At 42.5% G+C, this 65,885-nt stretch overlaps 2 protein-coding genes across 3 annotated transcripts; both read right to left on the bottom strand.

Annotated features, from left to right (window-relative positions):
* Positions 1-40,621: 40,621 nt before the first annotated feature.
* Positions 40,622-48,887, bottom strand: LOC117852695 (sucrose synthase 1). Of its 2 annotated transcripts, none has more exons than XM_034734902.2 (16): positions 48,853-48,887; positions 45,086-45,200; positions 44,480-44,600; positions 44,236-44,387; positions 43,938-44,130; positions 43,666-43,784; positions 43,356-43,572; positions 43,173-43,268; positions 42,908-43,081; positions 42,707-42,823; positions 42,458-42,624; positions 42,146-42,370; positions 41,706-42,024; positions 41,336-41,580; positions 40,999-41,137; positions 40,622-40,892 (listed from the first exon to the last, which is right to left on the bottom strand). In XM_034734902.2, the coding sequence occupies exons 2-16, from the start codon at positions 45,178-45,180 to the stop codon at positions 40,863-40,865; spliced, it is 2,409 nt and encodes an 802-aa protein (XP_034590793.1). In that variant the 5' UTR covers positions 45,181-45,200; positions 48,853-48,887; the 3' UTR covers positions 40,622-40,862. The 2 variants fall into 2 exon arrangements, with proteins under 2 accessions (XP_034590793.1, XP_034590792.1); XM_034734901.2 differs by lacking the exon at positions 48,853-48,887 and adding an exon at positions 46,338-46,478.
* A 4,390-nt stretch (positions 48,888-53,277) lies between these two features.
* Positions 53,278-64,690, bottom strand: LOC117852316 (phosphoinositide phosphatase SAC2). Its single transcript, XM_034734348.2, has 16 exons — positions 64,188-64,690; positions 62,486-62,690; positions 62,227-62,392; positions 61,776-61,998; positions 61,131-61,207; positions 60,838-61,019; positions 60,668-60,765; positions 60,423-60,556; positions 60,207-60,335; positions 59,682-60,090; positions 58,788-58,909; positions 58,574-58,663; positions 57,854-58,048; positions 57,589-57,705; positions 54,483-54,558; positions 53,278-53,944 (listed from the first exon to the last, which is right to left on the bottom strand). The coding sequence occupies exons 1-16, from the start codon at positions 64,260-64,262 to the stop codon at positions 53,858-53,860; spliced, it is 2,385 nt and encodes a 794-aa protein (XP_034590239.1). The 5' UTR covers positions 64,263-64,690; the 3' UTR covers positions 53,278-53,857.
* Positions 64,691-65,885: the final 1,195 nt, after the last annotated feature.

Below are 65,885 nucleotides of genomic sequence, written 5' to 3'. Positions count from 1 at the left end.
ATGGATATCTCATTCTTCTCTGGAAGCATGTCCCTTAGTAGATCTAACAATGCCTTGAAACCGCGATCGGTCATATGATGGGTGGCCTTTAGCTGGAGGAGTTTAAGTGACGTGAATAGTTTTGTCCATTTTTGCTTGCAGCCTGGATAGAGTCGGGTCTTCATATCTGCCACCAACCTTTTCAATTTCTCCAATTCCGTACTATTATACCCAGCATACCCTAGGGCATCACACACCATCTCCTCCAATTTGTTTTCTATATTGACATAATTGTCACGAATACCAACTAGGTCATCTTCACTAAGATCATGGCCTGTAGTCTGATTGCCACAGTTTGCTTCACCAGTCTAAGAGGTATGAATGTCAAGGAGTCCTTCCTCACCATCCTCACCAGTGTTCTTCTGATTTTCAGAGATGTCGTCTTGACCCATACGACTAGCCTGGAGGTCTCAGTCATTAACTCCGCCCTCGCCATGCATGTTCCAGCATTTGTAGTCATCCATGAACCCCCGGATGATGAGATGAGCATGCACATGCATTGAACTTGAGAACTTTGTGACATTCTCACAATCAACACATGGACAACACATGGCAGACTTGCTCTTATTCGACTTGTCCGCCTCTACCGTGATTATGAATGACTTTAGACCATTTAAGTACTCTCCACAAGTTCGGTTTTGAAGATACATCTAGCTGCGGTCCGCCATCTACACAATCATGCAAGAACATAATAAATATCCAAGCTTGTACTGGATACAAAATGAACTCAGATTTCACAATTCAGTTATCCTTTTACAAGTCAGGATGAATAGAATTTATTATCTTCAAGTTTCTCATTGAGCTGTCTCTATGAGTTGTACCCAATTACATTTGCAATCCAAATTCACATATGCTCATCAGAAGTAATTGCGTCCAATTTATTCGCAATCTAAATTCACATATGCTTGTTCACATAAAGGGGAAAAAATCACCTTGGCACATGCAGGAGGCCAACCTTCTGGTTGTCTAGGAGGTGGAGTGTGAGGCTACTGTGAACGGCCAGCGGTGGCGCGTGAGGCTGGTGAGGGAGGCTGAGGATGAAAGTGCAGCAACACGCGTACGTGCGCACATGGCGCGAGCTAGGAGGTGCAGGTGGCTCTTGGTCGAGCAGTGCGGGCGGCGATCGAGCTAGGTAGGATGTGTGGGCAGCAGCTCGGAGGAGTGCACGGCGAGGAGGCTCTCGGAGCAGCGGCAAGGAGGCGGAGGCGCGGCGCGCGGCCAGCCTGCTACAGCGTTGTGAGGAGAGCGCAGCAAGTAGCAGGCCGGCCGAAGGAGAGGGGTTGGCGGCGGTCGGTGGTATAGGGCGGCACGCGGCCAGCCTGCAGTGCTAGCTATGCGGCGCGGACAGGCTAGCTGCTTGCCCTGCAGCCAAGTAGAGATGGCTATCGAAGCCGCCAAGTCGGAGATGCGTTTGATTCCAACACGCGTCTTTGATGTGCAAAATCATATGAGACGCGGGTTTCCAAAGCGCATCTCCTATGATCTCGCCATCATCAGAGACGTGCTTTGTAAACACGCGTCTCCTTTGATGCTCCACAAAGATGACTGGCGAGCTCATAGGAGATGCGGGTTTATAATACGCGTCTCCTATGTGTGTACATAGGAGACGTGGGTTAACCATGGGAGTTTTCGGCAGACTCATAGGAGACGCGGGTTGTTAACACGCGTCTCCTATGAGTTATTGGAGACGCGTGTTGTTTCCACGTCTCCTATGATGGTGTCTTTTTTGACGACTTCTTACGTAGAGTGTGTCTCTCTTTAATGGAGGAGTTGCCATACTTCTGGTCTCTTGGCAAGAGTTGCTGCATTCCCTATTACCTCCTAGTCCTAATTATGCAATGTGCATCTCCAGATGGTTAGCATTTGAGTCTCGTCACCGGCATGACAAAAAAAAAAATTCAGATGGACTGGCATGGATGATGTTTTTATCTACAGCTCCGAGCAAAGGGTGCAAGACAGCAACCATGTGACTACAATTGATAGTTGCTAATAATGCTGAAATATGAATACCTTTCATCTGTATATACAAGTTCAATGAGCTACTAAATGCCCTCAAATATACATGAAGTAAAAAATTTGCCTTAGTTGATAGGAAAATTTCATTTGATGCCATTGGTTGAGTTTCCTGTTTTGCATACGCCCTCATTATATTAACTCTGCTGGCTTGCAAAACTTCACCCCTTCATGCTACTCTATCACAAACCAAACGTTTGACCAGTCGTAACACGGAAGGAAATTTCTAATCCATAGGGAGTACTTATATATAAATATGCGTTTCATCTTGTTTCGTTTTGTTGCAACAGATATGCTACAGTCATATCATCTTGGAGTGACGGATCCGGGACAAAAGGTAGACATAGCGAGTGGACCATGTTTATGTATGTAGAAACCAATTCGATCAATGGTCATGAAAGAGTCCTCAGTCACGCTAAAACTCATACAACAAATCAGCTAATGCAGTAAACGTGTCAATGCATCTAAGTGAGCTATAGAGAACAGTATGGAAAAAAGTAAAGGAATCCACTGGTCCCATCCTTGCCATACCGCCTCCTTGCTTTATCTCCGATATATTTTTGCGGAACCTTTATCTCGGATTTTTTAATTTAGTCCTCGGCTGTTTCATAAGTTTTAGAAGTATGCAATTTTAAAAGTTAGTAAGAATCACAATACACGTCATAGAAACTGGACATTTCCCAAGTATTATTACTGGCCGATAATGCTTTTTTGTTGGGAATTGTTTGTCGGTGATTTTTTATTATTTTTTGTTTCTACTCACGGAAATATATACATATTGAACTAAACAAAATCATGAGCCACTCGAGAGAAAACCTGTGAAGAATAACAAGACTTTCGGCCATTAAGAAAGACCGAGGAAAATCTTGTAGATCAAGAGCAAATATGTTACAACTGCGTGACTACGCCTCGTGGTCCTACCATGTGCACCCTCTGGATAATAGCAGGTATACCAAACGTGTCCCATTGACGTTGCTGAAGAAAACTTCCGATATACTTACTTGCACTGGTGGCATTTTATTGACATGAATTCTTGATGTCTATCTCTGTTTTAAAAATAAGTGTATCGCTTACAAAAGGCTGGGACATTTCTCTTTTTTTGTTTTCGAGAGCCACACTCATTCAACCCGTGCAAAGGCACCATGTGGTTCAGTGGTTGCAATAGAGCCTTGTCCGAATACTTACATGGTATCTTCGTATCAACTAGGTTGGGTTGGTTTTTATTGACTTATTTACTCAAAAAAATATGCATTTTTTCTGTTATAACTTACATTCTTTTTACGCCAATATTTTTTTTATGAATACCTAATATTTGTTTGAGTTATCCATACCACGTCTCTCTAGCTTCATTAATTCCTTCTACTAATATACTTATTTATTACAAAAAGGAGCTAATGATTTAAATCAATGCTGTGTAATAAGATATCACCTAAATTTAGGTGTTCATTTGGCTGCCTGTCTTCCTTGTTTTACGCACTTTGACCTTAATCCCAAAAGTAAAATCTGCATGCAACTTCACTTCTACAGTGCTCGGGTTCAAATTTAAATTGATAAACTGTAGCTCTATCTAACTCCACAAGCAAGTTGTGTATTGTGCATTTTCAGTCGATGCATTTTATCTATGCTAAAGTTTTTTTCCCGAAAGATCCGGACATTGCCAGCGTTAATTGATAAGAATAAGAGCAATACAGGCACCAGGAGCGTCGAGTTTACTGATCAGGTACAATCCTGATCAAGTGGAGCATCGGAATAGCCCCCAACAAGAAAGGAAAAAAAAACAAGAAAAACGGATTACTCGCTATACTGCGAAAGGATCTATCTGTGCTAAAGTTAGAGTGATATTGATATATTTTTATCTCTTTCTCTGATAGCTAGAAATTCCAAACTCCAACTTTCAAACTGGAGTAATCTATCTAAGAAGCTTCAGCTCACCTGCATTTTCAGTGGATGCCGCATGCGCAATCAGACCACAGTGCAATTATAAAGAGATGCGCTGGTGCATTCTCTGATACTTCCCGTTCCTAGCTAGCATCCTACTATCTGTACTACTAGATAATATTATAGCTTCAATACTCTGGTGGCTTTAACATATCAGAAATCAACTTCATGGATGACTCACTGTATAATATGGCACACTAGCAATGGGGGTCTGATGAAAGGATGAGGCCTCCCTTGTGTGCTATCCAATAACAAGACTTGAAGAGGACTGGAAATTGTGGTCCGACATACATTCATGTATTAACAGCTCTATGACGAACATATATATGGACATGTGTAATTAACTCTGCAGGCCCCGGCCCTGCTGCAAGTTGGCTTTGCCAAGGTTGTGACTTGGGAGACACACATGTTGTTCCTGGCTTCCTGCAACTTCTAAAGAAAAGCCACGTAGCTGCAACCATGTGGCACCATCGGAGCCTTCTGACCAATTGTTTTGTGAACTTTGAATAATTTCTAGTGTAGCAACTCAGGTTCTTAATTATATAGTATCAATTGAAGCACCACCATAGCTTGGTTGGGGACTGCATCCAACCTGAAAAAGGACCTACCCTATCAATGTACTCCATCCATTTTACTATGTTCATCTATAATACACCATGTGCACTTTTCAAAGTATTTAATTAAGGGTACGAAATAGAAACAAGGATAGTAGAACACAATTTCCAGAGTTAGGCTCCATTCATCTGACAACTGCCTACTCTCTCGGATGCATTTCGACTTCTTTTGTTCTTTGTTGTGGAACTAGCTTGCTGAAAAAGCTGGAACAGCAAGTCATCCTTTGCTTTAGCGAGCCTATAGCCCATTCTATGAAAGATTACCAGCGTTATTTTGGATCTATGTCACTGCATTCTCTGATGCCCCTCAGGCATAGTTGAGCAACGAGCACCGTCAGTTAATAGAAACACATTGTGTTGGCCTCACAAAAAAATCAGAAGACTTTATGCTGGCGTTGCCCAAAACCTTTGCATGACTTTGCTATACAAAATTAAGGTGGGTGGTAAAGTGACTGCTCATTTTTTAGTGGTTTCAAGGTTAAACCAATAGCATTAGAAAAGACACTTCAAGCTTATGGATGACTGGACAATAAGAATTATCTCTCTGTCTCAGACCCCCCCAGTCATATTTCTATGAAATCTTTTTGCAGGTATTTAATTTATAAGAATAGAAATGGAGATACATCCTATTTTACCTGGTCCGATTACCATTCAGATAATTTTAATTCTGTTGTATCAAGGCTAGGTCCATGACAGAGGAAACTGCTGCTTCCCCTAGGCCACTTGTGAATTGCAAATTTCCACTGAATCTGAGATACAGGAAGTGAACATTCTTTACCGAAGCCAAACAATTATTTACATTAAATACTAGATCTCCCATAGAAATCACTCACGTACGTGCACTACGGGAAACAGTAATTTTGCTGAGTGTCTCAGGAACTCGGCGAAGACCAAAAACACTCGGCAAAGGGTTTGCCGAGTGTAACACTCGGCATTCAGCACTCGGCAAATTTTGCGTCGGTAAACAGGTGTTTGCCCAGTGTCAAACATCGAGCACTCGGCAAAAGGTTTGCCGAAGGTCAAAAAAACACTCGGCAAAGATAAACACTCGGCGACAAGGGCGGTAACGCCGTCTAGGTTAACGGCAAGTTTGCCGAGTGTCAGACGGCTGACACTCGGCAAAAAATTAAAGTTTGCCGAGTGTCGGCCGCGTGGCACTCGGCAAATACGTAATAGTTCGCCGAGTGTCTGGGTCGTGGCACTCGGCAAATATGTAATAGTTTGCCAAGTGTCGGGGTTGTGGGACTCGGCAAACATGGGTCACCGAGAGCATTTTATGCCTTCTTTGCCGAGTGTTTAAGCCAATACACTCGGCAAACAAGCACCAGAAAGTGGTGCAACTGCCCCCTTTGCCGAGTGTTAAAGCCAAAACACTCGGCAAAGCCCCTCTTTGCCGAGTGTTACACTCGGCAAAGTTGATAGTGCCCCCCTTTTTTACCTATTTTGTCACGTATAACGGACCCCTCTCAATTCACAATACACATCATCACAGGCATTTATAATAAACAATCATAGGCATAATTCACAACCACCATTACAAGCATTATTCATAAACATCACAGACATAATCCAAAGTAAGCATGAAACAAGCCATAAATCCAAGTTCAAGTCACAACTAAGTTTCATCCAAGTTCAAGTCACAAATGCAAAGTCTAAAACCGTGGAGGCCAAGGAGACCACTACGACAAATCTTGGTCTTGATTATTCGAAGCCGCCGATTGATTCTGCACATAGGATAGGACATTCTGAGCTAACATCTAAAGTTGTCAAAATTAAAGTATTCAATCTTAAGCACAATATTTCAAGTGACTCTCAGGAGTAGTTGTGGGTGGCTGAGGTGGAGGGAACAGCATCGGTGGTGGTGGCAAAGATTGACACATGCTCGAAGCAAAATTCTGCATGTACTGAAACATCTGGTCCATCCTCATCCGATTTTCTTCCTCCATCCCCTGCCGCTCGACCTCTATCCTCTGCTGAACCATCTGCTCCATCCTCGCCGCCATCTCCTCTTGTTGCTTCCTTGCTGCTTCCACCTGGGCCTACAATATATCATTGCAATGTTACAAAGCAAAGCTAAAGTACATAACAACCAACGAACGATGAATGGAAGAGAAAGAACCTGGAGAGCCTCCATCTGGAACTGTGCAGTGGTTGGTCATGGCCGTATCGCCAGGCTTGAGTCCGTGCTCCTTGCTCGGATCTGGGAGAGTGGGAGTAGAGGCCGTGTCGATTACGCCATCGCCAATCCAATACCGGCCATGCTTCTTGCCTCCTTCCACCCTCATCATGATTTCTCCATCAATATCCTCGGAGCTCGGATCGAACTCTGGCCCGTGAACCTCCCTTGCCATCGCTGTATACTGGGTGACGCGGCTGTGGATGCTGGGATGGCTGTACGCCTCGGACGGGTCCTCCAGGTCGAAATCGATGTCGGCCGTCGCCTTGCCCTTTTGGAACATAACCCATGCCTTGAGCTGGGAGCAAGGTCGGCTATCATGTGACGACGACTGCGGCAAAAAATACAAAATGATTAGGAATTATGCAGAATTGAACGTTAAAATAAAGAATTGAAGTCGCGTACCCATTTTTGCCTATATTCATCAAGGCTCAGGCTGCCTTGATGGTGTGGTGCACTTGGCATCTGCAAACGCCGCTGCCGGCAAGCAAGGTGGTTCTCCAACCACCCGGGCTCCAACCACACGTCCACCATCATTCCCTAGCACCGGATATGCGCACGGCACCACCACGGAGGCACCTACATCATGCAGCGTGTGACATATGAAAAAAGAAAATTGAGCCTAATTAATCTTAAATAAAGTAAGTATCAACTTTCTTTACTTACCCTCATGAATTGGTCCTTGGTCAGGTTCATTGTCCTTGCCTCCTCTTTTCTAACCTTTATCCTTCTGTATTGAGCGTAGAATTCGATGATGGCCTGGATGTGCGCCTCGTAGTGCATGTCCTTCACGAGCTTCTTGGTGGCTAGTTCAGAGACAGACTTCACCTTGGCCTCGAATCCCTCGATCTAGCTCCTTTGACACTTGCAAACGCCCGTTCCAAGAAAGCATCCGTCTTGTCAATCCATTCATTGGTCAACGAATTCTGACTAGAGCGGCCCGTGTACATCCACTGACGATCCTCCATCCTCTAGCATATCAGCAAGTAATATAAAAAATCACGTTGCATCTACACGTTCCTATACTGTCTATTAGGTGAAGATAGGTCCTAATCCCACTCGAGGATGTGTAGGTGGGTTTAGTATCCATGGTCTACTCCAACCTGAGATAGAATTTTGGCAGCACCTCCCCGCTGTTCTCCAAATACACGTTCTGGAAGGGAGATTGTGTATCCAGAAAACAATAGGGAGGTGCTGCCGAAACTCTATCTCAGATCGGAGTAGACCATGGATACTAAACCCACCTACACATCCTCGAGCTGTCCAACAAACGTGGACAATTCGAAACAAATACAGTTATAGATATGCAAAGATCTGCATATTTCCAACCGTATCTCTTTCGAACGGGAGACGCCTAACTAGGTTATGTGATATACGAACATCATAGGGAAAGAGAGGTGTAGGATGCCTCACCTTGCTATCTTGCAAAGTGATGAGTCGTGGACGGTAACGTAGCCTCTCCTGCAAGAAAAGAAACATAGAACTGTCAAGTCGTAATTTTGGCAGCACCTCTCCTGCACGGGGAGGTTTGTAAAACCTGCATCAAATCAAACGGCACGATGGCCGACAACCACATCCACTCCAATTTAACAGCATGATGGCCGACAACCACACACAGCTCAAAAGGAAGCAAATAATTCATACATCATTCATCCTCTTCTAATTTTAAAAAAAACTCCTATCACCTCCCTAGTCATCCTACCCTTTTATAATTTCTAATTTTTTTTTCAAATTTCTAATCTATAAGTCCTTTTCTAATTCATCCTATCATTTCTAATTTCTAATTTAATTTCTAATTAATTTGAACAGCAGATATTGAAAAATTACCGGCCGAGAGCGACGAGGGGGTGGGTGGGGCACGCCAGGGGCCGGGGGCGGCGCGGGGCGGGGGGCCGGTGGCCGGGGGTGCCAGCCAAGGGTGGCGCGGGACGGGGGGCTGGGGGCTAGGGGCGCGCGGGGCCGACGGTGCGCGGGGGCCGGGGGCGCGCGGGGCCAGCGACGTGTGTGTAGCGTGTGCGTGTGTGCGTGAGTTAGGGCGGGCGGCCGGCCGGGGCTTAACTTACAGACTTTGCCGAGTGCTAGATCGCCGGCACTCGGCAAAGGCCCCTTTTTTTTTATTTTTTTTCTGATTTTCAAACGGTAGCTTCGCCTAGGGGGTGGGCCCGCAGAATCGTTTGCCGAGTGTCCAATTGTGGACACTCGGCAAATCGTTGCTTTGAGTGTTTTGATCTGACACTCGGCAAACAGCTGCTTTGCTGAGTGTTTCGATATGACACTCGGCAAAGTACATTTATATTTCATGTGTAAAATTTCAATAATGTGTTTTACTAATTTTTTTCCCCGTAAACTTTGAAAAAACCTAGTAAAAATCAGTAAACACTGCCTATTTCATTTTCTACTAATATTATTCCATTATTTCATGGAGTTATAGCTCAAATTGAATTTATATCTATTAAATTTATATAATTGCAGTTGATAAATAAAAATTATCAAACGGGTCCGAAAATTTCCCAAAATTTGACATGAACCGATCTATGTTGTCTATGGCCTATACAAAAAATTTTGAACTCAAACCCAAATTCAAGTGTCAATTGGACTCAAAATCTTACCGGATCCTTCTAACTTCTATGAATCCTCTCCGGAGATGCTTCGATTTGTAAGCATCATACGTCAAAATTTGTGCGAAACCTTCTCAATTTTTTACCACAGCCTCCATATATGAAATCATGGCATCTTGAAAAATCTCATGATTTTCATACTTCGTTTGTTTTTTTTGAGAATTTAAAAATCATTCGGCCACACGTTCGTGGTCGTGTTTTCTGAACAAAATGTTTGAAATTTCTTTTCATTTCCTAGATGAGACCTCAATTCGGACTCATTAATATGAATATGATTTTTCCACTTATATTATTCCATTATTCCAATCATTCCAATCACTTGCAGTTCAAATTTGACTTAAATCAACAAATTACTCTAAATGAAATTAATTCATTAAATATAGCAAACAGACCAAGAAATAGATCACCTTCTAACATGCAGTGCCAAATGTCATACTTGGGAAGTAGAAAAAATGTGGAGGGTGGAGGAGGGAAAAATAGTTTTGGTTTTGCCGAGTGTCGGAAAAAACACTCGGCAACCATTCTCGTTTGCCGAGTGCCGGATAAAAACACTCGGCAAACACTGGCTTTGCCGAGTGTCGAGGGAAGCACTCGGCAAAATTGGAACATTGCCGAGTGTCGGTGACGGACACTCGGCAAAGGACTAATGTCCGGCACGCCCTCCCCTGACGGACATCGCACGTGCCGGTCACGTGGTGATGATTTGCCGAGTGTCAGCTGTTTGCCGAGTGTCGGTTATGACTTTGCCGAGTGTTTTCCATTTGACACTCAGTAAAGGGAATTTATACCGAGTGTATAATGTTTGCCGAGTGCTTTCACAAATACACTCGGCAAACAACTCCTTTGCCGAGTGCTCGAAATAAAGCACTCGGCAAATAGAAAACACTCGGCATTTTTACTGTTTCCGTAGTGGTGTGAACTCAAAGTTTCCACTTAACTGATACTACAAAAGTGCAAGTACTGTAGAAACAATGTAAACTTCAAAACATATATAATTATGATTAGTCATTATTTGCAATCTAAGGACATGTTTGTTGTATAGGTTTGTATTCGTCCAGTTTTAATCCTAGGCTAGCATTCCTAATCTAGGCAAGTTATTCAACAACTAACATGATATATACATTGACAATGGAACAAAATGATGAAATTACCAGTAACAAAAATCTTGGCAGGCACTATTAATTGTATGGTGTCATGCTATAAACTCTCTTCTTAATGAAATACGTGCCTAAAAAAACAAAATCTTGTCAGCAAGAAAGCAAGCATAAGGCTGTATCAGGGTAAAGTCAAGTTGCCATACTTAAGCATAATTAGTATGGGCATTCCGTGATACCTTCTAGTCCTAACTCCTAATTGCACCTCAGAAGTAGCAGATGGATCTCGCAGCACGACCAAGAAACATTCATACTGACTTGCATGGATAATGTTTTCTGTCAATAACTCAATGCCCACTAGGTACTCTGTATTTATCTCCTCTGTGCCCAAGTGGTTCATCTTAGAGATTGGGACGACGCCTCTTGCAGCCACTTTTAAAGATGATCTACATGCATACACAAATGCAACACCACTAGCCAAGGCTGCAAACCATGTGTGACGTTTTTATAGAGCCTTGCAATTTCTGAAGATTGAATACCTTTTCAGCTTTTGGTATCCCATGTCAGTGCATTAATTTAAAGCATTCACATATAACAAAGTATCGCATAGTGATCCCTTAGGTCAGGTAAATTAAAAAAGACGTCTCGACCAACAGGATTAGTATTATTTGAACTAGCCCCTCCAGTCGAAACGACTTCTTTATCTGACTGGAGAGAATAATACAAAAAGATGGGATAATGTGTGATCATGTCATGTTGATCCTTATTCTAGCCCCGGTTGAGAGGCTGCCCACTCATACTCTCGGACCCGGGTGCTTGCATTGCATGTTTTCTTCCCATGGCCGAGTTATTTTTTTGTCCATCTTAGTCAAGATATCTCAGTGGCCCATCACTAGTTAAAGCAGACTAGCTTAAAACTAAATAGATGGTCTGAAGGAATTGCAAATCGTCCTACAACTGCATAAAAATCAAGCACCAAGGCATTCGCAAACGCAGCACAAAGTTCATCTTAGAGAATACGGGCAAGGAAACCAGATGTCTCCTCTCTGGCAGGTGAAAGAGTATATAAAAATGACAGTTCCATATTATACCTTGTTGATTTAAGATTTTATTTATTGAAACTTCACTATTCCCCTTCTAGTACTCCATCGTACGTCCCCTCACGTACGATTATTGCACTGCAAGCTGTGCCCAGCATGCCATGGCCTCAGCCCTATGCCCCTATCGTTGCCGAGTGCTGATTCGGCTTCGGCGCCCAACGCTGCCTACGTTGACGACTTGCAGGGAGATAGGATGAGCTTCCAAGACCTGACACAGGTGCACGTCAGGTTTCCTACCGTGAGGCCGTCATCCATCTGCGTCTATATGGCTTCTGCAGTTCTTCTCCCATCGCTGCCTACTGCAGTCTGCAGGTCGTCTGCACGTGTTGGGATTGGGTCTATGGCTTCTTCTCGCATCGCTTGTTGCTAGATTTGATGTGGATATGGAAGTTTCGCACAGACGAGTTGACTCGCACAGACTGTGTATAGTGAACACTGTACCGGCCGTCACCCTGAATAGAACTGTGTTGTGTTCCCTGATACCTCTCAGTCCTAGTTCTAAAATGTGCACCGTTTGGTGTTGACGACCGGATCTTGTTGGCGACTTGTTTCCCAAAAAATGTCAGATTGACTAAGCACACGGGTGAGGTCTGAATATCTCTCAGCACTAGAGTTAAAGGCGACACTGTTGGAGGGGAAGAATGTTTGTATAAACCTGCTGGCAAACAAGTACTTCGAGGGTACCTCAACATATGAAGATCAACCGTAGGGAGGAACAAGAAGAGCAGCAGCAGTGCCCGAGTGTCTAGCCAAATAGATTAGGAACCCCCTATATCATGAGACCGTGAGCATATATTTATAGTGTAGAGCAGAAAGCAGAAGCAGTGCCTTTTGGAGGGCCAAAAATATTTGCAGTGGGCCTGATTAGCCTCCTTGGCACACAAAGAGCAGAACAGTCTTTCTACCCCTAAGGTCCAAAATGACAGCTAATTATGTACCCTTGTCTTGCGAATGTCAATCCCAATGATTATGCTATCACTTGATCAACAAAATCACAAACAATGGCCTCATGGGACCACATATCCTACACAATGATATTTTCAACTTCGGTCAAGTAATACTACGAAACAAATTTGCAATAACATTATTGTTCTTTCAGCTTCCTTATTTTTAACTTTAAGGTTGAGTGGTTCTCAGAAGAGAACAACAGATGACTTCTTGACGAGATCATGAAACAATAGCACAAGATATTACATTAGAAGGGAGAGACGTCTCCAGCAAGAGATTTTGGAGCAAATGGCACATCCTAAACCAAAACATTCATTGCTGCATGCCCTACGCCTCACGTAATAACCTACAATGTGCACTAGCACATCCTTGTACGTATGACAGACTTTGGATGGCATTGCCTGATGACCTAACAATTAATGTTCTAAATATCATTTGAATGAGAAAGTGGACATGATCAGGACTATTTGAAGGGAGAGAAATACTAGAAGGACCTTCAATGCTCAGGAGAAGAACGTGGCAAGACTTGTCCAAGAGATCAAGGATGAAGCAAAATTATGGGGTGCGGCCCGCGCCAAACATTTGGCAACTCTAGTTGCCCCTCAAGTTTTTGAGTAATCGTTTTACGTTTTTCTTCCTCTTTTGTAGCTGGAGTAGGAGACTAAGCAGGACTCCATTCGGCGCCTCTAGCGCCTGTAAAATTTTCTACCTCCTTATCAGTATATGTCGGAATCTTTCTGGGTCTTTCGAAGAAAAAAAGAAAGTGGACATGAGGGTCTCAGACCATGACTACGAGGCAGTATGCCTTCGTTTTCTGATGCCATCCAATCCTACTCTCACAGTTTGCTTCACCATACAGTGGCCATATAGTATACTAGGCTTCATTTGCACTAACAAAAAGACGTGATTACCAATCTACTTGATATTTATGTTTAACTTTTGTGCTCCCTTGACCTTATTTGGTTATTCCTCCCCTGAAGTAAGCTGCCTCTACGAAATCAAGTGCCTCTGCTCTCAGCCTCCCTCTTATAAAGAGCTGCAGTAAACTTGACACAACTTTGTATTGAAGCTATCCAGCCATATATAGTGCCATGTTGCCAAGCTGGTGACTTAATTCCCTGAATGGAGGGATGAAACACACGGTTGTAAAAAATCAAGACCACATGGTGCCCTGGACAGTGCAATATTTGTGCAACATTTTTCATGAAATATTCATTGTTGTGGACAAGCATCTATAACTGAAATTCCTTTGATGATTATAAGAATGAACAGTGACAATTCTGACGATTATATTATCCACAAATTTTGATGTACAGATGGAATATCTCTGAAAATAAGAAACCTGATACAATCTTCAGGCTATCTGCGATCTGGGCGAAATTGAATGGGTTGGTAATGAGATTAAATTCGAACGGAGAGGCGGTGGAAGCCGTCTTTGGCTAGCTACATAGTTTCACGTCTGCTGCGGTATGAAAGGGATTGGAACAGGAGGCCGTGTGCACATGCAATTTGTTAGCATGCAAAGATCATCATGTCGCCTTATACCCGATTTACAGTACACATTATTAGCCATTTGCTGCAGGGATGATCCTGCAATCTACCGACCCATTGTGTGCACTTTGGTATACATATTCCATCATTGTTTTAACTTTTTGGGCGAATTGGTAGCGGCTCTTGTTATTATTCAACAAACATGTGTGGCTTGTACCATAGTTAAACTTGCTAGCAATTTCTTGTTGTATTGTGAAAATTTCAACTTTAATCTTCATGCAAACATAAGCTTGTGTTACTGTAGCAAATTTTAGGCCTATGCAGCTACACTTACAAGCTTAGGATGACAGACGTACCTACTAGTATGCAGTCATTCTGTCAGTTGAATGCATTAATATAGAACTATACTATAGAACCTAGTGGTGCAAGAAGATTGTTGATGGCAGCCATTTCTTAATTTGTGGTCTCCATGCTTCTTCAGTAATCCTAATCCCCAAAAAGAGAGCAATTTTACTTGTATCACAGGACCTAATACTTCAATGCCTTCTAGACCTTCACCTGACAATAATATGGACCTTCTAATTTCTTGTGTTTTATTACCATGTGCATGGGATCGGAGGTACCTAAGGTACCTTTTCTCTAAAAAATGTGGGCCATTCTTCAAAACTGGGTACTGTAATTGTGGGTACATTAGTAATTAATTGTATCGAATCCTCTGTTTCATCTTGATGCTTCGGCTCAACAAGTCAACAACATGGTATGTCTCTGCCATCGGCAACCTGGTCCATGGCCTCGCCGCACCAATTCGCTATGGTAGGGAGTATGCATGGTCCCGCGAACTCCTGGATGCGCGCAGCCTACCGAAGCCAGCATTCCATTCACCATGAGTATGACACCGTGCCACCATCACGACCACCACAGCTAGGGGACATGGTCATGCAGGCATTCATCTTGGGCACAGCCAGCTTTTCACTGAGGTCTAAAGGCGCATTTTGCTGACACGACCACTGTCTTCAACGCGATCGAGGCGTCTCTCCAATGTGTGGCATGGCCGCACTAGAGATCCGACCGTACGTGCGAGGATGCGCAGCTGGTGTTACATGCCAGCATCATTGGCATGTGCAAGAGGGGGACCTGATGACGATGAGATTCCACAAGATGAGATGGACGGGTTTAAAGAAGACGAACAGGATGATTAAATATGTGCAAGTAATAAATTACTTAAGTTCCTTCTAATTTAACCATTGGATCTGAACTAAGCAACGACTATTATAGTGTCCAAGCACCGGTTAAGTTTCTCTTTAAAAAAATCATCTCTCTTTAAGCAATGTGTAGAGAACAAATTAAAATAGTACAGAGTGAACTCAAGAAATTACCTGCCAAATTGTCTCTCTAAAGAAGAAGCCACCGTAGAATGGAGCAATCTGATCTCAAGGTGTTCGTCCACACACGCAAGTGCTGCATTTCCAGTTACCTCTCATTCCTAACCCTATAATGTACCTCTCTCTAAATACAGTGGTCTCAATAGGTCAATCAGTTTCATTATCCTTACGAAAAAACTTGAAGTTCACTACAAGTTGCTCTGTATCTTTCTGTGTCATCTTTTCCTCCCCTTGGTGCTCCTCTTTCTTCTGTTTCGAAATTTATAAGCTTCCCTCGCCTCTTCTTCCACTTACAAGGACACGTCTGCGATGTCTTTAGTTCTGTCTGGCGACTAGTGTTTCCATTATTAAAAAAAAGCGACAAGTATTTCAGGTCTTAGGATTGCAGCAAAGTAAAGGCACAGCCACATTGTATATAGTTTCTTCAGCTCAACAAGCCATCCTGCCAAATCGCTGTGTCTGATACGTGGGGCTTTTTTTTAAATCAAGGAACTTCTATTAATTAGGATCTAATTCTGATTCTCTATGGGATGGAAGTCTGTTATGGGATGAATCAAGCAATTAAATGGATCGAAAACTGCAACTGCGTGGATGGAAGTATGTTATCTGAGGCATATTTTACAATCTCATGAATTTAGTTAGAAGTGGCAATGATATTTTCAGCTTCGGTCCAGCAATACTTGCTGCAAAGTTTGAAACGAATCGGTGCTCGCAGCCTAAGAGGGGAGGGGTAAATTAGGCAATTTAAAACCTTAACCTATGGGTTCCACTATTTTGCATGTAAGTAAACTAGATCATTCTATCCAAAAGGTGCATTCTATGGTTGATCTAGTGTGAAACTCTCATCCCAAAACAAGTTTTGCAACCTAGAGCCAAACCTAGCAAGATACTATACTAAGAAAGTAAAGGCACACAAGTTGCAGGTATGAAATGCGGAAACGTAAGAGGTTAGGATGAGGGGAAGCAAACTCTTGACACAATGATTTATCCCGTGGTATCGGTACGCACTAAGCCATCACTAGTCCATGTTGTTGAAGCACTCACACAAGAGCATTGCTTCCCGATCACCAAGTCTCTCCCAAGGTGCTTCTTGACTTGCCACAAAGGCTCGGCCACAAAGGCTCACGCCAAGTCCCTTGATTACCTTGATGTCGTCTTCACTAAGCAGTTTCTCCATGAAGGAAAGGGGTCTCCACATCCTCCACACAAGGTCGTCAACGTCGCTCCACACCAAGCCGGAGGGTTGAAAACTTGCTGGCGAGCCACCAAGGCTCCAAGGTGCTGACACATCTCTTGTATAGCGGTGGTTCACTCTAGAACCTGATCACAAGGTCGGCAAACCTTACACTCACTCCTCTTTAGGCCTATCCTAGCACTAATCACTCTCCTAATCTTGTGCTAAGCCTTTGATGGATTACTTAAGCACTTTTTGTGGTATGGATCACTTAAGCACTTTTGGTGGTATGGCTTGGTCACTAAAATACCATAGCTTGGATACTCGAATACCATGACTTGGATGTTAAGAATACCATCATTTGGACCTTGCCATGATTTGGTTTGATTCTTGGGACCTAGAAAACCTACAAGGTACATGCTAAATAAAGTATTAGTCCCAATGACTATGTTGTCACTCAATCACCAAAATCACAAACTATGGCTTAATGAGACCATGTTCGCTCTAAAGTTGCAATAATTTTCACCTCAAGGCCGAGTGGTGGTTATCAGAACAGAAGATCTCCAAATATGGCTAGCACAAGTTAGTAATTAGTACCCAGAGCGGGACGTCTCCAGCTAGAGAGATTTGAAGAAAAACACAAGTATTAAAAACCAACCATCATTCACTGCGGCATGCCTAAACGCCTCCCGTTCCTAACCTGCAATGTGAACGAGCGAGCACATCGTTTTACCTATGCCAAGCTTTAGATGCATAGCGTCGCCTCATGATGACCTAACAATATTCTGAATAGCATCGATCAGGAGGAGCAGTGGTGCCCTAGAAAAAAATAGTTTTAGGTAGAGGGAACTTAAACCTCGGCCGGCATCGGCATCCATTTGTACTGCGCCTGTGCTTTAATTTTACCACCGTACCAACCATGCTTTGAAGCCCCTGCCCAGTGCTCACCATTTGCTATTTCTTCTGCCACTTTCAGGTATGCCGCTGAACGAGTAAATGGCTTCTCGTTGACGTGAATGTTGCTGTGCCGGATCCCATCGTTCCGTTCACCCCGTGCCACTCTGAAGGCTTGACTTACGACTCATAGTGCAGCTGCGCAATTGCTACTGTGTTTTTATAATGGAAGTTTTATTAATTTCAAAAGCATTACATCGAGTGGATACAATGTTAAAACACTCCCAACCTCTGCGCAAGTACTACTGTGCTAGTCGTGAATTCTTGAAAGGCAGTGCTTTCGCAGCTCGCTTCTCTCCAGCTGTTAGTGCTCTAGGAACATTCGATGGGTTTGATGACTAGAAGTTAGTGTCACCATGCTGCCCGCTGAGCCTTTGCTCCATCTGCTTGCGCTGAGCCTTTGCTCCATCTGCTTGCGCTGAGCCCCTATTGAGAAGGCACAAATGGCTTACCCGTTCACAGCTTCCTTCTTTCTCTTCTTCCCCAAAGCCATGACACCCGACGTAGCATATGCTTGTTCTTTTGAAGGTTCGATGCTGGTCGGGGGTCAGGATCTCCTCGCAGGAATTTGGTAGGACGGCGGCCCCACCTCGCGCTGCAAGAAGCACCAGGGCTGGGAATGAAAAGGTGGACGTTATGGTTTCATGCTGCAGTACAGTGTGCCTTCATTTCCTGATGCCACCCAATCCTACGTACACCCGCCCTGTGCTCCACAATACAGTGGCCATATTATATTAGGATTCATTGGCACTACAGAGATAGACTTGAGGTTACTAATCTACTCTATGTTTTTATGTTTATCCTTTGTGTTCTATTGACCTTCCTCACCTCTACCAAGCGCCTCTGCTCTCACCCTCTCCCTTATAAAGAGCAGCAGTAAACTTCAGACAACTTTGCATTGAAGCTGTCCTGCCATATTAGTAAGCTGGCGACCTATGAAACACGCCAATTGCAGTAACCAGGACCACATGGTCCACTTAACAGTCATATATGAAACATATAACTTTCACACAAAAAACAAGCATCAGGATACCGCATTATGAGTTTACGACAGATGACAGAAATGGAAAAAAATGATCATTCCGAGTGAAGAATGGGACAACAAAACATTTCACTGAATTCTGGAATACAAAATAACACGGGCTGGTGTTTATTTGAACCAAAAGGGGCCGCTAGTAGCCTAGTAGGAACCAGTTAACTCTGCCAATCTTGCAGAATTGCCTAGTGCTTTGGAATCAAGTATGTACATCAAAGACAGACCAGCAAAATGCAAATTGTAGCGAACAGCAGACTTACTCATATTCTGCGTCTTCACCAAGACTTTAGAGAAAATAATTTATGAAATCTAAATTGCTATGCAGCACTGTTTTCCACCAAATATAACTGAAACTCTTGCTTCAGTAGCTTATGTTGCTACATTCTTTTCATGATACATGTCAGTTATGTATTACTACAGTTTACTAGATGGCCTATTGTGAGTTTGGACACTAATTGTTTGCTTACCCTCTCAAAAACTATTTTATGCTATTGCCCCTACTTTACAAAGGTAAAGCATGTGGATATTGCCCCTGTTTTCAATACAAGAGTCAAAAGTACATATTAAAGTTGGGGGGGGGGGCGCAGTGGAGCAATTGATCGTCACTACGACACTATTTCGTGAGTTCAATTTATCATGGTTTTTACATGTATACATGTTTAAACATTCTCTGGTAAACTTTATTCAATAATATGAAAAACCTAAATCAACATTAGATAAATTAGTTCAACATTTTATATGAAAGTGTTAAAACAATATGTTCGAAACTTTGAATTAGTACATCTTGAATGTTGATTTTTAAGAAAATATATAAAATGTACACATATTAAATCTCATTTTGTTGTATTTATTCTAAATAACATGGTGGGTCAACGGAATTTGAGAATAAACGACTCACGTTTGAGAAAATATAGTTTGAGTTTGAGATTCCAAATAATTGATCACCCACCCAAGCCCCTCCAATCAAAGTTTGCCACATGGCTTGTTGGTTTGTTCCCCCATTTCATCTCAGTTATCCATCTACTGTAGAACTAAAACACTGGAAAGTATGTAAGCTTAAATGTTGCAGAAGATGAATAGAATACCGGGCTGCAGACAGCATGGCACATTGGTGCGTGACCACATGGCTTTGGCAAGCCAAGTTAGACCAAACATGACCAAAGAGGCCCTATCTAATGTTTATTATTTTGTGGAAAGCATATATGGTTATATAACTATTGGTTGGAAAATAAATAAAGGATAAAGGAGGGTTAGTTCAGATCTTTTACTAATGAAAACTTTGTCCTCACAAATGAACGGTAGATGCTTCCACCAACCGGTATCATAAGGCACTCTAAAAGTTCATCTCTTCGAAATCTCATAAATGTCTCTTCTCTTCCCCGCTCTATATATATAAAAGAGTTGAGCATCTTAGGTGGCTTCACTTCAATCTGCTGTCACAGCTTTGCAAAGGCAATCGTATACTGAAGTTGTCCTCCCATATTGCTAAACTGGCGATCAAAGTGCCTGGAATGTATAGCAACGAATTGCAGGGCTGCAATGACCAGAACCACATGGTCTATTGGCCAGTGCAATGTGTGTGCAATCTTTTGTCATGAAAGTTTCACTTCCTGATATGAACAGTCACGTCCGAGACAACAACTTTCACAGTAATAAGCACAACAAGCACCAGGGTACCAGGTTGAACAGATATCCTCGAAAAAAAGAAATAGAAATAGAAAATAAGCTGATACAGATATAACAGAACAAAGTAGTACTGTTATTCAAAATAAAGACTTAGGCAACAACATTACATACATTGAATATTCTGGAAAATAAAGTGCCCTATGCAGGTTTTTATTTGAAGGCGCAACTAGTGGCCTAGTAGAAGGAACCAGCTAGCAGTACCCAAAATCTTGCCGATTTATTTCTCAATCTTCTTTTACTATGCAGTCCAAGTGATTTAACATGGAAGCTCGACCTGGGTGATTACTCCTTGTTTATGTTGGTGATGTGCCAAGAGGCAATCATAACAATTCGGACAAAAGGCCCACGGGATATTTGATCCATGAGTGATTAGGATAACTAATGGGCCTTCAGCCTGGAAGCCCATTAATGTGCTCTATAAATATGAGGGGAGGAGCTAGGGATGCACTAATCCCACCATGCCGCAACCCTAGCCGCCATCACCTCTCGGTCTGACCCCGTGTCACACCCTGAAATTTTCGAATTTCAGGATGTGAATAAAAGGAATAAATAAACAATGATTATCTCATAATTTTAAAATTTTTCCCAACATTTATTTTTCTTTACAGGAAATTTAGTATAGGAAAAATAATTGTATGTTTTTCGGAATTAATGTCACACCCGATTTTAAGGACAAAATCGAGTGCATTAAATACATGTGCGCCAGGATCAAGTTACACACATGTACGACATAAGCGAATATCAAAGACAGTGCCATAATAAAATAAAGATAGTATTAACCATTATTACATGACCGAAAGTCTCAATAAAACACAAAGCCTAAATTATTAGGCAGCGGAACTCCAAAGACGACGACGACACCACAGGCAGCTGAATGAAGAACCGTACGCCTAGAACTCCTCAAAGTCGTCAAAGTACTCCACCGGATTATCTTGGTCTGAACAGCGGTTTTGCAAGGGTGAGTACACTTATTGTTGGTACTCAACAAGTCGTGGGGAATAGTGTAGTGTAAGGCTAACCAAGGTATGGCTAAGGCTTAATTAGCATCAGCTTTTAATTAAGTTGGTCAAATTTTATTAGCAATTAACTAAGTATAAGTTTATACCACCCGAAATTAAACACTAAACACGAGCATAAATAAAGTAAACAATATATGCATAAAGTGACAGCAATTTAAGTCCATCTTCCGATAGTATTATCATGTGAGGGTCCAAGCCGCTCTTAACCGTGAGCATGGCTGATCGATCAGTTTTACACTCTGCAGAGGTGGCACATCTTTACCCACAAGTCGCGTAAATTTTCAAAAGAACTTTGGGCCCAACCATGCGGTGTTTGCAAGGCACCATACCACACTTCCGACGTGTGATTGCATAGGGACGCTACGAGGCCTTTACAAAGATTCCCTAATAAGAAGTGGTCCGCTAAGGTTTCATGATCAGCGCAGTATATAGCAGTCCCCTAGTGGTACAGTGTCTTAGCCAAGCCCACTTCCCAAGAGAACGAGTGCTATACGCCAACTACTGTCTCCCCCTCTTGCCCTTTCGGTAAGACCACTTCAAACTAGAGTTTCTAATTATTCAGCCAAGACCAGAGCCATTTAGTCTTGTGGTAGCACTGTTTTTCTGGGTGGTTCTCCATGTTCCAATTAAACACTTGTGATCTTGTATTAATGAAAGGTATAACAGAAGTAAAGCAAGATTAAACATTGAGTTCAGTTAAACCACCATATACCAAGTAAGCGTAAGCATGAGCTACCCAACATAAAAGGTAAACCCATTTGGTCAAGGCAAAGGTAAATTCAATCTAGGCAAGCCTTAATTGGGACCCATCGATTTAATCTTAACATGTGCATAGCATAATGGTTGAGTACGAGAAAGTAAAGGTGTATAGGACTGAAAAGTAGTGATCAAGGACACGACTTGCCTTCTTGGCCTTGCTCCTATTGTTCGTACTCCTCAAAGGCTTGATCTTCAAATCCCTCGAACTGCTGAACGTCTACACGTGTCACACGAGCACATACAAGCAAACATGGGCAAAACTAAGAAACAGTACACCAATCACAATTAACAGAGAAAACAAGCTTGTAAAATTGATCTACGCTTTAAAATGAACACGTGGATATAAAGAACGCGAAAAACGGAGTTAAGATGCAAAAGATATGATTCAAACAAGATCCAGGGACTTTTCTGCGAGAAAAACAAACTTCTAGGGTTAAACTGCGAAAAACCGAGTGCTTATACGTAATTACACGTATAAACTGAATGTTTAACGCGCAAAAACTCCAAAACGGACGGCGGGTTGATTTTAGAGAAACTCAGGGTTTAAACCGAAAGAAAACAGGACCAAAACACAAATACTTTTGAATTAGATTGGACTTCGGGTTGATTTGCGGAAAAGGTGAGGGCTTAAGTGCAAAAGCAACGCGGCGTGGCGCGGTTGACCGGTACGCGATCTGGTTGACCCGCTGCGAGCCGTCGGATCTGGATCCGACGGTCGCGGTCGTCGGCGGTAGCGCGGCGGCGGCGGCGAGCGGCAGCGGGGTCGCCGGAGTTAGCCAAAACGGCGCTCCGGGGCTCGGTTTTGCGCGCGGAGATCACCAAAAGTACGAGAAGAACAAGACGATCTCGTTTGGGTGGTTCATGACGACCAAGGCTCACCGGAAGGCAGTGCTTGGCGGTGGAGAAGTGGCGGCAGCACTGGAGCTCGCGGGGCTAGGGTTTCGGGTGCTGGCGCGAGATGTTTGAGGCCGGGGGGAGGGGCGGCGGCTTAAATAGGGGCGGCACGCTTGGAGATAGGGGCGGCCCCGGATTTAAACACCCGAGGGAACCAGAGCGGGGGCGAGGTTGTTGCGAAGGCGGCGGCGCGCGGGTTGCGGGAAGAGTCCCGGCCAGAGGTGGGAGATGACGGCGGGGCCCACTTGTCGGTGGCCGCGGGCGGTAGGCAGGCTGGCGCGGCTGTTGGGCCAGTGCGGCTTCGCGGGCCGCGGAGGAAAAAGGCGGAGCGGTGGGCCAAGCGGGGGAGGAAAGCTGGGCCGGAGGAGCTGAGGGCGCTGGGCCGCGAGGAGAAAAGAAAGAAGGGGAAAGAGAAGAATGCGGCCCAGGAGAAGAAGAAGGGAAAGAAAAAGAAAAAGGGAAAAGGAAAGGTTTTGAAAATTGGAAATTGAATTTGAAATTCAAATTTGATTCAAACACAATCAACCAAAAATTATGCACCAGCATGAATGCACAATAAACTCCTATGGTGAATTAATTTAATTTGGAGATAATATGCCTAAGAATTTAAATGACATCCTAATTGAGCCAATTTTAGTGAATTTAAGTTCCTTAAAAATTTGGGTGTTACAAAGGGCTGAGGCACAACATCTCAAAGTCCTCGTTTGTGTGCAAGCTGGCGGAGGGTAGCCCAGTTAGTCCCCATGTGATCAAGATGATTGGTTACATTAAGACTCTGGACAAACGTGGTTCTGAACTCAAGGATGACCTGGCTATAGATGTCATTCTCCAGTCGCTTCCGGCGAGCTATGAGTCGTTCATTCTGAACTATCAGATGAATGGCATGGAGAAAATGTTGACTGAGTTGCATGGCATACTGAAGACAGCAGAGGAAAGCATTAAGAAAAACCCCCCTCATGTGATGATGGTTCAAAAGGAGAATAAAAGGAGGAAACGTTGGACACCTCCCAAAGGCAAAGGCAAAGGAAAGGTCGTTCCCAATGAGCCCCAAGCTCTAAGACTAAGCCAAAGGGCAAATCTGGCTAGGAACATTGGTCTAGGAACTGCAGGAAGTACTTAGAGGATAAGAAGAAGAAGGGAAGTGAGACTTCCACTTCAGGTATAAGTGTTAAAGAAATTAATATTATTACATCTTTAGTAAATCTTGGGTATTTGATACTGGATCGATGATTCACACATGCAAATCATTGCAGGGACTAAGACTAGAAGGTTGGCAAGAGGCGAGTTGGATATTCGTGTCGGCAATGAAGCAAAGGTTGTTGTCATAGCGATCGGTACTTACCACTTGTCATTACCCTCAAGATTAGTTTTGAAATTGAATAATTGTTATTGCATTCCTTCTTTGAGGAAGAACATTATCTCTTCTCCATGCTTGGAAGAAGTTGATGGTTATGAGATTGTAATAAAGAACAAACATTGTTCAATTTATTATACTGATATTTTCTATGCTCATTATCCATTGGTGAATGGATTATATGTTCTTGATCTTGAGGATAAATCTGTCTGTAACATTAATACAAAAAGAGCTCAACTGAATGATTTGAATCCCACTTTTATTTGGCATTATCGCTTAGGTCATATAAATGGAAACGCATTGAGAAACACCATAAAGATGGTTTGTTGAGCTCATTTGATTTTGAATCACTTGACACGTGCGAGTCTTGTTTGCTTGGGAAGATGACTAAAGCTCCTTTCACTGGTCAAAGTGAGAGGGCAAGTGACTTGTTGGGACTTGTATATACTGATGTATGCGGACCAATGAGTTCTATAGCCAGAGGTGGTTTTCGGTACTTCATCACTTTTACTGATGACTTTAGTAGATATGGGTATATCTATGTAATGAGGCACAAGTCTGAATCGTTTGAAAAGTTCAAAAAATTTCAGAATGAAGTACAGAATCAACTGGGCAAGACAATTAAATTTCTGCGATCTGATCGTGGAGGTGAATATTTGAGCCATGAATTCGGTTATCACCTAAAACAATGTGGAATTGTTCTATAGTTGACTCCGCCTGGAACACCTCAATGGAATGGGGTCTTCGAGCAGAGGAACCAAACCTTGTTAGATATGGTTAGGTCGATGATGAGCCAGATTGATCTTCCACTATCTTTTTGGGGTTATGCTCTAGAAACTGTTGCATTTACACTTAATAGGGTTCCAACTAAGTCTGTTGAGAAGACGCCATATGAGATGTGGATCGAGAAGTGTCCCGGATTGTCTTTCCTCAAAGTTTGGGGATGTGAGGCTTATGTCAAACGTTTGATGTCAGACAAACTCACTTCAAAATCAGGATATTATTTTTGTAATAGAGCGTAATAGAAAGTGCTTGTCGCTCGTAATGGTGTTTTCTTGGAGAAAGAGTTTCTCTCAAATAGAGTTAGTAGGAGCAAAGTGCAACTTGAAGAAATTCAAGAAACACCTGCAAACGTTTCAACACCCACTGAACCTACACAGGATGTACAAGATGTCGTGCAACCTAAACCTGTTGTTGAAGCACTAGCCCCACGAAGATCTATGAGGGCACGTTGCGCAACTCAAAAGTTGACACTCCTAAATACGGAGCAACGTGACATATTATTGTTGGACAATGATGAGCCCATGACCTATACGAAAGCAATCATGGACCCGACTCTGAGAAATGACTTGGAGCCATGGAATTCGAGATAAAATTCATGCATGACAATCAAGTTTGGAACTTGGTTGATCCGATCGATGGTGTGAGGCCTATTGATTGCAAATGGGTTTTTAAGAAAAAAGACAGATATGGATGGAAATGTTCACGTCTATAATGCGTGATTGGTGGCGAAAGGTTTCAAGCAAATTCAAGGTGTTGACTATAATGAAACGTTTTCGCCCGTCGCAATGCTAAAGTCTGTTCAGATTCTCCTAGCAATTGCTGCATATTTCGATTATGAGATATGGCAAATGGATGTCAAAATGGCTTTCCTTAATGGAAATCTAAGTGAGGATGTGTACATGACACAGCTTGAGGGTTTTGTCGATCCTAAAAATGCTGGGAAGATATGCAAACTTCAAAAGTCCATTCATGGATTGAAGCAAGCATCACAAAGTTGAAATCTTCATTTTAATGAAATGGTCAAAGGGTTTGATTTCATCAAAAACTTAGAAGAACCTTGTATTTACAAGGTCAGTGGGAGCGCACTTGTTTTTCTGATCCTATATGTAGATGACATATTGCTAATTGGAAATGATATTCCAATGCTTGAGGTCGTTAAATCTCTATTAAGAAAGAGTTTCTCAGTGAAAGATTTAGGAGAGACGGCATATATTTTGGGCATAAAGATCTATAGGGATAGATCAAAAAGGCTAATTGGATTAAGCCAAGACACGTACATTGACAAGATATTGAATCGGTTCAATATGCAAGATTCTAGGGAAGTTTTCTTGCCAATGTCACATGGCATTACTCTTAGCCAAGATCAGTGTCCTTTGACACCTGATGAGCAAGAGAGGATGAGAGCGATTCCTTATGCTTCAGCTATTGGATCCATCATGTATGCCATGCTATGCACGCACCCAGATGTCTTCTATGCTCTAAGTTTTAAGAGCACGTACTAATCAGATTATGGTGAGGCCATTGGACAGTTGTGAAGAGCATCCTTAAGTACTTTAGAAGAACTAAGGATGTGTTCCTAGTGTTTGGAGGAGAAGAAGAGCTCGTCGTAACAGGTTACACCGATGCTAGCTTCCAAATAGACAATGATGATTCCAAATCACAGTTCGATTTTGTGTTCTAACTCAATGGAGGGGTAGTGAGCTGGAAAAGTTCCAAGCAAGAGACGATAGCTAATTCGATGACGGAGGCTGAGTATATTGCAGCTTCTGAAGCTGCAAAGGAAGTTGTTTGGATCAGAAAGTTTGTTTCTGAGTTGGGTGTTGTTCCTAGTGCGTCCAGTCCAGTGGATCTCTATTGTGATTATAGCGGAGCCATTGCACAAGCAAAGGAGCCTAGGTCACACCAAAAGTCCAAACATATACTACGACGCTATCACCTCATCCGCGAGATCATTGATCGATGTGAAGTAAGGATTTGCAAGGTGCACACGGATTTGAATGTTGTTGATCCATTGACAAAGCCTCTTCCACAACCAAAGCATGAGGCGCACACCAGATTTATGGGTATTAGATAATTACATCAGTGATCCTAGTGTGAGTGGGAGACTTGTGTCATGAATATATTTATGTACTATTGAATAAAGTGTTATTCATTCCTTGAGTAACTATCATTTACATTGATTAACAAGTATGTGACTTGGTTCGTGGAACTCTTTGTTGATTATGATGTTATTCTAAATGATCCCTAGTCTATATCATTATGTGGGACAATAATGACATAGACTAGCACATGTATTAATTGATGATCATGTTTCACGGATCATGGATATGGAGATATCAAATTAATAATGTGAACACATGTTAGTGAACATGGTGTTGGATTGACCTACCTCGAGACATTGCTGGGATTGTTATTTTGTATGTGCCATCAGTTGGTCTCTAGTGGTACACTTGCTAGATCCTTAGACCTAAGATCGCCATTGTTTCTCACTATGTGTAGTGGTGCACTTTGGGACTTCCAAATGCTACTCCGTAACTGGGTAGTCATAAAAGTAGTCTACGAGTGTATCATGAAACATGGAATGGGATGTGAGCGGATTAAGATGGAATTTGCCCCTCCTAAATAATAGGAGAGATATCTCTGGGCCCTTCGAGATAGTTGGATTGGAAAGTGCATGGCCATGCTAATATGATTCAGGAGTTAATCACGATGACTAAAGGTTAGTCATGAATTGAATCCACTATTTGATCGAGTGAATGGTCGAGCTATCACAAAGGTGGCCCGTATCTCGCCTTGAGCTTGATTGGTATCGTGTGGCAAAGGGATTAGTATGTGAATGAATGTACCTAGGTCCGGCCAATAAAGATCTTTATGTACATTCGGGAGTCAGAATGTCCTGCTAGGTACCGCTGTTGACTTGTGGTTCGGAAACAGTTTTTGTTCACGGCCATTTGCACATGAACCTAATGGGTCACACACTTAAGGGGTTTGAATATTGGAAAACCTTACCTATATGATTGTCTCTAGTGCAAGTGGGAGATTGTTGGTGATGTGCCAAAGAGTCAATCATAACAATTCGGACTAAAAACCCACGGGATAATTCATCCATGAGGGATTAGGTAACTAATGGGACTTCAGCCTGGAAGCCCATTAGTGTGCTCTATAAATATGAGGGGAGGGGCTAGGGGCACACTAATCCCACCACGCCACAACCCTAGCAGCCATCTCCTCTCAGCTGGACCCGAGACCCCTGCCGAGCACGCTAGCACACCGGCGCACGGTGTTCCTTCCCCGTGCGTGTGGACTCCGCGGAGGCGCTGCTGCTGTTGCTATTGTGATGATCGGCTACGGGGCGCGAGGCAGCTGCTGGTGTGAGGACGGGGAGGAGATGATCGTGATCGACTACTTTCTCTACACCAACGCACATCTACGTTGGACCGGCTGCTCCAACTCTCCGCTGCGCTGCATGTCTAGTGGTAACGATCTATGACTGCTTTACTCGCAAGTTTCCTAGGTGATGCGGTAGATATGTGCCAGAGTAGCCTACCCGTTTCCCTTCAATTTACCTGCATGAATTAGCTTCATATATATGCAGTATATAGATATTGTTGAATTGAACCATCCAGGTGATGAGTTTATACTAATCCGTTTCTTTTGCTGTGTCCTCTGATAATCTTCGATAATATTGACCGGAATTTGTTGGATGTTGACTGTGGATTAATGGCTGAGATATGTAATCTACATAACACATGTTTCAGATTCATGACTTTGTTCTAACTTCTTGATGAATTATCAAGAGATTAACATAGTGAACTTTACAATACGATATATTAAAGATACCAAATAAGCTCTTGAAACTAGTTGGAAGCGGCAAAGATATTTTCAGCTCCAGTCTAGCAATACTATGCTGCGAAGCTACGATAACATCGTGCCATTCAGCTCGTTGATTTTTGACTCGAGGCTAAATGGTTCTAAGAACATACCAGCAGATGACATGTCGAGGAAACCTCCAAACAGAACTCAGGCTATGAAATAACATCGAAGTTGTTACATATTAGTAGAAAGAGTGAGCCATCTCCACCGAGGGATTCCGCCAAGCACTCTTGCGGAACTCTTGCGGACGATTGTAACATTTGGTTGCCAAGCACTCGTTGGCATAGCCTGATGACCTGAAAATCATAGCTTGATTATTGATAGCTTCGGAATGAGGAGGTAGGCATGGGAATCTATTTCAGCTAGGCTGCGTGCTTTCCATTCCTGCTACCACCCAATCCTACTCCGGCAGTGTCCTCACTATACAATGACTATATTAGGCTTCATTTGCACTAGCTAACAAGTAGACTTGTGGTTACTCATCTACTCTATGTTTGTTTTTATCTTTTGTGCTCCCTTGACCTTATTCCTCCCCTGAAGTAAGCTGCCTCTCTGAAATCAAGTGACTCTGCTCGGATCCTCCCTCTTATAAGCAGCTGCAGACAGACAACTTTGTACTGAAGCTATCCAGCCGTAGTGCTGATATGTTGCTAGCTGGTGACAGTTAATTGCCTGCGTTGTAGGTGTGAAACACACTAAACTGCGACTGCAAAAACCAGGACCACGTGGTGCACTGGACAGTGCAATATTTCTGCAACATTGTTTCATGAAATTTTCACTGTTGCGGACAACACGCATCTATAACTGAAATTCATTTTATAATTATAGAATGAACAGTAACAATTCTGATGATAAAGTATCATCCACGAATTTTGATTTGCAGACCGGATATCTCTGGTGCAATAAGATTGTTGATGGCATCCATTTCTTAATTCGTGGTGTCCATGCTTCTTCAGTAATCCCCGAAAGGAGAGCAAATTTAATTCTACCACAGGACCTAGTACTTTAGTGACATTACTATGAACCTTCTTAATTTCTGTCGTGTTAATTACCATGCATGAGATCGGAGGTAGTACCTCAGATACCTTCGCTCTAAAATATATATGGCCCATTTCTAGAAAATGAGGATTGTAATTGTGGGTAGATTAAGTAACTAATTGCATTAAATCCTCAGTTTCGTCTTTGGCCTCCCGCCTCAACCTCAACATATGTGTGATGCTCTAGCCTCTAGGCATGTCTGCCGGCTGACATCAGCAAGCTCGCCCGTGGCCTCCCCGCAGGCCCGCACCAATGCTGTTGCTCCAGTATGGTCCCGCGAGCTCCTGAACGCGCTCAGCCCACTGAAGCCAGCGTACCTTCGTTACGAGCACAACACCGTGCTGACGTCACGACCACCCCCGCCAATGGACTAGATCATGGAGGCATTCACCTTGGGCCCGACTCAGGTCAAGAAGCACCTCCAACCACATTTCCTCAACACGGCCATGAACTTCAAGGAGCTCGAGCCACCTCTCCGGTGTGCGACATGGCAGCACTGGTGAACCTGTCGTGAGAGGATGTGCAGCTGGTGTTACACGCCGGCATCAGGGGCGAGATGGGGACCTGACGGCGACGAGATTCCATTATATGAGACAGAAGGAATTAAAGAAGATGAGATGATTACATATGTGCTAGTACTAAATTACTCTCTTGGTATAATAAGATGTGAGGATTTGATTTTAGTGTTAGTTACTAGCCTACAAATTTTAAGTATCGGCTCACCACTGAAGTTCTTTTCAATTCAACCATTGGATCTGAACTAAGCAACGACTATTATAGTGTCGAAGCAGGCAAGCACCGTTAAATTTCTCTTTAAAAAACATCTACTTGCCAATAATGCGTAGAGCACAAAATAGCATAGAGTCAAATCAAGAAATTACCTGCCAAATTGTCGTAGTAAAGAAGAAGCCACGGTACCGTGGTGTAATCAGATCTCAAGATGTACATTCATACTTAGAAGTGCTCCATTTCCTGGTAGCTCTCGTTCCTAACCTATAATGTATCTCTCTCTAAATACAGTGGTATAAGTAGGTCAATCAGTTTCATTATTCTTAAGAAAAAAACTCGAAGCTCACTGCATGTTGCTCTGTATCTTTGTGGGTTATCTTTTCCTCCTTCCTCCCCTTGGTGCTCCTATTTCTTCTACCTCGAAATATATAAGTTTCCCTCGTCTCTCCTTCCACTTATAAGGACAAGTGTGTGGCGTCTTTAGTTCTATCTAGCGACTAGTGTTTCAGGATGGCAGCAAAGGCAGAGCCACATGGTTAGTACTTAGTACTCTGTGTACTGAGCCCAGAGTTTCTCCAGCTCAACTGCATCCTGAAGCTGTCCTGCCAAATCGTTGCGCCTGATACGTGGGGCTTTACACATAGGGCCATAATTAGGCCGATGGTCACGACCACACATTTTTGTCCCAAATTTGTTTGGATTTTTCACTTTGATCTATGTTGAAGAATAATGACACTCTGGTCTTGGAAACACAAGCATATAGTAATGCTGCACATTTCAGACTATTAACACTTCACTTTTTCATGTACGTTGTAATAATGTAGCGCTTTGAATACATGAAATATAAGAACAGACAAGGGTCCAGGAGGAGCTTCATCATGTAATCGTTAGGTGCAGGAAGATTGTATATATGATCTATCAGTGCAGGCAAGTGTTTGGCGCGTCTTCGGTAAAAGCACTGAAACATCACCGCAAATTTCCTGGATAAGAGGAAAAAGTTTTCCTTTACATGCACTTGTCTAGTTAAAATAAACGAGCAATTTCTTGTCGTTCTGCGCAAATTTTCAGTTTCATCTTCATGCAAATACAAGCTTGTGTTACTGTAGCAAATTGTAGGCAGTTCAGCTACATGCATGAACTCAACAACGCACTTCACTTCACTATGTGTTGAATGATTGATGGGCCTACTAGTATGGTCATTCTGTCAGTTAAAGACATCAACAGAACCAGGCAGTAATTGTGCAAACAGATTGTTGATGTCATCCATTTTTGAATTTTGTGTGTCCATGCTTCATCATGCATGCCAAAGTGAGCACGCATGGGCATTGGGATGGCTCGCCGAATGGGACGGGACGGTGGTACAAGATAAGACGATATGTACCGCCTTCATTGGGAACATTTGATTACCCTCGTACACGGATCTTGAAATGCAACAAGCCCCCTAGTTCCGCCAGTCTGAACCTGCCTATCCCAAGCCACCAGCCTGACTATAGGTCTAAAAATAAAATGAACGAATGAATTATCGGTACTTTGACCTAATAAATTTAGCAAATTACTAGCCTGTGGGTATTTTTTCCTAATAATGCCATTGCACTAGTCATACTCCCATACTAGCTTTTATTTCCGCGACAGCTACACTCATATATACTAGCTTTAAATACTTGTCATATGAGCAATATTATGAATGGATTTTGACCACTAGATAACACTAAATGAATGGGCTAGACAAGACACTAAGCATTCTAATAGTGTCCTCCCACTGGTGAGCAAGTTCACTTGTAACACAAGATCGATCTAGTGCTCCAATTCCTTCTATTAGACCTTCATCTGACACTAAAAAAAATAACTATGTCTTGCCAGAATGCCAGTACTGTGTATAGAACGAATGAGTAGGGTGAAAGCAAGAAATTACCTGCCAATCTATGTGAGTAAGAGGAAGCCATAGGAGCATGGAACAATCTGACCTCAACGAATACATTCACGTTTTGAAGTGCTGCATTTCCTGGTACCTCTCAGTCCTAATCCTACGTACAAGCCACTCTTTATACAGTGGTCAATAGGTAAATGGGTATAATAACCATACCAAAGAAACTTGAAATTAACTTTGTTATCTTTTCCTTCTTCTCGATGTTGAAATATAGAAGTATCCGCTTCTCTTTCCTTCCACTTATAAAGACAAGATTGTGTGGTGTATTTAGTTCGATCTGCCCACAAGTTCTGCAGGCCCCCTTTTTTTCAAGGGCGGAAAATCAATGCTGTAATCAATGCTGTAAGCATTTTGGCTTATACAAGTTTTGCGGCAAATTTGTTAGTTCATATTTCATACAAAAAATTTGCGTGGCGAGTAACAAATTTTATAACCTTTGAGCAAATTACAGGTCCGTATTCACAGCCATATTCTTCCACCAAACTAAAAAACCAAAAATAACCAAAAGAGCATCAACTAAAATCCAACAAGCCACAGTAGTACACTTGGTATGGGAAAAGTTTGAAATATGTCGCACCCGGTTTTGAAACAAAACAAAGTGTTACCTATATGTATGCCATGATCAAGTTTTATACATATAGTGATATCATCAGTGAACAACAGCAATAGTATTATGTAAAGAATAAGAGAGTATATAAGAGATTTATAGTTTAATCCTGGAAAATGAAGGCTCCAAACTTCACAGGCAATTGATTGGGATCACGTACACCTAGCATCATCTTCAATAACTTCACACACCTTCCCCTTAGCAGTAAGCAAGGGTGAAAACACTTATGGTTGGTAGTCAGCAAGGCCACAAGAAATAACCATAATAAATAATTTAATATCAACTTCAAGTAAATTAATCATGTGAGGGTTCAGGCTGCTCTTGACCATGAGCACGGCTGATATATCAGTTTTAGACACTCTACAAAGGTTGTACACTTTCACCATAAGTCGCGTAAAAGTTCAGAAGAACTTTAGACCCAACCATGTTGTGCGGGCTAGGCACTTATCACACTTCCGAGGTGTGCCTGCATAGGGATGCTACGAGGCCTTTACAAAGATCCTCTAATAAGTGATAATCCACTAAGGTTTCCTCATAAGAGGATGAACCCTCCCCCAAGTGGTGCGTACACCCCTTGACTGGACAAGCCATTGCACAACCTATGAGCCCCTATTGCCCTTTCGGTAAGACTATCACAAACTAGAGTATCTAATTAATTAGTCAAGATCAGAGCCCATTAGTTCTTATGGTTTACCGTTTTCCTAGGTGGTCACTACATGTTCCAATTAATGCATGGTATTCTTGTAAATAAGCATAGACATAAGGATGGTTAGGGACACTTGCCTTTCTCCAAAGAAAAGTTGCTCTTACTGCTTCAGCTCTTGCTCTCTTGAAACTCTTAATCTTCAAAGCTTTCACACAGCCATCCTTCTACTCGAAGCAATCACCGGCACAAGCATACAAGCAAACAAACAAATACAACTAAGAACAATGATCCTCAAGCTTGGATTTGCAATGATCCTCAACTCGGCTAGATTTACCAAAGATAGTTACAAGGAATTTCTAGGCATTGCATAAAAGTAAGACATCCCTTGGCAGTACTTAAATGCATGTTGAGATTCTATGCACCTAAGTTGTATTACTAATTCTTGTCTTTATATTCTTAAAGTGCGCACAGGCTTTATGTACTGAAAGGTAGGGAATGCCTTGAAAACAGGAAGAAAGCGATGAAAATAATAACACATAGATGGGTAAGAACATAAAAACTTGGTTTCTTTTCATATAATGTAGACTTGTCATTTATAACAACTCATCATTTTTCTATTTGATTGCAGTGCCACAAGCAACCTCCCGGCTTTGTGCTATGCGGATATTACGTATGCGAGTTCCTCAGAAACAATGGGAGGTACCAGACGAACCCCGAAGACGTAAGTCTCTTATACACTGTCATGTGCTAACTTCCTAATGTTAATATATTCTAATCTTCATTTACTATATACCTGCAGATGCTTAGGATCGACACTCGCGATGCGGCGCTCGAAGACAGAGGCATCATCATACATGGCGAGGTTCATCCAACGGGAGATTTGTCACGAGGATGGAGAATTCTTTGATCCAAATGGCGTGTTGGTGGCGGATGAATGCACACGTCTTCGTAGATGGACAAATAGCTCTATTCCAATTGTTGAATTATGTAGATTATTTATTATTCAAGTTTGTTGAATAATGTGAATTATCTATTATGTACGATGCAGTTTTTAATAATGTGAATTTTTTATTATTTAAGTTCGTTGTTATGTAGTTGGAGATTCATATTTAAATTTGTGATTAAAAATTGACGGAAAATAGAAATTATAAATAAATCATGGGAAATAATATATAGGGTGGGAAAATAAATATTCCGGACGGGTGGCATAACCACCCGCCAGCACAGAAAGCCTCCGTGCTGGCTGGTGGTTATGCCACTCGCCAGCACAGAGAGTCTCTACTCTCTGTGCCGGCGGGTGGCTATCCGGCACAGAGCAGTCTATGCACCTGCCAGCACAGATTGTCATTTGTGCTGGCTCAAAGTTGCTGGCGGGTGCTCGGCCCGGCAGCACAGAGGTCTTTTAGCCGCCAGCATAAATCTTTTGTGGCCTGGTGAAAGTAGTCATTTTGTTTAGTTAGGTGGGATAAAAAGTGACAGTCATGTTATTTGCTGCTAGTGTTGTGCACAAGTTACTGCCAAGTGAACCTATCCAGCCATGTTACTGACATACAGGCATGAAGCAGAGGCCTGCAACTGCAATAACCGGGCCACATGATCCAATGGACTGTGCAAAGTTTGCACAACTTTTCTCATGAATTTTTCACTTCTGTTTGAGCAGTCAATCCTGGCACAGCAAACATTCGCAATACTCCATTGATCTCTATATCATCAAGAACATCTACCCTAACTTGCTCATTAGTATGTCAGGGAATGGCAAAATAGTCAAGGAACGCGACCTCCTGAGGGTTCCCAGGATCCTTCTCCCCCTGCACCTCCACTCAAGGATCCTTGAGTATGAACTGATTTCAGTGACTCTCCATTTCCTGATAGCTCACAATCCTACTCCCACAGAGTACTGTGCATCACTATACAGTGCCATTAGCAGGCTTCATTAGCACTACCAAACATCACTATATTTGTGTGTATCCTTGTGTCCTCTTGACCTTCCTCCACTCAAGTAAGCTGGTATCTCGGAAATCTTCTAGTGCGTCTGGCTTCTGCTCTCTTCCTTCTTATATAGGAGTGGCATCATTAATTCAGTCTTGCGCTGATACTGAGCAAAGTCTTATTAGCCATCTGGTGATCCAAGAGCTGCAGTAAACTTTAGACCAACTTTGTACTTTAGCTGCCCTGCCATTTTGCATTTTTGCTAAGCTTGTCACCAAATCCGTGATGGAAACTGGGCATGTTGGTGAACAACAGTAATGCAGACGGTAATTTTATGACCTTGTGGTCCTGTCCTGCACTAATTAATCAAAGGACAATGGGAAAGCTTTTGCCTGGATTCAGGAAAGAGATGTGTTTAGTCCCAAAATGCAGCATGTGCCGGTTATGGTTATCAGTTATCACTCAGTGTACCGAACCAAGAGCTTCACCGGCTCAGCTGCACAGTGAAGCTGTCCTATACCTGCAATCCAGTGTGCTACTGCTAACTGCCAGACATGTGGGGCCTATGCATATGGACGCCATAAGCCCTTAACCATGATTGACTCCTACTACTACGAAATGCAATACTCTGTTCAACTTTAGAACCGAACCCTTTTGTAAGCCATTTTGTGCACAATGATGAACTGATAATTACCGTGCTACCCTTTGAACTTAAAGTATTTGATTGCTACAAAATGGCCTCAGATGACATCTATCAAATAATACCTCAATAGAAGTAAATAAAATACAAAAGAATCACGAAATCCTTCGTTCATATGCAAGCAATTCTGTGAATACTTTCATTCTACTAACTATCCATCAACCCGTGCTCCTGCACGGGCTAATATTTTTAGAAGTTATTATATTTGAAAATTATCTAGAAATTAAACCCCTAGCTAATAATCAAAATTGTTTACCTACTACTCTCTTATTTTCAATACTTCAACATAATACTTATATAGATATGTACCTATCTTTATCCAGTTGTAATTGATTTTTAATTAATAATTACTCTATGCACTTTTTCATCCATATTCATACTTTTTCCATTTTATATCACACCTCCAATCCTCCATACATTATGTTTAGCATGCAAAGCAATATTTTTCATCGATTCCTCACATACATATATAAATGGTCTAAATGGTGTCACTCATCATGTGTATATACTTTAACTTAGTATTTTTATATTAACAATGACATAAATAGGTAATTTAGAATCATATATTAGTTTACTTTTTGAATTTTCTGTATGATGCACACGAAGATAATTAGATTAAGATTTAGGTGTTTACTTTAGGTTATTTTTAATAACGACATACGTGGGTAACATAGATAAAATTTTAGAATGATATCTTAAGTTATGCTCTATAATGATGTGTATTAGTAAATTGATGAAGATTATGGGGTTACTTTAGATTATTTTTTATAATAGCTAAGCTCGGTAATTTAAATATAGGTTTAGAGCTTATTTTTTAATATTTTCACAATGACAGTGGTGGATAACTTTTTAGAAAATATAATAGATCAATGGATTGGTGTTTGATGTTTTTAATTTTTATGAGAATTTGTCTCTTTTTTCTAGCTTGTCTCGTGGGAACTAATGCGGAGTCTTCAATGGAAAAAAATGAAACTACATTGCTATAAAACTATTACCATAAGCTACCTCTCGTTTGTTAAATATTAGAACACAATACTTATGTAGATATATACTTAATATCTTCATCCAATTGTGATAGATTTTAGTTAGTAATTACTCTATAATATTTTCATCCACATTTATAATCTTTAACTTTTTACTTTGCATCGCAAGTATGCGCTTGAATTTGTTTAATGAACCCTAAGTTTGAGATAAAATTTTAGCATAGAAATCTATATTCTCATCCCTTTATATCCTTATAAATGGTGACACACATAGACCTTAATTATTATATCATATACCAATAGTGCAAGATATAGATGATTTAGAATCATATATTGCTATATATTTTTAATTAATGTTATTTGATTCAAATGTAGGGTTACCTTATGTTATTTTTAATAATGGCATGTGTGGGTAATATAGATGCAAATTTAAGGGTTACTTTTTTAAGTAATAGTGGTAGGAAATTCAGTTGCAAATTAGGGGGTTATTTTAAATATAATGGTATAAATGGGTAATTTTGATGAAGATTAGGGGGTTACTTTAGTTTATTTTATATAATGACAGAGGTGGGTAATTTATATATAGATTTAGGGGGTTATTTTAGGCTATTTTGATAATGGCATAGGTGGGTAATTTTTTAGAAAACATAATAAATCCAATAGCTATGATGATTTGAATCTATCGATTGATGGTCGGATGTTTTGCTTTTTTGTGAGAATTTCTCTCTTTATCTAGAGTGTCCACTTAAGAATCTTAGGTGGCTTCACTGGAGGCTTTAAAAGGACCTTTGTAATTAGTAATAATTAGTAATAGTAAGATTGCTTGACCACTGATCGGCATAGTGTATTTCATCTGAAAGTGCAGATGACTGAAATGTTCTTTTTACGAGAACGTGACTGACATCGTCCCAGAACTGAGCCGCGCACACACGACACCTTCTGAGAGATGCCAGCACTGCACCGCATGTAACATTCAAATGATAGGTTGAGTACATGAGTGTTCTAAGCCTCAGGTGACTTGGGAGATTTTGATGCCAGTGTCTTTCTCGATGTCTCTCAGTCCTAGAGTGCTGCAATATCTACTAGGCTTTTGGTTAACTTGTCCAGCGATGGTATGGCAGGGCATGGCTATAGGCTACTTACTAACTATGGGGTACGCATAATTTATTGAACCATAGTGCAACAGCTTTAAGCACAAGAACAGAGTTTTCCCTCTGGTCTGGTCCAAAGAAAAGGTATTCATATATGTTTAAACAAACAATTTAAGTCAAGCTATTTGCGAGCAATTTAGCATGGTTGGAACACTTCTCAGCTTTCAGGTTGATTGATGTCTCTGCAACTTCCATGTAATTTGAAAAAAAAAACTTTCAAACTAACTTCCAAGCATCTCCAATCAGTCGCTTGATGTCTCGCTTCTAAAATGGAGAATAGATCATTCAGATTGATATAGCATTATGAACACCATATCTTGAAGAAACGTATGGAACCGAGTATTGATGTTACTTGCCAACTTGATCAAACAAAAATAGGTTCAGCGAGCCTTCTTTTATTTATGATCAATAGAGTAAGTGTAGCACTCCAAAGTATTGTAGCTTACTATGAATTGTAACAGACTTGCGGCCGTCCGGTCGTGATATCGACACTTTGTACTTCGAGCAAGTAAAGCTAGCTATGCTGCAAAGTTACAGCAACATCATGCCTTTTAGCTCACTCCTCTTGGCTGCTGAGGAATTCTGTAAGGTCCAAACCGAGCATGTTCGACGCTCAGCATGCTTAGGTGACGAGCAAGGTGTCTCCACTCTTCAGCAACACAGATTGGTGAAATATGTACCAGATAGGACAGATGCATTGCTGCATTCCTCAATGCCCCTCATTCCTAATCCTGCAATGTGTGCTTGTACGCTACTCTGCACTGATGTCCAGGTTTATGAGACAGGGCCAATGGAGCTTTCGAGTAGCTTTCTCTGTTGGGGCCTTTCTCTGTTCTTTTTTTCCTTTTATTTGTAACCTCTGATCGCCTCGAACTTCCTGTACCTGTGTTTCGCCTTCAGTTCTTGAAATAAATTTCAGTAGGGGCTTTCCCCTCCTGTTTCATTAAAAAAAAAGTAATGTCATCGATTTGAGCTGATACTAAAATCAAGCAAAGGCTGCAGAAATGTGGATGGCAGTGTTCACATGTCACAACTTGCACTGTATCACTAGATCTGAGCTCGTTTTTTTTTTTCCAATCTGACGGCTCCTAGCACATGCAATTATCACACAGACTCGTTATTTAGTCTCGGGTGTATGCAAATGCTTATTGAAATGTTTCAGATTTGGGCCTAACCTATTTTATCTAACTGAGATGTGTTCAATATTTCCCTTGGAAGGCACTTATTATTGAAATGGAATCCATACTTGACACTGCCACGATTAGGACAAACAAACAAATGGCAGATGCCATCAGATTATCTGCTGCCATCGATCGAAAAAGAATGGAGAAAGGACATCAAAAAGATAGTTGAATCCCTAGGTTATTGGCCGTATGGAAGTATATCGAGATGTGCCGGGCGCTATGAAAAATGAGAGGAACCCTGAGTCCTAGGATGACTGCCAATTTAGGATCTCATGCTTTGCAATGCCCCTAGCATCATTTCCCAATACCTTCCAGCCCTACTCCCGCAGCATGCCCTATTGCTTTCAGTTGCCCCGAATTTCCCAATTGCTTACAGCTGCCCTACCGGTTCATGCTCTGTTAAGTTGTTACCTGTGCTCTCACTCTCATGGCATGGTTCCTCCACTCGAACAAGCTTGCCCTCTTTATATAAGGAGGGAGCATATCTGCTTCAATTCAATATACTGCTAGTGTTGTGCACAAGTTTTAGTGCCAAGCGAACCTGTCAAGACATGCTACTGACATACAGGCATGAAGGAGAGGCCTGCAACTGCAATAACCGGACCACATGGTCCACTGGTCAGAGCAAAGTTAGCGCAACTTCTGCCATGCATTTTTCACTTCTGTTCAAGCAGTCAAGACTGGCATAGCAAACTTTCATAATACGAAGTTGCAGATAAGCACCAGGCTATGAAACAGATGAGTAACAGAGCAGAGCATTACGGTCATTCGGAGCAAAGACATGGGCAACAAAACATTGCATTGATTTCTGAGAGACAGGTGACACGAGCAGGCGTTTATTTGAAGCAAAAGGTGCAGCTAGTATCCTAGAGCAGGAACCAGCCTGCGCCGCCCAAAACCTCGCGAAAATGTAACCAAGTGATTGGAAATCAAGTACACATAACTCAAACACACTACTGACAATGCGAATTGCGGTAAACAATTGTAATTGTAATGCAGCCGATGGTTCTCCCGCTTGATGCACTAATCGAAGGACAATGGAACAGCGCTTGCCTGGATTCAAGAAAGAGATGTATTAGCTGATCAGGTTATTTAAGATTGGTGGAATGAACACTCATTGCTTGAGATGTGGTCTCTAAACTGTCATCAAATAACTTACCAGGCTACGGTATTTCAGAGCGTAGAACATTTCAAGGTAGCGGCGAGTCTCGCGCCTCTCCAGGTTGCTCACATACTTCCAGAATCCGTACACACCAGTCAGGGTCATCAGCCTCTCAGAGTACAGCTTCCAGGTGTACCTGAGCAATCCAAAACTTTTAGTATCTGGACTTACACGGCTAGAGAAGAGCCACACAAAAATATCTAATACATCATGGAAAGTTTTTTATGTTGTGGCATCATTGAACAAGCACATGTTACTCTATAATATCTGAATTTCTTCAGTTCATGTCAATTTATATCTTTATTGTAGACAGCAGGATAGAAAAAGTACATACTTCTCGTAAATTCTCTGCAGGCCTCCCTGTGAAATCTTGTCCCAGTAGCTTGGATCCGCCTTGCACTTGTCAAAGAAGTTGACCAAGATATCTGCAGCCTTGTCACTGTGGTAAGGATCAATGTGCAAACCAGACACCCCGTCCACAATGATTTCAGCAGGGCCACCATGGCAGGTAGCAATTGTTGGCAAACCACATGTCATGGACTCAATAACAGTCAAGCCAAACGCTTCATAGAATGCAGGCTACAAAAACAAAGTGATACATGAATTCAGTCCTGCACACATTCTATGGCTGTTGTTATCTGAAAGTAGTGAGCACCATTATAGGAACTTGGAAGTAACTTATTAGATCAAGTGTGTATACATACCTGAACAAATGCTCCCTTCGTGTCACAAATGTAGCGGTACAACTCCGCATTGCGGACACGGTTCATCTGAGCTGAGATCCACCGGATATGGCCCTTCAAGTTGTACTGATCAATGAGACTGTACATCCTCTTGAACTCTGCCTGCTCCTCCCTGTCCTTAGACTCCTTGCCATGGTCACCAGCAACAATCACAAGGTTTGCCAATTCCCTCAGGCGTGCATTCTTACCATACATCTCAACCAAGCCTGTCATGTTCTTCACACGGTCAAGACGAGCCATTGAGAAAATGATCGGCTTGTTCTTGTCCTTCAAGACAAACCTGCAAAGCAATGAAAGGTGCACTCAAATGTCAGGTGTTAATTATTGTAAATGGAAATTGCTCTGCATATCTTCATAGGTAGAAAGACCTAGGCTGTAAGTTCAGTAAGTTCAGTACTCACTTGTGCTCAGAGTTCTCAACATCGCTGTAAATGAGCTCCTCAATCTCAGGGTGGAAGGCAGTGAGTCTCTTGTCAGTTTCAGTGTATGGGTAGTAAACACTCATGTCTGCTCCCGGAGAGACGATGTTGAACTTGGGATCAAAAACATCAATGCCATGGACAACACGGTAGAGCCCAGGGAGGGTAAATGCAATGTGGGACTCATATTGCCCAACAGTGTCCTTGCTGCGAAAACAACACCACACATCAGATGCTCATTTAGTTACTGCTACCTAGTGATGGCCAACTGTTATTAAAATACACAAAAATTACCTTCCCGCAATTTCTTGGAATGTACTGGTGATGATGAAATCGGTGTGATTCATAGCAATAAGGTCAGCTGTGAACTGGCATGAGAAGTGATACTGACTGTCGAATTTGTCCAAGTATATGTCTGAGTTTGGATATTTGGTTTTCTCCAAGGCATGGGCAATGGTACACTGCAAGAATGCACAAAACGAAACCTTAAGCACTGGGCAAACTTAAGAATTTTCAAGATACTTCATGTACAATCAAACAGACCTGAGTAACTCCCAGCTTGTGCGCAAGCAGAGTGGCAACTAGGTTGCCATCACTGTAGTTGCCAATAATAAGGTCAGGCTTGGCCTGCATTTCTTTCATGATTTCACTGGCAACATCCTGTAGCACAGAATGCATGACTTCAGTATTAACAGAAAAATCTAGGTTGTGTACGACATCCAGTAAGAAAATTAGTCTGTATACCTCAGTGTATGTCTCCAGGTATGGCCAGACATCAAAACGAGAGATCCACTTGCGGAGAATACCATTCTCATTTCTGAATGGAACACGAATAATGTCTGTGTGCTCAGTTCCAATGACCTTCTCTAGCCGCTGGCCACAAGTAGTACCAACAGCATCAGGCAACAGCCTGGTAACCTGCAACAAATAAAAGCATGTAGGCACATTTACTCAGTAACTGACTAAACAATGAAAGTGCTCAGAAGTTGGAACATGATCTCAAACATACAATGAGGATCTTAGGGGTGATGTCAAGGCCTTGCTGCTTGATCCTGAGAAGCATCTCATCTTCCAAAGCACGGACTTGGTCCAAAATGTACACAACCTGAGAAGCAATGCCATTGCAAATCAGAAACAAGAAAACCAACAAGAAATCCGAGTTAAAAGGAAAATAATCGTTTAGCTTCTGCACCTGACCACCAGTATCAGGGTATCCAAGCACATTGGATTGGGCAAAGTAGCCATGTGGAGACAGGATAACAACATTAAACATCATCGGTATAGTTCCAAGGAACTTCTCCAAGTTGGCAGGATCAGGGGCCTCAAGAAGGTCAAGAAGCAAGTGGAGTGTGTCAAGTACACGCTTTGCAGTGTCACCCCAACCCTTCTCCAAGCCAAGCTCTTGGAACCTAATGCAGATAATGGTGACATTATAAGGAGTCAATCCATTAGCCATATTTCAACCAGTGTTAGATGGTAAGGACAACTTATTCAGAAATCACCTGTGGTTGAACTCTGAGTAGGGAGTGTCTTGAGGAATGCTCAGTAGGTACTCCTCTGCCTTTCTGAGGGATGATTGGAGCCCGCGAAGACTCTGAATTCTGTCATTCAACATCATTGTCTGCAACCAGAAAACAGCACTTACAAATGAGAGTTGGATCACATCATTTAATGACATTTTCAGGGTACGTCAAGTTCCTAGATGATTAAAAAATTAATGACACCATCCATTCTGAAGCGTGCACTTGGCAGATTCTGGATTTTTTAGGCTTACCGTGCCCTTGTAGTTGTGGGCTTTGAGAAAGTTCAGCAGGGGGTACAGGCTCTCCTTGTCCTGAAACAACTTGGAAGACAGGTGTCTGTTAAGGAACTGTACTCCATTTCCAATGGACTTTGACATGGAAGGACGAGGGAACGAGGCATTGAAGGGCTCAAAATCAAGCTCAAGCACAAAGTTGCTGGTGTTTCTGGTGTAATGAAAAAGGAGGTACTGAATTAGTATATGTCAAGTTTCTACAACTAGAAATGTAGAAATTAGCCTAAAATTACTAAGAATTCATCTTAGAACTTACTGTCCATCCACCAGCTGTTCCTTGAATGCCAAGTACTCAGAAACACTCAGCTCCTCCACAGCTAACTCACTTACATTCACCCGGATGTAGTCCCAGACACCAGGCCTTGGCCTGATAGCAAGTGCAACCCAGGGGGGAAGCACAATCGCTTCCTACAAGCAGACAAGAAAGGAAATTAGAATGACTCGCTGATTTTCAATTCGCAAGCACTCAAGCAGTGAAGCAGGCACATCGGCAGTGTCACCTGAGCAGCACGAAGAATGTCTTCAAAGGGTGCATACTTCTCCTTGTCACTATCAAACAGCTCATCAAACTCAGCAAGCAGTTGATGGCGCTGAAGCATTCCCTTGCCCTGGTTAACATACCTGTAAAGAATGGTATACCACAAACAAAACCAACTTTAGACCTCATATTATGTTCCCTCTTTTTTTCTTTTATCAGTGGAAATGGAATTGTCTCATCTCTGGAACTGATCTCAGTACGACAAACAATGTGCCAAATGATGTAACTAAAAGATATTGTCTTATAAGTTATAAACTAAATTGCACTGATTCTGCTTTAAGAACAAACAGAAAGGCAGTCTACAAAAACTTAGTAACAGCAACTCAGTTCTACTTCATAAGGAGGTCATAAAAGGCATTATATATGATCACCATGAGTCTTAGGTTGAGCTATGTAACACCCTTATCATGCATTGACTGACAACAAAAAACAAATAAAAACTGTGACATTCTCATTTACAGGCTTACAGCTGATGCGCTAAAGTAAAGACAAGGATGAAGAAAATACCAAATTAGCACACTTCAGTACCAGAATTGAAACGCAAGTTAACAAATTTTGGCATCCTCACCTGGAAAAGAGCGCAATCAGCTCATTGGGATGAGAGGAGAAGGTGGCACCAAGTCGTTCGCGAAGACTGTGGAGGCGAGTCAGCTTGGAAGCCATGGCTCAATAGTACTCAATTACTGCAATGCGAGGTACACAGTTAACACTTAGCATAATTACTTAGAAGAAGAAATTAATAGGTACCACTTAGAATCACAAGACTGCCTAAACAAGTAGATCGTTTTTACATAAAGGAAAGTCTGAACAAGTAGATCATGCTAAAGCAACACAAAAGGCACCACAAAACAAGTATTAAATTTTAAAAGAAAAGTAGGATGCAGTATGCTATTTGCTTATGCTCAACTGAAACAATTAACAAGATACAGAATTCTATCAGCAACATAGATGCATGATAAAGCAGGCACTTATCCTGCACCAAACAAAGTGCCGATCCTCCACCAAACAAAAAGTACTGATTCTGTACAGGCACTTCGTTCTCGGATAATGTTTTGAAAGGAGAAATGGAACCAGCTTGATTAAATTAATTTGCTGGCTTAAGAGTATCGATGCCATTCAGATTCTAAACCCCACTATGAGGCAGACAAAATCCTAAGAAAATAAGAGGATTTGGCTTCCGAATAACCACAGCCAACCGCAAATATCAATATCACGAATACCTAGAGTGCAGATTAGGCAAGATTGTAACTCCATGGATGAATCCATCGAGATGACTTTTCGTAGTAAAACCTCAAAAAAATGCTTTTTTACGCGCTAATAATCCACCAAAAAGGACCAATACATTCCTCGGCAAGCAATAGGGTGAGCAGAGCACGCAATCAAAGCAAGATCCCAAGCAAAACACCAGAGCCGAGGATTTTACTGTAGACATGTGATCCCAAGTTTACAACAGCCAACTTAAAATGTTTTTGGGGGGAAATTTACCGCTAATAATAATAAGCTCAGGAAAGGACAGCGGAAAGCTCTGCACGCAATCCGTAACGATTTAGATCAGAGAAATCCATAAGCACAAGAGTATGTCAGCAAAACTCCACCAAGATTCACCCGATGACGCACCCAAAGCATCACGAAAACCGAGAAAACCCCGCGAAATGGCGAAGGATGGCGACGAACAAGGCGACACCCTCCGCTGCCAAAGCAAAGATCTTTCTACCGCGGCCGGCCAGATTAGCTCAAAACCCAAGCGAAATCCCTCCCAGGATTAGTACAGAGATTAGGCTAGCATGAGCATGGAGATGAACAGATAGCGCAAAACATACCCAATGGTCAACAGGGGAGCAGTCCAATGGAGGAGGAGGGTTTCTCCGGGACTGAAGAGGGGCCAATAAATAGAGGGCAGCTGCTGCATAAACCCAGCTACCTAGGTGGGCTGCTGATGGTAGGGCCACCCTCAAGCTGACAAAGCTGGAATTAAGCAATGGATAATGCCAATTTACTATAACAAAAACCTATTACTAATCCTGATGGTATCACTAATTGTGTCATGGTGCGGCAAAAGCATCCAATTAGCATATGCTGGCCTACCAGACCAATGGCTTGCTCCCAAAAAGCTTGACCTTTTTGCAGCAGAATACTAGACTACAGTGCTGGGCAGGTGCAGAGGATTGGCTGGGAGAGAGGCGAGCAAGAGACGAAAGGAAAAAAAAATGCTCTTTTTATTAAATATTAAAAAATTCCAATTTCACCACCGAAATCTCGCAGCTGATTTGGTGAGGAGCAAAAAGCTGGTGATTAGACGCCCAAGATCGGCTCAACATTGCAATCATCAACAGGCGCAATGAGACTGTCGGATAAAAAAGCAAGAAGATATTTCGCCCCTTCCTAATGCCTATTGGATCAGTGGGACATTTTTTTCCCTCTGATCCTTTCTAGAAGCTTGACCTCTGAAGCATGGGTCTCTCCGTAAGCAGAAAGCTCGTGTGCAGAAACAACGGGGGGAAACACCAAGAACCCCTTCCCCAAGTGGCAAATTCTTTACGAAATTAAGCATAACCAACTCTGAAAATGAATCCAAATTGCTCCAGAGCTGCATCCAGTCAGCAGCCGCAAGGGACAAGCGGCAACAAGAAAGTTGCGCAGATCTTGTTTCAAGAACAGAAAAAGCTTCGGTTCTTGCGGAAATGCAGCTAGGTTCTTGATGAGCAGCCAAAGGGCACTTGCATCGGCCGTGCCGCGAGGAGGCTAGGTTCCAAAACAAGAACAGGCCAGCCTATGCAGTGCTGACATGGAAAATTAAGGAGGACGATGCCAAGAACTGCAAGCGAAAAGAAACATTTTTGGCGAACCTAAAAGAACACGAAAATTTCATTAAAAGAAAGCAAAATAGCTGTTTTGGTCCCTCAACTTTATTCCAGTTCGTCCCTCAACTTTCACATTAGCCAATCTAATTTCTCAACTTTTATTTTTAGTCAAACTTGTCCTCATGTAAACGTGGTGCTCCATACTTGCATGAGACTAACATGAAAAGTCTATTTTGCCCTTTGGCTTCTTTCCCTCAACTTTTTATTGGTTGTGCATCATCTTTCTCAGCAATTTCCTGTTACTTTAAAACCAATATTTAGCTGATGCAAGCAAATCAGTGTAGTGCCATGCATGCATTTGGGAGTTGTACATCATAACCGTGTTTAATTTGGAACGTAGAATTTTATTGGGCCCTGCATTGCATTGTATCGTGGACGCGTGGAGAGTAGAAATAAAAGCTGCTTGCTGCAGAAATATGTAACGCCATAGAGAATGTTGTAAAAAGTTGAGCAAACATATGCATGTTGTTCTTGCGTGGTCTAGATCAAACTAAACACGTAAGGGTACTTCAACACCTACGAGAGACAGCAAGCCAGCAGATGAAATCATGGATTGGTTGCATCCTACGATTGATAGATCACAGCCGCACGATAGTAGAAATTGAATTGGAAGAAGTTAAGGGTAAAAAGGACTTTCCGCATTATCCTCATAGCAGCATGTAGCATCACTTCAGTACAAAGGACGAGTTTGATAAAAAAAATTGAGGAACTAGATTGGTCGATCTGAAAAATTGAAGGACAAACTTGACCTTCGAGGCAAAGTTGAGGGACCAAGCTGCCTATTTTACCTTAAAAGAATAGGAAAAAGGAGCACAACACTCGTGTCACGGGACAGGAGATTAGGATGCTTTGTCCTCACGCAGAGAAAATTATAGATCCAAGAAAGCAGGGTCACATCGCAACCACCTGTGGTTACTGCAATCACACATCTAAATCACCGAGTTACAAAAGTAAATGTCTCAATTATTTCTTCCAAAAACATTTGAACTTTCCGGCGGTTAGGATTCAAAGGACAATAGAGATTACTATATGAATGTGCCAGGTATATAACATAACAGCACAACCTTCCCCACCAACTCTCAAGACTTACTCTCTTTCGAGTTAGTCCATGATACAATTAAGTATGGGTAAGTTTGGATAAAAATAGGCCAACTTTGCTTCGGCATTGTAGAACAAGTATTTTTTATATAGTAGCATTTTGAATTGGAGGGAGTCTGGAGCCATTGGAACTAAGAACCAACTATAGTCGCAATCTACCTAAACAAGAGCATACCGCAATTTGTGAAACCACTGACATCACCAAAGCTAATTTCTGAGTTTTCACCAACAGATCACCCTAACCAACGCAAGCAGAATTTAAGAAACACAGTAACCAGCATTGCAACGTACAAACAACACGAATGACGTTTCGCAAAAAATAACAACACGAATGACATAATCCAAAAAAAAACCCCGAAAGATATGATGCATATACCTTTGCAAGCACTGAGACGGGAGGCCAAGAATGCAGAGAACGCAATGCAGAGGTTGGGGATGCAGAACGGGAGCAATTTATAGCGTCAGGGAGAGCAGATAAATCTTTTCGTGTGCTTGTGAAACAAGCCAAAGCCATGGTCGCTTCTGGTTTCCTTTTCCGATTCAATGTGCGCTGTGACCCACGGCAAGAAAAAGAAAGGGAGGTGAATGAGCATGAGATGGAATCTCGGCAACATGTTCTTCCATTTGCTGCTCCGGTTTCCAAATCCGTCGCCAGTATCAGGCGATTTGCTACTGGTTTTGCACGATCACGCTGTCATTCTTGCCCCTTTTTTATTATCTGTCTGCAAATGGGCGTGGTTTCATTTGGATCACGACACGTTAGGTTAGGTTGGGTCAGGGTCCATCATCAGTCGTCGGGGAAAAGAAAAAGGAAACTCCTTGACTCCTTTTGTGCTGTGAATGACTGGATGTCCCTGAATGGGAGTTCCTTTTTCTAGGGTTGCTTTTGTAGTTCAACGGGTTGGATTGCTACATGCTGTGAAGTTTGTTTGTTTTAGGGTTTTAGCGTACGAGAAAGGGGAAATTATACGTGCACATTCTTTCTTTCTTTTTGAGAGGAGAGTACAATAAAAAGGCGCACACATTAGAACAATACCATCTATCCTATACACATGTTCTATTAGGACTGTTGCATCCTATACACATGTTCTATTAGGACCGTGTTGGATCCACAGCTAATTTTTAGCTAACTAAATTTAGCTGCTATGGATCTAAACAGGACCAGCTAAAGTTTAGCTGGTTAAAGATCCTTAAACCGATCAAATTGCCATTCCACCTTCCTCGGGAAAAGTTTCTAAGTGGAAGGAAGGGATAGGATAGACAAATACCTCTTCAACTATCTTTTAGCTAGTGGATACCAGCTAAATTTTAGCGAGCTAAAAGAAAGTTTTTAATGTTTAGCTAGCTAAATTTAGCTGGGTGGATCGAAATAGGACCTAGGTTGAGTATTTGATTGCCACTCCAGGTTGTCCTGTTTGTTTTAGCTATGGATCCTCAAAGGTTAGCCGTAGAATGTGAGATGTTAAAGTTGCATAAAGGCCTAACCTAGTGGGATATAGCTTGTGGGTTGTGGCGTAAATTGGTGGACTCTAACAAGCTGCTTTTAAAAAGCATATTGTTTGTTCTATTTGAGCTTTTAGAACTAGAATCCACAATCTAAAGTTAAAACAAACAGCCAGTGTAGTGCGTCTAAGATCCATATGGAAATGACTCATCATAATGGAAAAACGTTGAAATTTTAAGAGGTGAATAAAATTCTTCTTTTGTACCGTGTACATCCATCCCAGGATTAATATGCCAGAATGATTTATGGTTTATATAAAAATGCCATCCATTTCAAAGTCTCTAAAAGAAATGTCAAAGTCACAGTTGGGAAATAGAAAACAAAACTCTAAACGATAGTGACCGATCTAGGAGTCAATTTTCTTCTGCCAACTTAAAACCTAAGAATTCTAGAAGCCAAAATACCCAAAGGGTGTTTCCTCAAAAAGGAAAAAAAAAACAACTGTGGACACGCATCAATTGAGAAACAGGAATTCAGATCGACATCGGTAGCAACTTTTTATATTGCAAAACAACATTAAAAACCAACTAGCAGAGAAGCAAAACGAACATTTGGTTCAGTAACTTTAAGATCCCAAAATGACTATTTTCTTGATTCGTGCTAGTGCTTTTGTCATGGACAATAACTTGAGCTATCAATGTGAACTAAACAAAACTAGGTTCATTGCGGCAAAACCTGTCCACAGGGATTCGAAATGGATGCTCGCATTTATGATTATTTATTCTTTCGGTAGAAATGGCATACTCTGGCTCGGTCTTTCAAGGGTATCATAGGAATAGAGCGTGAGTTATGTGTCTACTCTCTTCGTCCCACAAAGACCTTAAAAACTTATCCCACAAAGAATATTCATGTAACTTTCAGACCATCCAATAAAGACCTTCATAATATCTTCTAGCTTAGTTAACGAATCGATCATTTACTCTCACCATCGATGCCCGAGCCAGACTCGCTAAATAAAAAAGGCTAATAGGTCCGACAATTACTACAAGCGTGCATGCATAATTAATTTTACTCGGTATCATCAGATTAAGAAGAGTTAATAGGGTACTTTAGATTTTTAGCATTGCTACTATCTTGTCTAAAATTTTCTAAACGAACAATCTTTGTGGGATGGAGGGAGTATAAAAAAAACTTGAGCTATCAATGTAGGAGACAACAAAAGTTTCTACTTGAAGCGCTGGAGATTATCCTGGTTGTACTTTAATAAAAAAATTAAAACTACTATTTTGCGTTGCGATTCAAATTCAGTCAAATTAGTAGTTTAATCCTATCCAGTTAAAAAGAACAGAAATAAACCCTATTGTTCGTCTATGCGCATCTATCCTAACAAGGACTCGCCCATTTGAAGCGACCACGAATTCAACAGGGCATCTAGACGCGTGTACTTTGGTGGGTGGAATTTGATTCTTACGTGGAAAATTGTGGGACATGATGAGGGCACAGCAGCGAGCAAATCGTATGCGTGTTGTCCTTTGCTTCTGTTTATATTCATTTCACAACCAGCGGTTGACATTTGTATAGGATGTCAATTTCAATAAGTTCTAAGCATCAACGCCTGGCTTACAAAAGAAGAGTCAAATAAAAAGGTGACATTGCAAAAAAAAAAAGAGGAAGGAATATGTTTCCAATTTTCACTTAGAGATTGAGCAACCTGTAGTAACAATTTAAGTCGGCGTTTATAACTTGCAGACTTTCAATCCATCACCCTCATGCCATTTCTCTTCTTTTTCGAACAAAACATTAAAGAAAGATAGAAATTGAATACTCCCAATTTTACATAAATGTTTACAGTGAATAAACCTTTATTTTTCCAATTTACATTATATTATATCTGCTCTACCTTTGACAACACAGACACCATCATCACCCGATAGGAGACCGCATTTGGTTGAAGCAGGGCGAGTGATCTAGGTGACAACCTATCTAATCTAATCCGTCAACTACTGCTGTAGTTGATTAAGCAGCACTCAACCCTGCTCCTAATCCCTATCTTTTCCCCGTGGTCCTATCATCGTTGGATAAATTATCGTGGTGGGTGTGACGTCGCCAATTATGCGATCACTCCACTGTTAGAATAGACATCTCTTTGACATGTCGCTTGCTAACGATAGAACGAGTGAATGACAGCCACAAACCAACGGGATCTCTCTCCTCGTTCCGTTCGTTAAAAGCAGGATCACCCGTGACGATGAAGCCCCTCGCCGTTGCTTTGCTATACTGACGACAACCCGATACCATGCATGGTTTCTTAGGATGGATCTCGTTATATATATAAACAAATACGCATCAGGATGGGGTGAATGATTTCGCTTCGCAAAAGCGTCATCAACCTGTTACTCGTTCGAGATAAAGAAAGAACAAGGAAACCAAATCGCCGAGAGCATCCCAAATCTCCCAATGGATTCAGCGTGCATCAGCTAGACCCTGTTTAGTTCCTCAGAATCCAAACTTTGGCACTATGTAAAAAAAAATTTCCCATCACATCAAACTTGCGGTATATGTACGGAGTACTAAATGTTGACGAAATTAAAAACTAATTACACAGGTTGTTGTACTTTGCGAGATGAATCTCTTAAACCTAATTAGTCAATATTTAAACAATAATTCACAAATACAAACAAAACGCTACAGTGTGCTATAGTGCCGTACAGTGATTTTGGCGGCGCCAACTTCACCGAACTAAACAAGGCCTAGTTAGGAAGGCGCTGCCTCTGCACAAGTTGGTGATCACTGCCTGACTGATCTCGGGATCAGCCGACGGCTGCCTTTCTGAAACCACAGAGAGATTGGGCAGGAATGGGATGGTCCAAACCAGGTTGAAGCAGCGGCCTGTGACCTCAATCAGTGGTCACATGGCCGACGAGGTTTGGAAATGCCGGCCAGCCATCGACGTGGACCATGACTCTGGCTACACGCACATGGCCGTAGTCTCTCGGGCAGCGTGTCCGAATTTGCTTGCCGGCCGGCCAGTACGGACGTGTCCCTTGTTTTGTCTATTGAGATACTGGTTCTCTTCGCTTCAGCTTATTCAACCGGCTTATCAGTCACCAAACAGTATTTTCCTCTCACAACAAATCAGCCGTTTCAACTTTTCAGCCGGCTTATAAGCTGAAGCGAACAGGCCCACTAGCTGGCCGGCCAGCACCTCAAACAAGCCATTCAAGTGCTTTCCTTTCAAGACGACAGGACTGCTACAGCGTTCACAATTCACAGTGAGGAACAAAAAGGTCAGTGTTACAGGTAAAGCATTTTTTTTTTGTTACACAAAACGGAGATTTAGCAGGTGCTACAGCAATCTGCGATACAACAAACAGTGCAAGAGATGTGTATTGGGACAGGGGTTTGGTACAAGGGAATGGGAATTACACAAGGGTTGTCTCTCCTGTTGTGACGGAAAATACATGTACACAGTTGTGTTTTCCAAAGGTCCCATCCAGAAAAAAGGTTGAGGGAAAAATGGTGCTTTCCTGCCCACCTCAACTCTCATGGGAAGGGAAAAGGGAAAGGGGGTGAAACACTTGGGACATATATATTTACACGATGGGGGTGGGGGTGATGCCTGGACAGCTCCGAAAGAATAATCATATACTACTAACTACCTTCTTTCTTTCCTTTTAAGAAAAATAACAACAATGCCCTATCTACCCGCCTGGTGAGCAAGCTTCAACAAATGAACAGAATGGTACACTTCCCTAACTCCTGCTGGTGGTTGATAAACGATACGATGACGATGACTCCTTGCGATGGTCTTCAAGAGTTAAGATGCTTTGGAACAAAGTTTGGGCCGCCGTCTTGCAGCCTCTCTGTTTTTTTTCTTTTTGCAACTGCTACCATCACGTAGTTTGGATTTACATGATAAGCCATCTTGCAAAATCAATCAGTACCAAAATGCCTCTCCTTGATTAACCCACCGCATAAAATCCTTAGATAACCCCTGAGCCTCGATCTCAATAGTTTGATCATCCTGAAAGATTCAAATGAAATGGTTGGTTTTATTTGTTGGGTGAATCACATATTAAGAAGGGTCACCAATTGTAGTATGCCAGTGATAGTCATTAGCTTCAAAACAAAACTGTCTATTTCGGGGGGCAAAAAGCAAGGGTTCTCAATTCCATGCTAATAAGACCCAGAATGAAGACAGTCATGCTGATTTTAGCAACCTGTAAATGCTATGGAGAACAAGTTCATAAAAGTGTTAAATGACAGAAGGGCATACCAGAAGGTAACCAGAACCTGGTGCTTTACACTTCAAGCTTATTCAGGAAATTAGGCCCAAAAGAGATTTCTAAACCATAATTTTTGTAAAAACTAATTGGCATGAATGTCAGAAAATATAACATAAAATGGCAGGTCAGAAAAGAACCCAAATACGGGGTTATTTTTAGGCTTGTGTCCATAAAGTTAGGTAAAAAAAGGTTTTGTGAACCATGATTAAAGCACACACAAGAAAATGGGCATGAAGTGAAGTGGTAGAAAAAAGTAAGGTTGTTGATTGCACTAACCGTTGTCCCAGAGCTTACATCACCAACAGCATTATCAGTTGAAATATTCACGTCAGGAGTGCTTATGGCTTTTGACCTGTTTAAGCATAATGCACAACACAAAAAAAATGAGGTTAGAAACATTCACCTACATCTCAATTACAAATGTGTGATGTCAGCCTGCAGTTCCATGGACACATCACTAGAATGGAGGATTAGAAAATAAATGGCATTGCAAACAATTCTTTCTTGTTTTTCTCAACATGGATAATGGTGCAAGTCTGTTACAGAAATACCAGGTTCATCTTCAAATAAACAGTTGGTGAGAGGTTTCAAGGTTCAACTCCCTAGTGATCCTTAGCTCGATTGATTTGGAGAACATCACAATGATTGCATGGTCAATGGTGCAACACCAAGCATTCGACAGGTTCTGGGACGGACCAGGGAAGAGGCTTGACTCTGTTTGACATGGGGACTACTTGGCTTTCACAGCTTGCAGCGAACATGCTCTAGTGTGGCACGACAGGTAACCAGTGAATCCGGTGTGTGTTCGTGTCCGCAGGCAATTGCGCAACTATTTAGTGTGGGTGTATGTGTTTTGGATCTTTCCTACTTAATGAAAGTGATGTTCAGGTCTCCTCGTGTTTGAGAAAAATGTTCAAATAAACCACTAACACAAGCTATGTGCGGAGTTATTATTCTTTTCTGAAAAAATATGTCAAGAAATTAATAAAAAAGGGTCAAACTATGACTGCTGGTTGCCAATTTCTATGTATATGTTAGAGTATATTTGGTAGCTGTAGATATACGTATCATAGACTGCCATATGTATCCGGGGGAGCCTTGCCCCCCAAGTCTCTGTACTCTAATATATACCGGCCGAGACCTCAATGCAATACGATCCATCCATTATATCAAGTCTATTCCTCCTACATGGTACCACGAGTTTAGGGTTTCAGATCCTAGGCCAAACCTTCCGCTTCCGCTCGTCCCCCCCTACCTCCCGCGCGCCGCTGGCCGTCCTCCACGGCGCGCATCCAACACGCCCCCTTGCATGCTGTCGTAGTGGCAACAGGGGCCTCCGCGCGGTGCGTCCACCTCGTCGCCGACGGATTGCGTGGAGGCGCCTCCGTTCCACCCCGTCATCTTCACCGCCCCGTCGGGCCGCGGCTCGAGCCCCTTGTCAGATCCGGCGTCGCACGGGGCCCTCCACCGCCGGTCGCGTCGCCTGCTCCGGCGAGCTCCGCACCCGGCGGTATGGCCCCGCCCGCCTCATCTGCCTCGCGCGGGCTCTCGCCGCCGTCGGCCAGGACATGCACCGCCCGACCTGGCGGATTTCTCCGCCGCCGCCGGCTGGGACCCGCGTCGCCCCGGTGCGGATCCGCCGGTCAGGACCCGCGCCGCCCGACCTGGCGGAATCCTCCACCGCTGCCGGCTGGGACCCGCGACGCCCGACTGCCAGAATACTCCGCCACCCCAGTGCGGATCCGCCCTGCCCATCCCCATCGCCGTCTGCCGGCCGTCTCAAGCCTCTATCTATTCCTCTCTCGCATGCTGTTCCATGGTGACTGGTGAGAGAAGGAAAGAGATAAGAGAAGGATGAGGGGCCTGTGCTACGCGCAACTAGAAGTACTACACGAGATGCTGTTGTGTCTTCTTCTTTTGCCCTATCAGAGATCGGGATTGCGTCACCCACTGCCCGTCGACCTCTCACCTCTACTTCGACATCAGTGTCGACTTCACCAGCTCATGCCCTGTCTTCGACTGTGCGGCTTAGCGAGATGGATGGCGCCCTAGGGGACGCCCATGTGCACCGCCCTCCGCGCTACTTCGTCCGCATGTTGACCTCCGCCAGCTCATCGTCGCCTCCACCAATCGGGACGCCTCCGCCGACTTCGCCCATCGTCGTCTCGCCTCACGCATACTCGGTCTGATCAGCCGATGTGCGTGATTCATCCAGCTCCCGTGACGTTCGTCCTCGTATTGCGCGCCTCTTCCCCAAGTATGGAGGGCTACCGCTACATCGCCTCTTCGGGCAACAGCGGCGCCACTCGTGGTCTCCTTCGCCATTGCATCCTCACCACCGCCGACCACATCAACGACCTCGTCGTCGACTACGAGTCGCTACGCCTTGCGTGCATGGTCTTCATCATGCTGTTCGAGTTCTTCGCCGTCTCCTTCGAGCTACGCCGCCGCGTCATCCGGATCATCAGGCCTTGCATCAGATCGTCCGGGTCTACCTCCTCGCTTCGTCCGTGCCCATCTCGTCACCAGCGTCGCCGTTTAATCTCCACCTCATTCGTCTACTCCAGCAACCGCGGGCTACATCGGCATCTTCTACCTCACCGTTCTTCTACGCCTGCGACCGCCGTGGAGGCCTTCTCTGCTGGTCCCTCAGACAACGACGCCTAGTTGTGCACTCTCCCTTGCACGTCCGGTATTGGCAATGCCAATGCGTGCCATCGTCCCCGATGCGTTCCCGGGCCTGGCAAACCCAGGAATGTCTCGCCTGATGGCTTGACTGCATCGACTTCGGCATCGACCCCCCTGTACGATTGCCTCGACGCGTCACCGTCTTCGTCTTTAGTGTCTTCCCCTACGCGCCACCATCCTCACGGCGCCTCCTCGTGCGCCCGCAGCTTCATGTGCGGCTATGTCGACCACGGCTACTCTACGCACGGCATCCTCGACCACAGCTACTCGTCCTCATGCTTGGCTACCTCGACATCGGCACAAAGGTTGTCATCTGCATGAGTTACTCGCCGGTTTTCTCTCCAATCGCAGCATCCGCACCGCACTGATGTTATCACTGGGGGGATGTCAGTCCGTCGGCTTTTGCCTTCGGCTTCTCCGATCTCACCGTCTGCGGTGCTCCCGCTGTGACTGCAAGGGATGTTAGAGTATATTTGGTAGTTGTAGATATACGTATCGTAGGTTGTCATATGTATCCGGGGGAGCCTTGCCCCTAAGTCTCTGTACTCTAATATATACCGGCCGAGGCCTCAATGCAATACGATCCATCCATTATATCAATTCTATTCCTCCTACAGTATACCATGTGCAACAAACGAGAGAACTGATGCACTAAAGATACAAGATAGTCCAAAGAGGGAAGCATGGTATGAACCTTTCGTTGTTTGAAGCTGAAAGCCAGTCAAGATCCAGGAAATTTGAATCACCAGAACCATTGCAATAGTCTAGTTCACAGCTTATATGCTTCACATGAGACACTGTTGGAGTATAACTGCAGGATGTTCAAGAGAAATGGGGAATCAATAACTTGTATCAGTGTCAGATACTAATTTCTCAACATATACTTTTGGATAATCACTCTGCTTCTAACAGAAGAACAAAAAAGGTAAAGTTTCAGAATACAGAAAGCACAAACCAACCTTAACTTCGACACGGAATTGTCAGAGGTTGAAGACATTCCGTGCATGGATCCAGAACTCCAGTTTGGATATTGCCCTTCTTTTTTTGAACCAGTGAATGCTGACTTTAACATTCCATTTGGTCCTTTGCTGGACATCGATGGTTTGCTTTTATTAAGAATGCTGCCATCTGACCTTGCCCTCTTCATCAATTTACTGACAAATATTTATATATCAGATAACTGATAAGATGGATTGGTGTTGAGTTGCACGAACATATAAGAATAAAATATGGATATTTAATTCTTAAAATGAGATGGTACAAAAACGCTACAAAACCTTGCTACCCCTAAGAAAAAAGTAAAAGATACAAAATAACTCAAAAAGTCCTTGCTACCCCTATGAAGAATGTAAAGGGGTGAATGACACAACTTTCTCCACCTGAACTTTCAAAGCACTGGTTAACCCAGAACAAGTGGATCAGATATTCTTAGTGCAATTTCTTTAGGCTCTCGTGTAAAAACCAGTAGCCAATTGTTGGTTCCGCTATCACTTATTTTGTGTGAATTCAATGTGTTACAATGGGAAAGACAATAAATATATATACTTCATAGGCCACTTCTTGTAATTATTCTTTTATTGCTCCAATTCATAGAGAAGGGTATATTATTTTTAAGAGCTTGTTAGCATGCGTCCATACTTAACCAAGTAAATTCTAACAGCCATATATTGCAAGGTTACCTTGTCTCGTCATCAAGTACATGCTCATCACCAGATTCTGGTTCCCAAAGTGCAGGTTTTCCCACCTGGGGTTCGAAGTATCCTAAAAATCTGAAATTTTATTGAGGGGAAAAAACAGTGATAGTAACTTAGTTTGTATTCATAGTATTTCCCTGCTGAAACTTCAAAAGATACAAGAAGATCACTGCTGATCACTAATCTTAATAAAACATACAAGTTTATCGCTGCCTGTTTGTAAGCATCCATATAGGCATTGCTGTAGTACCGTTGCAGCGTCCTAAAGAACTCTTGAGATTGAATAGCAAACTTCAGGTGCCCTCTCTTTGCAGAGAATATCTACACATGAAACCACATGACAAGCTCATCAGAGAAGCATGCAAGAACAATTCAACATGAAAAGAATGCCATGGAAGAATATATGACTTGCCAAAATGCCAATAAATATATTATTGGATCAACTAGCCACCACCTTTATCAGTATAGATGAATGGAGAACTCAACAACTAAATTAACTTTTAGTTTGATTTATCATCTTAATGTAAGGTTACAGTTAAGTTATCTTTCACTTCTGATTGGTGTCATAGTCCACTTTGAACAGTAGTTAGGCATTATTAAGCTCCCTGGATCAGAACAAGCACGCGTTAATTTCATTTCACTTCATAATTGGAGTGACAACTGACACGTGCTACTTCAGTCCACTGTATTACCATTGCAAGCAACAATTCTTTTTTATACTATTTGGTAGATCATTCTAGGCACAGATGGCATCCTGTTACTCCTATTTAGACACAGCAGCATCACACTATTTCCTTTACTGACAGATGGCAGATCTCATGTGTAAATTCTATAAAGAAAAAAAAAACAATGAACCTCTCCTCTCATTCTCTAGGTAGAAAAGAAACATCACTACAAATGGACACAACTTTTTTTCTGTAAATTAAGATTAGAGAAAAATAACATTTTAGAATGGTATGGCCCCATCTAAAGAAATTAATCAGCAGCCAGTGCATAAGCATACTGTGGAAGGAATAGAGAACCTAAAGTTTTTCTGCCAGATTGAAAAGAGAATTAGATTGAAGAATTAAAATAGCAAGATTCAATGGAGTACCTTATTGTGAGCAGCCGAACCACCATACTGTAAAGCAAGCGTGTCACCCATCCGTTCATAAAAGTGCATCAAATGTCGAGACAAACCGGAGTCTATATGAATATCTGGAGATTCTAAAGAGCCAATTGCATGTAACTGGTGTCCTAGAGCAGCTAACCCATAGGCATATTGAGCGACATTTGTGCGGTCCAAACAATCTATGCAGTTTGTACGTAAGACACCCTTTTGAAATTTTGGAGGCTTTGTTTGGGTAGATCCGTTGACCTCGGAATTATCTTCTGCAATTCCATTGCCCGGATCAGAACTGCCACAGGTATCATCTTGGGAAATGTCATCAAGATCACTGACATAGTCCGCATTGCCACAATTGCTGTTGTCATCACACACGTGAGGACCAAAATCATTCTTCCTATCAAGCATGAAAAAAAATTAAGAAAGCGTCAAGCCATCCATGAGGTACCAGAAAGTAGGAATTCAAATTAGAAAGGAATGAAAAACCAGTATAATAAATAACAAAAAACTTACAATGTAGCGCTTAAATTAAGGAAACACTCTGTTCTTCGAGCTGGGGAAACTTGATGATAAAAGAATTCTGTCAAGTTCAGAGCTTCAAATGCCACTTTCAAAAGCACTTGAAGGGCATTTGTACTTTTGCTGAAAATACAAATTTTCTTCAGTTATGTACACCAAATGCATCAAACAGAACATAGGGGGGAGGTGCATAACAAAAAAAATTAATACCTTTGAGAGTTCTTATGAAGATCCCAATGTAAAAATCTCAAATGATCTTCCCCTGGTAGACCATTATTTATTATCTTTATTGCTCTGTCAAATTCCCGACGGAGAATAATTTCACGTGGTCTCTTCTCACGTGTCTTCCAAAGATAACAGAAAGTAAATTGCAAGTGTTGTGATTATTAAAGTCTGGATTATTGTATGCAAAAGATCCATCAGAAGTAGTGACAGCATCATAACAGTGTGCTCACCTTAATCAAGTTTAAGATGATGATAGGATTTCCGTATCTCTTCCTTAGATTTTCAAAATGAAGTCTGGTAGCCTCATAATTCTTGTCCTTTTCATGCACTGCAAGGAAAAAGAAAAACCTCAAATGATTGAACATTATTTTACGTATCAAATAAGGATTTCAACACTTACATATGATATCAGGCTTAAGATTCAGCTTTGATGTCTCCTGGGACCAGAATAGTGGAATTGAACCCCTGTTCTGCACGACAGAGCTTATTTGCCTTGGTCCAAGCATGTCTTCATAAACAATTTGCTCAGTCTCGACATCATTCGCTACTCTGCCCTCGTCATTCACACCCCTCTTTAGATACCTATATGACAGTATCAAAAATAAGAAAAGAAAAATGCAGCATATGAAACCCAACCACACCAATAATTGATAGAAAAGAGTATATACTGCTAAGAGTTTGGCAAGTGTGAACCTGGTGCCAGCATAATGCCTCGAGCGTCTAGCAATGAGCGTCAACATAATGTCCTTCCCGCATATTGCAAGTTTATCCTTGATATAAATGAATTAAGAATATTATTCTAAATGGTTGAATTAATAAACAGAAGTGGTGAATATCCAAGAGCAACACAAAAGTTAGATGGCAAGTAAGCTCAAGGATGGTCTATATATACTCCAGAACAAGATATTGTGTTATACTTTCTACAAATTAAGTCTTTTTTCCCGAAAGAAACAAGCAACATAAGCATTCACCATAACATAGTGCAAAATAAAATCAGGAACATATACATGACTTATTAATACATTAATATTTAATAGTCTATCGTTTTTATAATTTTTCCATCATGATTTTACAAATTATAGACTGAAAAACACAACTATTCCTCCGGCAAAAAGACAAGGAAAGTAGGATTCTTACTTGTCTAGCACAAGCAAATATAAAATAAGACATAAATTTAGCTCGGTAAAGAGAGCAGGCGAAGATAATGAACATGGAGGAAAAGAAAAGAAATGAGTAGGAACGTAGATCTTTCTGGATGCAATCTACCATATATTCATATTTCACGAATACTATTAAATGACACATAACAGGATAAAAAGATATAAGTTTCATAGGTACCTGCTTAAAAAAACCATAGACTAACGCAACAGTCCAGAGTGTGGTTTTCAGAATGTTACGTATCCCTCGAGTTAGGAACTCATTCCACACAAACATTGTGTCATATAGTTCCCACCCTTCTTGTGGATCACTAAAGTTCTTCTGGAGACTTCTCATTATATGATACGAGTGGCTAAAAAAGAAGTCTTTTCTAAGATCAATTGTCTGCAAGAGCTTCTTGTACCTGCATGATTTAAGGTTGGCTTATGATCAACATGGAGTGCGACTAATTCGGCTTACCATGTTACTATGCTATGCTCCTGAATTTTTCATTTTTGAGAAAAAAGATACAATATTTTATTAAAAAGTTAGAAAATAACTAATCTAACTATCAGTGCATGATAATGTGAAGGATAGGATGTCAACAATATAACAGGAACGTGGAATGCAGACATGCAGTCATGCAGCACACCTGTTTTCATCCTTGGAATTAATTAACTTTGGCCTAGTCTTGGAATTTGATAACTCAATCATTGCAGTCTTAGTAACTTGGTATACTGGATGGCCAAATATGTCCCCGATCTTTCTCTGCTCAGTAATAATTAACATGTAATAGGGCCCAAGGAACTTAACGAAACCTGCAAAGAAAATGCATTGTTGATGCGTATTTGCAAGGAAAATGTTGCCAACTTTGCAAAAAAAAATGATCAGAGAAAGATGGGATAGTTTACCGATGATTCCAAAACAGTTGGTGACAAATTTAACTCCACCAGTTGACCTATGGTCTTCATCTAGAATTTTTAGCAGATCAAGATAGCCACTCTGTGAGTGGACAGTGGAATCCTCATCTACATTGAGCTCTGATGGTTCCATTCTATCAATCGTGAGTAATCTCCATAATGTCTTGTCAGTATTAGTTCCAAGAATATAGAATTTCTGCAAAAATAAGAATTCATTATTTAATTGTGATGAAACATATCAAACTGCTATATGGTACTAGGTATTTAATGACACACTTTCACCTTTCATTAAATGAAAACTACCACAAGTTAAGGATCAAGATTCAGGTGGCACCCAATAGTCACAAATGATTCAAAGGTTTGAGATTCCTCATAGGGTTTGGCACAATGTGTATTGAATCATATTTCAGCATTAAAGCTTGATCGGAGATACATGCATCCACAGGTTACACGAACCAGACCCACTACTTGTTGCCTATACTAGAAAAAAAAATACACCAAGTTCAAGTCCACTCCCTTTCTTTGTTCTAAGTTTCGATGTTCCATCCAACTTTCTCAAAACTATAATTTCGCACATAGCCCACCCTTGTGCCTGATCTTAGTTTTTAAAAAGTTCCAATATATTCAGTAGTCTTTCATATTAGCAATATCCTGTCAGATCCTCTTCAACTGACAAATGAAATTTGCACCAATTTCTTTTCGTGTTTGCAATATCCCAAGCAACAGATTGTTGCACAAATAGAAGATTCTTTAATTCTCAGAGATAACAGAAAACAACTAAACATAACTCTACATTTTCACTCGTGGAATGGTGAAAGAAAGTAATTCTAGTTTTCAGTTTCAAAATCTTACAGGAATCTCACATCCGACATGCACATATCAGCCCGATTTCTATACTCTAGTCCACAAACATAAGAGAAGGCATGAGAAACAGCAAGGTTCCATCTTTGCACAAGAGTTTGCAAACACATTTTCTACAAAGACCTCTGTGTAACAGAATGCATCCGGACTGAGAACTTCATCAATTACTTGGAAAACCAGAAATATGCTGCACAAAAGATCAACCAAACACTTTGCAACCAATCATTCAAACACTAGGGGCATCAGGCTAGAAACTGGATTCAGAGAAAGGAAATTTCAATGCTTCTGCATCCTAGTTAATAGTTATAACTGATAATTGCAAGGAACACGCAAAGGTCCCTTTTTTAACCAAAATTCCAATAAATGGACATTAATAGCACTGCAACATGTATGGTTGCTCCTTTTTCTAACAAAAAAAATAGAGAAATGGATCAAAGCTAACAAAAGGAGGCAGAATTCTAGGATTCTTCTCGTGTCTCCCACATAAAGTAGAACGGAACAAAATAAGCAGCTAAGAGCTCCTGAAAAACAAGTGCAACAATAATTTCCCACGCCAGGACGCCCAAATCACGCCAGAAGCCATAAAAGAACAAGGATCATTATGACTCATAATCCCCGTGTTGCATGGCATGATCCAGGCACGCAGACTCCAGAGCTAAGCGACGCTGGAAGCTCGACCACCTCCGTAGCTGCGCAACCTTCGCGGAATCACGAAGCGGCAGCAGGAGCTGCGCCACGAACAACACAATCCCACCACCCAGCGACAAGAAACAACAGCAACACCCTGCACGACGCATCGGCGCATTGTGATCCGGGGGGGCAAGGAGCTCACCGACTCGGCCTCGTAGAGCTCGAAGCTCTGGAGGCAGCCGTCCGCCTCCGCCCCCGCCGCTGCCGCAGCCGCCATGGCCGGCCGAATCCCACGGCGCGCGGGCCGGCTCAATCTCGCATCCGCCGGTGCGGGCAGATCACAGCCCCGCCGCAGCAGCAGCCACCCGCCGGAACCCTAAATCCGCGCCGCCCGGCTGCTTGAGGTAGAGCATTCCCCGCGCGGACCACGGCTCCCCCGCGAATCCGAGCACGGACCGACCGACCTGTCCCCCCGAGGCTCGCGGCGAGCGGTCCCGCGAATCCGGGAGCCGGGGATTCCGGGGAGCTCGGCGCCGATCGCGAGCGGAGGAAATGGGGAAATTTCTGCGGGGGGGAGGAGGAGAGCGAGGCCGTGAATGATGAGGAGATTAGTCGATTTCGCTTTCTTTTTTTCCCACCTCTCCGGGGTCCCTGCGAAATCCGTGAGGCGTGGAGGATGGATGCCCGGAGGGGGAAGGAGGGAGGAGGCCGAGCTGGCCTCAGTGAGAGGGAATATATTGGGATCTGTTTTTGTATTATTTTTTAATTAATGTTTTTTCCCTTTGTGATTTTTAGTATTTTGCGTTCGTGTTCTTGGAGGTATTTATGTCCGTTTTCTGTTTGAATTTCCACTTGTACAGTGCTCCTCCTGCGCGTCTAGCATTTTTCTTCTTGGGATTTCTTTCTGTTTTTTCCTTGCACTTATACGTTATCATTTCTCATTAGCTCCAAAATGATGGCGAATGGGTGAGACAATCGATCATTACAGCAATTATCGCCTGAAAATTGACAAGGCATGGGTGCCCTCTTCCTGCATTTACAATTTCTAGAGATGACAGGGCAATGCATTGCGACATACTCCATTCTTTTATGAAATTATGTTGTAGTATTCCTCAAACACGAGTATTTTTTAGGTTACGCTAATTCTTTTTTGGTGACAGAACAGCGATGGTTCGATAAAACAAGTGCCGGAATTAGTTGTCGCACATTCCGCAGTCTTCTTAAGAAAACAGAAAAATAATGCCGCTGCTCTCTCTGCATTATTAGCTCCTGGCGCTGGTGGTGCTGGGCATATTCTAGAATCCAGATGTGCGTCTGGTGCCCGAAAACCTGCCCGCTAATGCTGCAACTGCCCCCCTCTCTCCTCGGCGCCGCGCGACACGCACGAACCCGCCGGCGACACCCGCCGCCGCCGTTGGTCCCGGCTCCGACGACCTGCCAGCCGGCCAGGTTCCTTTCTCGGAGCCGTGAAGCCACGCAGAAGAGGCGACGTAAGGGGCAGCGCAAGATGCGTACTGGCCGAAGAGAAGAAGCGAATATTGCCGCCGGGTAGCGCTTGTTTTTACGCCACGGCGTTTGGCGGCGTGCGTAGACTTGGCGCTCGGGACGTCGAGCACGCGTCGGCCGCCGGCGACCGGTCCGCGGCTTTGGACGGCGCAGGCGCCAGGCGGCGGAAACGATCGGGTCCGAGGCGATTTCTGCTGGCGTCCCCGAGGTAGTGGGGGAAAGGAAGGCGGAGCCGGAGCGCTTCCCGATTCCCGTCGTCGGCACGCGGCGTGCGTGCGCCCCCGCGCGCGGAATGGGACGACGGGAGGGTCGGTTAGCTCGGGAGGCGCGCGCGCGCGCGGGTGCGGCAGGTGGTGGCGCGAGTTGAGTTGACCACGAGAGGCGGAGGCGACTG

Source organism: Setaria viridis, chromosome 4 (assembly GCF_005286985.2).
Source record: "Setaria viridis chromosome 4, Setaria_viridis_v4.0, whole genome shotgun sequence".
Taxonomy (NCBI): Eukaryota; Viridiplantae; Streptophyta; class Magnoliopsida; order Poales; family Poaceae; genus Setaria; species Setaria viridis.
Note: the sequence above shows the minus strand (reverse complement) of the source record. Positions and strands in the feature narration are given on the sequence as shown.

What these genes read in the sequence shown, in the direction of transcription:
- LOC117852695 (XM_034734902.2), bottom strand. Translation starts at nt 45,180, where the DNA reads ATGGCTTCCAAGCTGACTCGCCTCCACAGTCTTCGCGAACGACTTGGT. An exon ending in CTGATTGCGCTCTTTTCCAG is followed by an intron (nt 44,601 to 45,085) that starts GTGAGGATGCCA and finishes CATTCTTTACAG; the next exon opens with GTATGTTAACCAGGGCAAGG. An exon ending in ACAAGCTGGGAGTTACTCAG is followed by an intron (nt 42,625 to 42,706) that starts GTCTGTTTGATT and finishes GCATTCTTGCAG; the next exon opens with TGTACCATTGCCCATGCCTT.
- LOC117852316 (XM_034734348.2), bottom strand. Translation starts at nt 64,262, where the DNA reads ATGGCGGCTGCGGCAGCGGCGGGGGCGGAGGCGGACGGCTGCCTCCAG. An exon ending in AGCTCTACGAGGCCGAGTCG is followed by an intron (nt 62,691 to 64,187) that starts GTGAGCTCCTTG and finishes TTATTTTTGCAG; the next exon opens with AAATTCTATATTCTTGGAAC. An exon ending in CTTAATTTAAGCGCTACATT is followed by an intron (nt 60,091 to 60,206) that starts GTAAGTTTTTTG and finishes CATGCTTGATAG; the next exon opens with GAAGAATGATTTTGGTCCTC.